The 72089-nt window shown below is 36.3% G+C and overlaps 4 protein-coding genes and 2 pseudogenes across 5 annotated transcripts in view; 3 read left to right on the top strand and 3 right to left on the bottom strand.

Moving 5' to 3' along the window:
• The window catches only part of LOC143630181 (protein TIFY 10A-like), a 1279-nt pseudogene extending 236 nt beyond the window's left edge, over positions 1-1043 (top strand). The window contains exons 2-4 of the transcript XR_013153112.1: positions 269-523; positions 618-675; positions 760-1043. The product of XR_013153112.1 is annotated as a protein TIFY 10A-like (transcript). The remainder of the gene's footprint in view (positions 1-268; positions 524-617; positions 676-759) is intronic.
• A 9268-nt stretch (positions 1044-10311) lies between these two features.
• Positions 10312-10872, bottom strand: LOC143630212 (uncharacterized). The gene has a single exon (XM_077099281.1). It carries the CDS (start codon positions 10870-10872, stop codon positions 10312-10314), a length of 561 nt encoding a protein of 186 aa, XP_076955396.1.
• Positions 10873-28671: 17799 nt separating this feature from the next.
• Positions 28672-33914, top strand: LOC143630232 (protein argonaute 4A-like). The gene is made up of 20 exons (XM_077099297.1): positions 28672-28927; positions 29541-29746; positions 29821-30027; positions 30129-30265; positions 30359-30456; positions 30547-30644; positions 30747-30909; positions 30992-31108; positions 31199-31369; positions 31458-31571; positions 31655-31820; positions 31892-32004; positions 32073-32210; positions 32308-32438; positions 32516-32645; positions 32731-32842; positions 32932-33005; positions 33090-33184; positions 33267-33298; positions 33664-33914. Exons 1-20 carry the CDS (start codon positions 28682-28684, stop codon positions 33849-33851), a joined length of 2736 nt encoding a protein of 911 aa, XP_076955412.1. The 5' UTR covers positions 28672-28681; the 3' UTR covers positions 33852-33914.
• A 7111-nt stretch (positions 33915-41025) lies between these two features.
• Positions 41026-43967, top strand: LOC143630231 (oligouridylate-binding protein 1-like). Its single transcript, XM_077099296.1, has 12 exons — positions 41026-41229; positions 41651-41712; positions 41856-41958; positions 42038-42114; positions 42197-42258; positions 42333-42420; positions 42517-42592; positions 42677-42707; positions 42788-42904; positions 42999-43084; positions 43155-43328; positions 43422-43967. Exons 1-12 carry the CDS (start codon positions 41143-41145, stop codon positions 43659-43661), a joined length of 1203 nt encoding a protein of 400 aa, XP_076955411.1. The 5' UTR covers positions 41026-41142; the 3' UTR covers positions 43662-43967.
• A 215-nt stretch (positions 43968-44182) lies between these two features.
• LOC143630180 (FCS-Like Zinc finger 14-like) lies at positions 44183-45738 on the bottom strand. The gene is made up of 2 exons (XM_077099258.1): positions 44866-45738; positions 44183-44762 (listed from the first exon to the last, which is right to left on the bottom strand). Exons 1-2 carry the CDS (start codon positions 45297-45299, stop codon positions 44720-44722), a joined length of 477 nt encoding a protein of 158 aa, XP_076955373.1. The 5' UTR covers positions 45300-45738; the 3' UTR covers positions 44183-44719.
• Positions 45739-68030: 22292 nt separating this feature from the next.
• Positions 68031-68516, bottom strand: LOC143630211 (ethylene-responsive transcription factor ERF016 pseudogene; annotated as a pseudogene).
• Between the last annotated feature and the right edge of the window lie 3573 nt (positions 68517-72089).

Here is a 72089-nt window from a genome sequence, read left to right as displayed (position 1 = left end):
TTTATTTCTTTTTTTTTGGTTATAAACATGATCAAAACTATAAAGTTTAGACCGACATATTTGTAGCGGCGGACCCAGGAAATTTTTGACCCCTTGGTTGACTATCGTTACATATTAACAGGGTTCGGTCAGGATTTTTACACTATAATAGTTCTAAAATTTCTTTTTTCACAAGAGACAACTGACTCCATGGCTTCATTATATTCAATAATGATTATAATATATAGAGATAAACCGGATTAAAATTGTGTGATTTTAATTTGTTTAGGTAGGAGGGCCCCATAGTTAAGTGCCACCATGAGTCTTTTTCCGATGGCGGAAACCTCACGCGTCGTTGTGCCGCCACAAAAGCAGCCAGATCAATCGAAAACGATGACGATGTTCTATAATGGTCAGATCATGGTGTTTAATGATTTAGCACCCGAGAAGGTTAAGGAGATTATGAAATTAGCTGAGCAAGGGTGTGCCCAAAAGGCCCCAAAATTAGAGGAACCTTTGAAGAACACTGTTGTTACTGCTTCTGGTAATTATTAATAAATCTTGTTTTAAATTTGGTAATTTATAGGAAATTATTTGATTTGGAAATTTGATTTTATTTTTATTTTTTATTTTTGTAGATCTGCCAATTGCAAGAAAGGCTTCACTTGCTAGATTCTTGGAGAAGAGGAAAGACAGGTGCTTACTAAGCTAACAAAAACATAGTTTGTTGTCCGAGGTTTGGTTTTTTAAGGTTGTAATGAATTTGTACACTTTTGACAGAATAACTGCTCGATCGCCTATCAAGCTCATGATGTTTCAAAGCTAGAAGATAGCAAGGAGTGGTTGGGACTAGGTGGACGGTCACATTGATTGATTAAGGATATTATTAATTGGCGTTTCTAGTTATGTTTATTGTATTTTATTATTATTTTTACGGTTGGCCGGTTTAACTATAGGATATCTGACATGTTTTTACGTCTTTCTAGATTTGAAAGACGTGTTTTTATAGTCGTACTACATGGTATGAATGATATACTATTAATATTATATTCTTTAGAAGTTGATTGCTTTGTTAAATTGTTTCACGAGGCGGCTAAGATTTAGACTCGTTAAATTTGATTTGAAATATTAAAAATTGATTCCGCTTAGATAGTCAAAATTATGTTTAAAAAACACTTTATTATCTTAGAGTATTTACAACGATTGACCTCATCAGACTGCCACACCGCCAAAACTTCCACCGTTCCACTCTCTCTCCTTTACCCTCCGATTCTCTCTCATATCTTCTACAATTCCTTCATTTACTCGTCTATAAATCCGGACCTTCTACACTCTCTATTCTCTCCATTTACATATCTCATCTACCTAGAGTTCAATTATGATCCGGATGAGGAGAAGAACCATCATTGTCAATGGTCTTAGTATTCGGACGAGGAGCATACTTAATAAGTTTTCACATATTTTTTTATCGGTATCATTTAAATGTTTGCATCTATATTAGATCGCTTATAGTTTATTACAAATTTTTTTAAAGAATTTATTACAAGAAGTTAATTAGTAAAGATGATCCCGATAGTTTGTATCTTCGCATAAAGCGGAGAAAATAAATTTCATCTTATAAGTATACTCGTATGAATTTTAACTTCACCAGATATAAACTATTTAATTTAATATTAATAAGAATCTCAATAAAAGGGCTGCTTTTATGATAAACGAATATATAGAAAGAATTAAAGTTAAAGTCTCCTTTGGTGCACGATTTTTGGTCCAAAATATATGCGAACATGTAACATGTGGGTGGCTATGTACTTAAGTACTTTAAGTTGGGTGTTTGTTTGACCATGTCTGCAGATTCAGTTAATCTTTTGAAAGAAAAATAAATAAATGATATAGTTAATTAATTATTTTATTTATTAATTAAGAAAATGAAAAGGAATATATCTGTTGCGTGTTTTGCTAATCTTCACTTGCCTTTTAAATTGTATAAGTAATCCTTCTGGTCGATAATATGATTTTAAAGGGAAAAAAGGTAGATATTTGGCATGGTAGATAAGAAAATGATATATGCGTATTCCATGTCCGGAATCAAGTTTAAGATAATGACATATATTTGTTTTAATGTTTAAATGGCGATACTTTAACCATTAATCATCACTACCATATAGCATCATCATTTCAAACACGGCTCTAGAACATCCACAAGGCAAGGTTTGTGATGCTTGTCCGTCCCTTTTGACAACATACTAACGAAAGGGGGCAAACGAGTAGCGTTGTGAAGCAAGTTTGTGAGCTCAAGTTTGTGTCTTCAAATGAGAGGCGGGCCAGAGGTGGTGGTGTGGTGTCACATCACTCACACACATATATATTTGTTATACATATACAAATTTATAATTTTAATGGTGTTTGTGAATGTTTGGTATATAGGAAAAAAGTGAATGTTTTTTTAAAAAAAACTAGAATATGATATGACTTTTATGTGACGGTTTGTATAAGTTTGACATTGTGAATGCACTTAGGATTATATTTATCGTTTTTAACTTTTTTATGATATCAGTAAGAAACCATAATAAGCCCTAATACGGACGGTTATTAAAACTAACTAAACCATTATGTGCACATGACTCTAAGCATAATACAAGGGTTAATATATGAAATTTTTTAGTTTAATGTAATGAATATGTTACGTGTAATATGCTTAATATTTTCATCAAGTTAAAATAAAATAGTGTGAAGTTTTAAAGCTAAAAACTTTTATAAATAATTTTACTTTATTCTAGTGGAAAGGATAATAAATGTTAAAGTTTAAAGATGTTCATAGATGGTTAAGTATAATAATATTATTTGATCACATTTCTGTTTTGTATACATGCTAATAAAATGGTCTTAACTAGAATTACATGTTATTGCCGGCCGTAATCCGTGACTCCGTGAGTCAATGAAAGAGAAACTAAGACACAATATTGGCCATTGGATCTAGTCAGCAATGACTTCGGACCGTATAAATTTAGAAATCATCCAACAGATTCTTCGGGTAGTTTGTTATTTTGTTACCTTTAATAAGATCCTGTGATACATAAGCTTGCGAATGTTGAATAAGTCATCATTTAAGTTATTTAAGTTAAGGGTGTTGTTAAATATATATCCTTTTATTTTATTTTTACTAAACGTACTCACTCTTTAAAGTTTTATATTAATACAATTTAAACTCTTATGTTTATTTTTTGTTATTTTGTCATATGTTATTATCATTATTAATTAAAGAAAGTTTTTTATTATTATTTAGACAGAATTACAAATTTTGTCCTTTAAAAAAAGTCAAATTACGGTTCGTGTTTTTTTTAGTTTCCTTACAGGTGGTGTACTTTAAACTTTTTTTTTCTACACGTTATGTCCTTTACGCTAACTGGGTTAGGAAAACTCAGTTAAATACCTTCACGAGAGGCGCATGTGAGGGCATATTGGTCTTTTCGTCTACCCTGCAACTTGACATACTGTAGGTACAGACGGAAAGACCAATATGCCCTCACATGCGCCTCACGTGAGGGTATTTAAGTGAGTTTTTCTAACCCAGTTAGCGTAAAGGACATAACGTGTAGAAAAAAAAAGTTTAAAGTACACCGCCTGCAAGGAAACTAAAAAAAGGACACGAACCGTAATTTGGCTTTTTTTTAAAATACAAAATTTGTAATTCTGTCTATTATTTAAATAGATTTTCTTTTCCTTTTTTTTGCATTTTATAATATTTTTTTTGTTTTTTTAAATAACAAAGATTGTTTATGTAAAAAACGTTTTTTAAATTAAAAAGAAAAAAACATTTTTTTTCCTATAAGTGTTTTAATACTTTTAGGGTGTGTTTTTTTTAAAACAATTTTTAAAAATAGCTTACTTTAAAAAAGAAACACATTTTTTCATCAATAAAATAGATTAAACAACATGAGACTTGATCAACAAGTTGGTTATTTTCTCATGTGACATTAATTTCATGCATTCAAACTATCAAAATGTTTAAATGATCTTTTTGTCGGGTGTGAGGCATATAATAAGATAAATATAAACAAAATGTTTTGTCGTTTTTATAAAGGCGTTATATCATTATTTTTTAAATACATTTTATAATGATAATCAATATTATTATTTTGATAAAGAACAATAAACACAAAAAGATAGAAAATGAAAGAAAATAAAAAAATAAACTTTATAGTATTTGATTTGATATTTTATAGAAGTTTTGAAATGACTAAAAATTTTAAAGGGTGGTAATATGTCAAATAAAATTGTTAAAGGAACTGAAAGTATAGGGGAGGGGGTATGACAAGTACACAAATGGGGTACGTTTAGCCTAACCCTTAACTTAAAAACTGAATTTATATGTTGGAGTGTTAGCATAGTCTAATCAGAGTGGGACTACAGAGCTCTCAAAATTGAAGAGTGTGATGACCTGACACATAAAAAATCACAGTTTTAAAAAGAAAAAAAATACCCGGGCAAACCGAACCGGACCGTGAAAGTAAAACTTTCAAACTAGACGGGAGGTTGATATGCTTATTGGGTTTCACATGTTGATTTGGAGGAGCCGATAATATTTCCGTCCCTAATGTTTACACCATTTTTCAGTGGTTTATCATTTTCACAAAATGTCAGAAATCGTACTATATGTTCAAAAAACTTTCACAGTTTGTCATTTTCACTAAGGGCGTCAAATTTATCAATTATATATGGTCATGTGCCTTGCACATGAGCGCATTATAGGGATGAACAAATTCGATGCGGGACCGATTTGGTACCGTCAGTACCGAATCAGTATCAAAGTTTTAAGTTCCGCTATAGGTACCCGTACCGGTATTTCCCTATTTTTACCTTCAATACCGGTACAAAAAATTTATGATTTTCGGGACTTGGATTTTCAGGACCGGAACCGATCGGTACCGGTATGGTACCGATCTTATCCCTAGGACATTATGTCATTTTACTCCTTGAAGGATGGTTCATCCATGGATGTTTTAATCAACGATTCGATTAGGTTTTAAAAGATATTGGCATATGATATTAGGTGTAGAAAACTAGGAGACATAGGGGGTTGAATATGTTATTTTTTAAGATTTTAAGTTGATTAAATTAGTTAACGACTTTATTAAACTTCTTGTCACAACTTAATAATATAAATGTGATATGTAAAGTAATAAGAGTTAAAGTGTTAGAGATCACAAAATCAATATATAGTGATTCAAGTGGATGTTAACTAATCCACCCTATGTCTTCTTCTCGATCCTCCGATCGATATTTTCTTCACTGTCTCCCTAAACGTTAGGGATCACAGGTACAAGTTGATCACTCTTCAAAAGGAGTGATCATCTTATTCGATACACTTTATCAAAATAGTGGTCATTACAATTCTTCAAATGAGTTCACTATTTTAAGATAGTGAACTACAGTATGTCAAGTTGTGTGATCTCTCCAACTATAATAACTCTATGTCAAGAAAGAGTTTCCCAATCCAACACAATAACAATATATTAAGATAGTGATTTCCTTCTCAAATAATCAACAAATGTTTAATAACTCATTTGTTAAATCAAACAACCTCTAGCAATGAATTGGATTAAATGCATGACTTGAATAAATAAAAAAACATGATTAAAGTTTGTAATATGGAACTTATGATATATTAAGAGAAATAAATGTATAAAATGCATAAAAATATAAAGATAGAAAGCTATGAAATAAAAATTGTAATAAATTGGATTGTAATAATGAATTTTAATATCATAAATAAAATAAATAAATCCAACATTTTGTTAATAAAAAGGATGGATCCGGATTTTATTGAAATTTTAAAATGGGGGCGGGTTTCGGGTTTGAAAAATGACAAATGTCACACTATAGTTCCAAAAAGGCATTTTTAGCTATTTTAAACGATTTTAAAGGTTTTCAAGCATTGTTTGACGAGTTTGAAAGTTATGAGAATATAAAATAAGTTAAACCAAGTTAAACACTAATAAATACAAAATGAAAACAATTTGAAGGATGCGAACTACATTCCGATTCGGGTTAAACATAAACGAATTTACATACGAAAAATCCGAGATGTAACAGTGGTGGCGGTGGTTGGTGACCGGCCATTGGTAAAATTATGTGGTATATGAAACGGTGGTATATCATATGAAATTAGTTTTTATTTTTCAAAAGAGATGTTATTACATAAGCATGCCACGTGAGTAAAAAATATGTTCCCTTCCCCAAAAAACTAACGAGATCAGGATCTATTAAATTCGGGAATACCAGCAGAAAATAAAGTAAAAGCTGGGAGTGATGAATAACATTTCTTTAGTTTGGAATGTTCCTAGCAAAAAAGTGAAATTTGAGAATATTTAAATCAAATATCCCAAATTATAATGATTTAAAAACAATATTTATGAATGCTTTTTGAAATAAAAAAAAAGGCTTTCTTAGGAATGTCTCGCTAGATGAGGGTATGACTAGATTTCAAAATATGAAAGCCGTATAGAACGTTTTTAAATGTATTAGATATTGAATTTCCATAATTTATTTGTATTGATGTCTAACATACTTTTATTTATTATGTAAATTTTGCTTTGATTATCATTCTTTTTACATGAGTTGACCATAACCAACCTTGACTAGACTGAAAAAAATATCATATAATGATAGATAAACGACCCCAATAAAAAAATTATGGGCCCGTTAGTCCGTCACTACCGATAAGATGCATTTTTTGAGTTTAATGGCTTTTCTTTTCTTTTTCCTTCTATTATTACTTTTATTATTTTAATAACACGACTCAACAACCTTTTTACATATAGAAAGATGTTTGGCTTCTTTTCACATGATCGACTCGTTACCCTTTTCTTTTACAACTTTTCTCTCTTACGTGTTAAATTTCCTTTTCATTTACTCTCTTTTGTCTGACGTGTTAAAGTGTTAGAGATAGAATATAACATGATTGTTGGTATTAGAGGCAGAATTTAAACAGTAAACACAAAATGAAAGAGCACAACTTGTTTTTTAATAAGAATAATTTCGAGGTGTACATGAAACTGAGAATTACAAAGCTTTAAATAAGGAAAAAGTAACCATAAAAGACTCAACCACCTACTAACTTAGTGGACTATCCTGTAACCCACTAGCCTATTATTATGGACCCACTACTTTGGAAATATTCAAAGACACACACATGCAACAAGCACGTGAAACATGACTCAACAAAATTAATAAACTACTTCCGCTTCATGCACACATATTGAGCTCCATGCAACTAAGTTTGAATCACACTTCATTACGCCCCCTTGATTCAAACTGTATCACCCCTAGCTTCCACCGAAAGAACACAAACTTTTCTTTAGTCACTGACTTGGTAAGAACATCTGCCACTTGTTCATGGGTACTACAAAATTCTAAAATCACCTGCTCTTGCTCAACCATTTCACGAATAAAATGATACTTCAACTCTATATTAGCTCTGCTATGATGACTTGGATTTTTTGACAAGCTGATAGTTGATTTGTTGTCACATAAAATCACGGTGGGACCCACTTGTTCCAAACTAAGATCTGCCAAAATTCTTCGAAGACACACAGCTTGACATGTTGCTCCAGTTGCAGCTATGTGTTCCGCTTCTGTACTTGATAAAGCCACTGTAGTTTGCTTCTTGGAGCTCCATGAGACAGCCCCGCTCCCAAATGAAAACATGTAGGCTGACACGCTTTTGCGATCATCGACATTGCTAGCCCAATCACTGTCACTATAACCCTTCAGAACAAGACCTTTTCCCTTTGTATACCATATACCAAAGTCACTAGTGCCAGCAACATACTTGAGAATTCTTCGAGCAGCTCCAAGATGAATTCGTGAAGGTCTTTGCATAAACCTCGAAATCACACTCACTGCATGGGCCAAGTCTGGCCGTGAGTGAGTTAAATAAATAAGCCCACCTTGGGGGTAGATTCAAGATTACCTGAAATACTAAACCTGTGAAGCAAGTTTTTGGCATACTTTTGTTGGTTGAGAAAAATTCCCTCTTGAGTCTGTTTGACCTCCAGACCTAAGAACAACTGTAATAAACCCATGTCTGTCATTTCGAATACATGTTGCATTCCCTGCTTAAATTCATTTACCAGTTCATCACTTGAGGAGGTATAGATAATATCATCTACATATAAGCAAACGTAGATAATATCTCCTATGAGAGTCTTTTTGACATACAAGGTGGGTTTATTTTGACTTCGTTTATACCCTTGTTCAGCAAAATACCTGTCGATCTTGGAATACCAGGCTCTCGGAGCCTGTTTTAATCCATACAGTGCCTTCTTAAGCTTGTACACCTTCTCTGGATTGGTTTTTGACACATAACCCTCCGGTTGCTCGACATAGATTTCCTCAGTAAGATCACCATTTAAAAAAGGCTGATTTGACATCGAGTTGGTGCACATACCAACCCATATGCGCTGCTACTGCAAGTATGACTCTGATGGTTTCAAAACGTGCCACGGGTGCAAATGTCTCCTGGTAATCAATGCCATGAAGTTAAGAGTACCCCTTGGACACTAACCGTGCTTTATGCTTTACTACTTTTAGCATGTTCAATACTTTTCCAAGACCATTTTTTGTTTTCAAATACTTCAACCTCCTCATATCTTTTGGTACTAAACTGTTTGGTGTCTGGGTTATAAAGTCTATACCCATGACTTTGACTAGAATATCCAATAAGGATATATCTAATTGCTCTACTGTCTAGTTTCCTAGTTAACTGGTAAGGAATTAGACCATAAGCAATGCTACCAAACAACTTCATATGAGAAGCAGATGGCTTAATACCAGACCAGGCATGCAGGGGTGTTTGATACACAAGAGCTTTAGTTGGTGATTGATTGATTGTGTAAATTGCAGTTGACACGGCTTCAGCCCACATAAAGTTTGGCAATTCTTTTCCCTTTAGCATACTTCGAGTCAGGTTCATAATAGTTCTATTTTTTCTCTCAACGACACCATTGTGCTGAGGGGTGTATGGCACGGTGACTTCCCTTCGAATCCCAGCTTCCTCACAAAAGGTGTTGAATTTCGTTGAGCAAAACTTACCACCGCGATCTGAGCGAAGTACTTTGATCATGCAGTTGCTTTCATTTTCCACCATGCTTTTGAACAACTTAAACTTTGTAAATGCCTCATTTTTATGCTTCAAGAAATATACCCAACACATACGGGTTAGATCATCAACAAAGAGTAAGTAGTAAAGACTGTTACCAAGGCTTGGAGTTTGCATGGGCCCACATAAATCAGTGTGGACCAGACCTAGTTTTGTGGTAGCACGCCAAGAGGTAGATTGAAATGGCTTCCTTGTTTGCTTGGCAACAATGCATGTCTCACACTTGACTGTTGAATGTATTTTTGGTAGGTCAAGTACCATCTCTTTATCATGCAATTGTTTGAGAGCATCAAAGTTAAGGTGACAGAACCTTTGATGCCATTTAAGTGATTCCTCCTCTTTCTTGTTATGGGCCGACTTGTCTTCAATGGTAATAAGACTTGTTGCATCAAATAAGAACGTGTTGTTTGTTGCAACTATGATCTCCATGATGGTCTTGCCTGTGGCTTTGTTCTTGATTGAGCACTTATCATCATTGAAGTAAAGTGAATATCCCTTCTTCATCAACTAGCCAACAGTCAATAGGTTGTATTCAAGTTCTGGTGCATAGTACACATTTTAAAGTAGCTTGAATGTGTTATGTCCCGTATGGATCTTCACAGTACCTTTCCCTTCGACAGCTAGCTTCTTCTTGTTTCCTAGTTTTACCCCCAACTTGAAGGTTTCATCAAGAATGGTAAAACTTGTTTTTGAACCTGTCGTGTGATTCGAACAGCCTGAATCAACGAACCACATATGAGACTTAGCACCAAAATCTTCAGTGTTTGACATCAACGTAAAACCATCATTGGTCATCTCATCAGGTAGTGCATGACAAGCAATCAGCAGGTGTTGAGATTCGGTTTCCTCGGGATCATTCTGATCTTCATTTTCAGCAACATTAACCTGAGCCTCATCGTTGTACCAACAATCCCTTTTAAGATGGCCAAATTTTTTGCAAACGTGACATTGAGGCACTTTGCTTCGATCCAAAGTACCTCTCCCATGACCAGCCCCTCTACCACGGAAGGCTCCCCGACCACGGCCTCGTCCATGAGCAGCTTTGGACAAGGAGAAATCTTGGAAAGCTTGAAGGGCTTGTTCATCTTTTACCTCCGACGTTTTGGTTTCTTTCTTAGTCGGTGATTGGCTATTAATTCGTTCCTCCTGTGACTGAAGTAGACGCATTAGCTTCACGGTGTAACTTCAGACATATCGAACACAACTTCAATTGATGGTATAACATAGTCATACTTTGGTGATAGGCTTCTGAAAATTTTTTCAACAATTTTTTGATCAATAACCTCTTCTCCATAGGACCTTTGACGCCCTACGTTGTCCATAACCCGGGAAAAGTAATCGCCGATAGCCTCGTCGTCTTTCATGCCCAAGTTTTCAAAATCTCGCCTGAGACTTTGAAGTTTCACCGATTGCACTTGCGAGTCACCTTGAAATTCCACCTGCAAGATCTCCCACGTGTCTTTAGCATATTCAGCAGCAGCAATACGAGAGAAGAGGTGATCATGCACCCCTTGTTGAATCAGAGACATGGCTAGTGCGTCCTTTTTTCGTGATTCCCTACGATCTTGGGAGGCATCATTGACAGCGGTGACTCCAAGATACACAACATCCCACAGTTCATGGGATCGGAGGATGGTTTTCATGCGAAGGCTCCAATGTTCATAGCCTTCACCCTTAAACACAGGAATGATTGGGTTGGGGTAGGAGGTAGGAAGGACAGAGTTTTCAGCCATGGAAGTGAGGAGTGAGAGTTTGAGGAATTGGATCGTAAAGAGCTGGGCTCTGATACCACAAATGTTGGTATTAGAGGCAGAATTTAAACAGTAAACAAAAAATGAAAGAGCTCAACTTTTTTTTAATAAGGATAACTTCGAGGTGTACATGAAACTGAGAATTACAAAGCTTTAAATAGGAAAAAAGTAACCATAAAAGACTCAACCACCTACTAACTTAGTGGACTATCCTGTAACCCACTAGCCTATTATTATGGACCCACTACTTTGGAAATATTCAAAGACACACACATGCAACAAGCACGTGCAACATGACTCAACAGAATTACACACACATGCAACAAGCACGTGCAACATGACTCAACAGAATTAATAAACTACTTCAGCTTCATGCACACATATTGAGCTCCATGCAACTAAGTTTGAATCATACTTCATTAATGATTGCCTCAATTAGTCTTTAATATTAAGAAATAAAATGAGTTTTAGTTCAAGGGTTTAGAAGATTCAATCAATCTATGTCTTGTAAATCTTAGCCTGACCTATAGCTATGTGGCAGGGGGTTCACAATTTCGGTCAAAAACGAGTAAATTTATATTATGTATAAAAATTTTTGGACGAAAAAACATAAACATACACTACTGAGCAAAAAAAAGGAAAGAACGACCCTAGGCTACCAATATAGTTTGTCCTGATCACATGAAATAGTTTTGAATCCAATTCAACTTAAAAGTTAAAATAGTTCTAATTCAATTTGCATATATCACATATAAATTTAAGGTAATACACAAAGAGCTCCCGATTGTAAGTGTATGTGCTAAGTGAATTAATCAATTCAAATTCAACATTAACAGAATACGTTGTAAATACTACTTGTATTGAAAGAAAACGAGTTTAACCTCGCTAACGTACACACACCCTACGCAATACAAATGTGTGTATTTGTAACGTTCATCGTATACAATTAAAGCTTAACATAAAAAATAGCGACGCCAAGAGTAAAATAAGTTGAATGGGTCAAATGGATTAGAAGTTAATATATTATATATATAATTAATAAAAGAAATAATTGGTAACACATGTCACTTGGAGATTCATTCTTAGTCAAAATTTATCGCTCAACCTATTTTATATTTTTAATGAAAGCATATTTATATTAGTGTAATAAAAACATATCAATCCATCATTTATCAAAACATATAAATCCATCATTTAATCAAATATTTAATTATCACAATTATAGGGATTAAAAATATGCGGTTATTTTTGTTAGTGTAATCAATATATTTATATCTTTAATGAAATCATGTATATCTTTTTTTATTAAATTAATTTATAAACACTTTGAAAAGTGTAGGAGATGAATGTGGTAAAATTCAATCAACAATATTTATGGGTCTAAGATGATGAATACAAAAAGAAAATTACGAATGAATAACAATTTTATTCTGCATATTCATTCAACTTCTACGGATCTATGCAGTTCTCATCAATCTATTTCGAAAATGTAATTCAAAAGTGTGTTTTAGTCATGCTAATTTTATATATGATGTTATTTCTTATGTATTTCATAATAAAACATCTTATCATCTTTTGTTAGAACTCACTATTTCATTAAAAAAAATACAATCACAACTTATAAATAATTAGGTGCATCTTTTTCTTGATTATGAACAAAATGCATGAGAATGCACCTCGTATTCGTATGAATATTCCATTAGAAAATATAATTTGAACTTATTAAACTATTTAATTTGATAAAATATATTGTTTTTAAATTCTATAACTTAATTGTATTTCTTTTGAGTTTCTCATGCATCACATGAGTTCTAAAGCTATTTGTTAATATATAAACATCTTTGATAATCTTGCTAAAACCATTATAGTTATAGGGTAAAGTTAAAATACAAAGAGAGACAAAAATGAAAAATGTGAGAAGGATTTGTGACCACAAAAGAACCCTTAAAAATAAATTAAAAAAAAACTAAAAAAAGTCATAACTCAAAATATAAATAAAACAAAAAAAATTAAAAAAAACTAAAATGTTTCCGCCATCATTCCCATTAAAAAAATAAAAAAATAAAAAAATGAGGAAAATACACAATGCCGAGATCAAAGACACAATGACGAAAATGAACAAAAGACACAATTATAACTAAAAGAAGACACAATATATCGCAAAATATAACACAACGCAGAACAAAATATAATACAATGTTGAGTATTATAACACAATGTAAAGAAAAAAAGACACAATGTCAAGAAAACAAGACACAATCAATGACGAAAATAAACACAAAATACAATGATAAATAAAAAGACACGACTTTTTTCACTTACCATTGTGTTTTTTTTTTAATTTTTTGAGAACAAGAAAGACGGTGGAAACATTTTTGTGCTTTTACTTTTTTTGTTTTATTATCAAATTTTGAGTTATGATTTTTATTTTTATTTTTAAAAATATTTTGAGGAGTTTTTCTATGTGGCTAAAATTTCTTCTATATTGTCATTTTTGTTCAACTTCGTATTTCTATAGCTATAACCTTTCTAAATTCTAAGGACTCCGGGCTTGTGGGCTGACCAGGACTCTACCAGATTTGTGATCACTTGATTCTGATTTCCGATAAAAGTTCTGTATTTAGCAAGCCCATATTTCTTTAGATTTTTGATCCAATGGATGAGGCTTCATTTTCCATTTCCATTTCCATTTCAATTTTCAAATTTATGGTAATTTGTTTCACCTTTAATTCTGTTTAGTGTTTAAAATTTGTTTTAATTCATAACTAGAACTGACAGTTTTGAAGTCACGTTACTAATTTTACTTCCATTAAAGACTTGTAATTTATAATTTTACTCTATAAACATGCTCGAAACCATCTTTATTTATTAAAGTAGAGAATATCTTATAAAATAGTAAATCAATCTTAAAGCTCAAAGAAAACCCTCTTAACTCTCTCTCTCTGTTATGGCCAGGGGGGGGGGTTGAAATATGAGATGAGAAAATGACAAATCGTGATACGTAATCACCAAGATGACAAAAAGGGTTTTTAAATTTCATATCAAGTTGAATGTATTACGGTGGATTGGTGGGATGATTTGTAAAAAGTGGTTGTAGAAGTAGGGGGAAGATAATTAATTGCTTTTATAACTATTTAATAGTTAAAAAAAATAAAAAAAAATCTTGAAATAAGTCCTCACGCTTGATAACACCTTCAGTCCTTCACACCAAGAAGTGCCACATCTTCTTAATAGGCTAGCATCACACTCATACATTAATTTAAACTTACTTTACCTATTATAATATATCTATATATAATGTTTTTTAAACTTGGATGTCTTAATTAAGCGTGAGCCTAAAACCGTAACTTGTTTTTGCTAGCCCACGGGCCGACCCTGGACAGATTATGCAAAAAACACTTTGGAACCGATTGAAACCGTAGGTTCGGAACCAGTTTATAATTTTTTTCTCCATCGGTTCCAACCCAGCTAACCGAATTTGAAACCGGCCAAAACCCGAACCAAAATCGATCAAACTTGAACCGAAACAAACCGTAACCTGGTCTAGAAATCGGTTTCAACCCGAACCGAAACCGATCATAAACCGAGTATGACTTTTGTTAACCAAACCAAACCCGTTTTAACCCAAACCGGTTTGAATTTTAAACCGGTTTGTGCACCTCTAATCGTGACTACATGACGTCTAATGAATTTTCAACAATCACAAGGTATTGGTTTACTTTCACTATATCAAGAGTTGCTAAAGCTGAAGTTTAATCATAGTCAACAATTTAAATTAATTCCAATTTCATGTTATATTAATTTTGAGAGTACGTAAGCTTGTTTATTTAAGTCATTTGTATTGTGTAGTTTTTGTGTTATGTAATTACATTTTTTGGGCGCCTGCATCTAAACAATAAAATCGTCAAAAATGAAACTGTGCAAAAGTTTTATAAAGACACATTTAGACCAGGTGTAGTGGCCAACGTTTTGGTTAAAACGCGGGGGTACACAGCCCCCCTGCGTTATGTTGGTTTTTTTTTTGTGTGTTGTATCTAAAACGCGGAGAATGACACGCATATCCAAAAAAAAGCCGTTGGTCCGTTGGGGTTTAAAAAAAAAATTTAATTATATTTATACTATATAAACAAACCAGATGTGACATCTGCCCGATCCGACCCGACCCAGGTACCCGTTTCCCTTATCCGATCTCTTTCTTTTATGATTTAATATTTATTTATACATACTTTATTTTTAATAATAATAATATATTTTCCTTCCCGCCTCTTTCTCTCTCTTTCTTTCCGCCGTCCCGTCCCTCTCCTTCTCTCTTTCCGCCTTCTTTTCCCTCTTGTCGCCGTCCCGCCCTTACGCCTTGTTTCCCTCTTTTTCTTCTAACTCTTTGCTTGTCCTTTGTTCCTTCCCGCCTAAGGTTGTCTGCGCAGCTCCACGCACCAGACTCCTTACAAGGAAGCCTGCGTGAAGACCACCTGTTACTGCGATACGCGAGACGAACTGTCCCCGCAGCGCGCTAAGGATTTTAGTTCTTCCCGCGGCGCGCTATGGATACCGTTCTTCCCGCGACGCGCTAAGGAATATAGTTCTTCTCGCGACGCGCTTAGAATTGAAGTTCTTCCCGCGGCGCGCCTAGAAATGTAGTTCTTCCCGCGGCGCGCCTAGAAATGTAGTTCTTTCCGCGACGCGTTAAGGTTGGTTCTGTCTGCCTTCGCGCTCGCGCGACCTTCTGTGTCTGCCTGTGCGCTCGAGCTTTCTCGCGCTAAACCCTTTGAGTTTTCTTCTGTTTAATCTAGCCGTTTGCTTTTGTGTTGTCTTATCTTTTGAGCTGTTGACCTAATCTGCTTTATGTCTGAAAAGTTACTTTCGGCGCAGCATGCGCACCAACCCCATTGGTTGACAGATAAAGTGACTGACATAATCTTTTGAGATCTGCTTTTGCCATGCTTGACCTGTACCTTTATCTGACCCGCCCATGCTTTTTACTGTTCCCTGTCAGCTTTATCTTGCCTCTGCAGCTGCCATATCTTTTGATATCTTTTGCTTTTGGAATCTTTTACTTTTTGAGATCTTTTCCCCTTTTTCTAGGGATTGTGTTCCCTAGGGTTTCTCTATAAATAATAGTATTATTTTCCTAACACTACACACACAAAACACTTAATCTCTCCTGTCCTCCTCCTTGCTCTCTCTGCCGCCTCCCTCTCTGCCTCCGTCTTCCTCCCTGTTCTGCCCTGTTTTCCGGTAATATATTATATATAATAACTTACTTATTAATTATGCTAACTTATAATCAAGACTTAAAACCAATCATTAAAACAATAATCTTATTTATAGGTTAACTTGTGCTTGTTTAAAGTTGGTTCTTGCTTTATCTTACACCGCATCGTTTATCAAGTGAGTAATCTCGTACCTAATCCCTTTTTGCTTTTAAATGTCTTGGGATGTTCATGTGTTCATACGAACTTAGAGTCTTAAACTTGTTTATAAACTTTAGTCGCGCAGTATCCCATGTGTTGAGGACGTTTACTTGGCTGTTTATTTGTATGTGTGTATCATTAACCGCTTTGTTCGGCCTATTCCGAAGTTTTCATGGATCCATTAGATGAACACGGGAGACCTATCGTTTACGGTTTTCTTTGTTTACACTTGCACAGATGTTTTCTCGTTTTTGTGCTCAATTGGGAGCACGGATTGAACTATGAACTATGAGCTATGATCTATCTAGGCTTGATCACAATCTGATTGCACCCTTGTTAAACACCAGACATACACGTGTTGCGCGCAGATTTATTGTTATCTATGTACTGTATTAAACTTGATTTCTCACCAACACGCAAGTGTTTGACGTTTATTTTAACACATGTTCAGGTTTGCAGTAGCTGTTTTGGAGCTTGTGGACACATAGGAAGTTTCTTTATTTTGGACCTAGATTAAAATGTATCAAGACAAGTTTTTGCTGTTCGAATATTATAATTTATAATATATTGGTTTATGATGTTTTATGTTATCTTGTGTTTACCCTGCGCGTGCGCGAATGAATGTATTTATTAAATATTGACACCCAATAGTGTCACGAGTAATGAAACAATATGTGGCGCCCCGATGTATAATCCGCCTTTGGTCGGGGTGTTACAGATTGGTATCAGAGCTCGTTGACTTTAGGATAGGTGGTTAGACGTAACGGCCTAGAATACCTAAGAGTCCCTTCTCGCGCATGAGAGAAATCTCATGTTTGCGCGCTTATTGTTAATTACTCGTTATTTATGAATATGCTCGCACTTGCGCAGTATATGATTTTATGTTTTATTTCGCGATATTTCGATTTTTGTCGAATTTCGATTTTTATTGATTTTACTTACATGTTCGTTTGTTGGATTTGAAAATCCGAAAAGTCATGGTGATACATGAATAGTTGATTTTCAATTTCCCTTTACGATTGTGTTCTGAGGTTGGAGAGTTGAAAAGTCATGGTGATACATGAATTGTCAACCTCCAATACTCATTTTCTTGTATGTTTTATATTGAAGATTGAAAAGTCATGGTGATACATGAATCGTCAATCTCCAATACTCGTTTGCTCGTATATTTTAAAATTGGGAATTCGGAAAGTCATGGTGATACATGAATTGTCGATTCTTGATTCGAATTTGTTACCTTTATTAAGTCTGCATTTAGGATCATTTATTTTACTTTAACTTTTGACAGTAACTGACTCCGTGAAACCAAGCTTTATAAAGTTATACTTTGCGATAAAACCAAGATATTAACTAAAATTAAAACTTTTATAGAATGCCTCCGCTATCTCGCCGATTTCAGAGAAGAGAAGCCTCGCGCATGCGTAGACAGCAACGTTCCCAGGAAATGGCCGCCGTGATAGCCCAAGCCTTGAGCCAAAACAATACCTCCAGTTACAACATTAAGTCCTTTAACGCGGGTAACCCTCCAAAGTTCACAGGTCTTGAAGGAGCCACCGTGATGCTCCAGTGGCTTGAGAAAATAGAAAACACTTTCCTCCACACCCAATGCCCCTCAGACAGACGAACCCTATATGCTTCCAGTGTCCTGGAATCCAGAGCGCTTACATGGTGGAATGGAGTAGCTCATGCGCGTGGCGCAGAGGCTGCTTCTAGCATGACATGGGAGGAATTCAAGGAAATTCTTACGCGAGAATTCTGCCCTCCCAACGAAGTTAAGCGCCTGGAGGAAGAATTCTGGAACTTGAAGCAATACAGCGGAGAAGCGCGCGAGTACGCGACGCGCTTCCACGAGCTAAGCTTACTGGTCCCTCACCTTGTTACCCCTTCCCGCCGAGCCATAGAGAAATTCCTTGGGGGTCTCCCCATGGAAATTCAAGATTCTGTATGGGCCAGAAACCCAGTTACCCTCTCTGACGCCATTGAGTTGGCCGCTGTGCTCAGCGACAACCATGTCAGAGCAGGAACCCTGTTCCTGCGGGGAGCTGAGAAAACCAAACCCACCAAGACTGTCCCTGAACCAACAGAAACCAAACCAGAACCCTCAAACCGTAACAACCTCAAGCGCAGGCGCAAGGCCTATGCGCTTACCAACCCGCCCATTGTCCAGCAACCCATCTACCAACCCCCAGTTTATGCGCCTAACCCTCTGTCAGCCTACCCAACACCTCCTGTAGTCCATAACTATGCCTTAACCAATCCAGCACTCCCTGCCCTGCCTCCTAAGAAACCTTACACAGGAAATCAACCCTTTTGCCCAACCTGTAGACTTCACCACCCAACCCAAACCCCGTGTCGACAATGTAACCGATGTGGCCGCGTTGGTCACTCTGCTGAATACTGTAGAGTCCCTCTCGCCAACCCAATTGCGCCAACACCACCAGTCTACCCGCAGAATCCACAACCAACCTACCAAAACCCACGACCCAGATCGTGCTTTAACTGCGGTGATCCCAGTCATTTCCGGAACGCGTGCCCAAGGCTACAAGTTCAGATTACGCAAGCGAATCCGGTGAACCAGATTTCAAACCAAGTGACGCGTGGACGGGCTTTTAACATAACCGCGCACCAAGCGCAAGCGAATAATGACGTAGTTAATGGTACATTTTTGCTTAACGGATTTTATGCTTCTGTACTTTTTGATACTGGCGCCGATCGAAGTTTTATCTCTCGCGCCTTCGAGCAGAAGCTTGCGCGACCACGCAACGATTTAAAAGAAGATTTTTCAGTTGAATTGGCTAATGGTGAAACTGTTTTAATAAACTCAGTGATTAAAGATTGCACGCTTAACCTTAACGAAAACGATTTTCTGATTGACCTCATCCCCATGCCTCTTGGAAGCTTTGATGTTATCATTGGTATGGACTGGCTCTCGAAGAATCGCGCCGAAGTTATTTGCGCCAAGAAGTTGATTCGCATTCCTCGAGAAAATGGTGATCTTCATATCTACGGCGAGAAACCCTCCCGCGGTCTTAAACTTATGTCTTGCGCCGAAGCCCGAAGGCTCATGCGGAAGAAGTGTATTGCATTTCTAGCCCATGTGGTTAAACCTGCTGAAGAAAAGAAGCTTCGCGATATCCCTGTTGTGCGTGATTTCCCTGAAGTTTTTCCTGATGATCTTCCTGGTATCCCTCCCGCTCGTGAAGTCGAGTTTCGTGTTGATCTTGTCCCTGGTGCTTCCCCCGTAGCTAAATCTCCTTACCGTCTTGCACCCGCTGAGATGCAAGAATTGGCCAGCCAACTTCAAGAGTTGACTGCTAAAGGATTCATTCGCCCTAGCTCTTCGCCCTGGGGTGCTCCGGTGTTGTTCGTTAAAAAGAAAGATGGATCGTTTCGCATGTGTATTGATTACCGCGAGTTGAACAAACTCACCATTAAAAACCGGTATCCTTTACCGCGTATTGACGATCTCTTTGATCAACTCCAAGGTGCCTCTTGTTTCTCCAAGATTGATCTCCGCTCTGGCTATCACCAGTTGCGCATCCGCGATGAAGATGTTCCGAAGACTGCTTTTCGAACTCGTTATGGCCATTTTGAATTCTTGGTCATGTCCTTCGGTTTAACCAACGCACCCGCCGTTTTCATGGATCTAATGAATCGGGTGTGTAGGCCCTTCCTGGATAAATTCGTGATCGTGTTTATCGATGATGTTCTGGTGTATTCTAAGACCAAGGCCGAGCATGAGCAACATCTCCGATTGGTGTTGCAAAAGCTTAGAGCCGAGCAGCTCTTTGCCAAGCTTTCCAAGTGTGAATTCTGGTCTGATGAAGTACAGTTTCTTGGTCATGTTGTAAACAAGATGGGTATTCATGTCGACCCATCCAAAATTGAAGCAATCAAGAACTGGATTACGCCATCCTCTCCTTCCGAGATCCGTTCCTTTCTGGGCTTAGCTGGTTACTACCGGCGATTTATTTCGAACTTCTCGAAGATCGCTTTGCCTTTAACAGCTCTAACGCACAAAGGTAAACCGTATATTTGGGGCTCGAAGCAAGAAGAAGCCTTTCTAACGCTCAAGCGTTTGTTGTGTGAAGCTCCTGTTCTTGCGCTACCTGAGGGTAATGATGATTTTGTCGTGTATTGCGATGCATCCAACCAAGGTCTCGGTTGTGTTCTTATGCAACGAGGCAAGGTTATCGCTTACGCATCAAGGCAACTTAAGGTTCATGAAAAGAATTATACAACTCACGATCTCGAACTTGGTGCAGTTGTATTTGCCTTGAAGATCTGGAGACACTACCTTTATGGTACTAAGTGTATCCTCTACACTGACCATAAAAGCCTTCAGCATATCTTTGATCAAAAGGAACTTAACATGAGGCAACGCCGATGGAACGAACTCATCAGCGATTACGATTGTGAGATCCGGTATCATCCTGGTAAGGCTAATGTGGTAGCCGATGCGCTCAGCCGAAAACCCTGCCAGCTTAACTGTATCTTGCCGCGCACCCAGCTTCACTTCGCGCCGATTCAAAGCAACCTTGAATCGCGTATTCGTGACGCGCAGCGCGCATCCATCAGTAATGGTAACCTTCGCGCCGAGTTAGCGTGTGGCGCGGAAGCGCATTTTGTCCCTAATCTGAGTGGAATTCTCTGCTATCTCAATCGCATCTGGATTCCCTTTGATGAGAATCTTCGCGCTGATATCCTGAGTGAAGCGCACAAATCTCGGTATTCTATTCATCCTGGCGCTGATAAGATGTACAAGGATTTGCGCATAACTTATTGGTGGCCCGGTATGAAGAAGGATATTGCTGTGTTCGTAGCTAAATGTCTGACTTGTTCTAAAGTGAAAGCTGAACACCAACGCCCATCTGGTTTGCTCGAACAACCAGAAATTCCTACGTGGAAATGGGAATGTGTAGCGATGGACTTTATTACCAAGTTACCTTTGACAGCAAGCAAACATGATAGCATTTGGGTAATAGTGGATCGATTGACTAAGTCTGCTCACTTCCTGCCCATTCGTGAAAACTACCGTGTTGAGCAACTCGCGCAGCTTTATGTCAAGGAAATTGTCTGCCGCCATGGTACTCCTTTGAGCATCATATCCGATCGCGATGGCCGTTTTATATCTCGCTTTTGGAAATCTCTCCAATCTGCACTAGGAACTCGCTTGGACATGAGTACGGCATATCATCCTCAGACTGACGGTCAGTCTGAGCGAACTATTCAAACTCTTGAGGATATGCTCCGATCTTGTGTTCTTGATTTTGGAGGTAATTGGGATTCGCACCTGCCTTTGATCGAGTTCTCTTATAATAACAGCTATCATTCCAGTATCGGTATGGCCCCATTTGAAGCACTTTATGGTCGTAAGTGCCGCTCCCCGATTTGTTGGAGCGAAGTGGGTGAAACTCAAATCACAGGACCCGAACTTGTTCAAGAGACAACCGATAAAATCGCCAAGATCCGTGATCATCTGCTGACTGCCAGAAGCCGACAGAAGAGTTACGCAGATCGTAGGCGGAAGCCTCTCGAATTTCAAGTTGGTGATCTTGTTCTCCTCAAAGTGTCGCCTTGGAAAGGTGTTGTCCGCTTTGGGAAGAAAGGTAAGCTTGCTCCTCGATATGTTGGACCATTCAAGATTCTCGCGCGTGTGGAAAAAGTTGCCTACAGACTTGACCTGCCGCCCGCGCTCAGTAATGTGCATCCAACGTTCCATGTATCCAATCTCAAGAAGTGTTTAGCCGACGAGAACCTTCACATTCCACTTGATGAAGTTCAAGTTGATGAAACTATGCATTTCGTTGAGAAGCCTGTTGAGATTATGGATCGCAAACCAAGCGCAGTCGCATCCCTATCGTGAAAGTTCGCTGGTAGTCCAAGCGCGGAGCCGAGTTTACATGGGAAAGGGAAGATCAAATGAAGATCAAGTACCCGCACCTGTTCTCTGCGCAACCTACTTCGAGATAAATTTCGGGACGAAATTTCTTAAAGTAGGGGAGACTGTGGCATCTGCCCGATCCGACCCGACCCAGGTACCCGTTTCCCTTATCCGATCTCTTTCTTTTATGATTTAATATTTATTTATACATACTTTATTTTTAATAATAATAATATATTTTCCTTCCCGCCTCTTTCTCTCTCTTTCTTTCCGCCGTCCCGTCCCTCTCCTTCTCTCTTTCCGCCTTCTTTTCCCTCTTGTCGCCGTCCCGCCCTTACGCCTTGTTTCCCTCTTTTTCTTCTAACTCTTTGCTTGTCCTTTGTTCCTTCCCGCCTAAGGTTGTCTGCGCAGCTCCACGCACCAGACTCCTTACAAGGAAGCCTGCGTGAAGACCACCTGTTACTGCGATACGCGAGACGAACTGTCCCCGCAGCGCGCTAAGGATTTTAGTTCTTCCCGCGGCGCGCTATGGATACCGTTCTTCCCGCGACGCGCTAAGGAATATAGTTCTTCTCGCGACGCGCTTAGAATTGAAGTTCTTCCCGCGGCGCGCCTAGAAATGTAGTTCTTCCCGCGGCGCGCCTAGAAATGTAGTTCTTTCCGCGACGCGTTAAGGTTGGTTCTGTCTGCCTTCGCGCTCGCGCGACCTTCTGTGTCTGCCTGTGCGCTCGAGCTTTCTCGCGCTAAACCCTTTGAGTTTTCTTCTGTTTAATCTAGCCGTTTGCTTTTGTGTTGTCTTATCTTTTGAGCTGTTGACCTAATCTGCTTTATGTCTGAAAAGTTACTTTCGGCGCAGCATGCGCACCAACCCCATTGGTTGACAGATAAAGTGACTGACATAATCTTTTGAGATCTGCTTTTGCCATGCTTGACCTGTACCTTTATCTGACCCGCCCATGCTTTTTACTGTTCCCTGTCAGCTTTATCTTGCCTCTGCAGCTGCCATATCTTTTGATATCTTTTGCTTTTGGAATCTTTTACTTTTTGAGATCTTTTCCCCTTTTTCTAGGGATTGTGTTCCCTAGGGTTTCTCTATAAATAATAGTATTATTTTCCTAACACTACACACACAAAACACTTAATCTCTCCTGTCCTCCTCCTTGCTCTCTCTGCCGCCTCCCTCTCTGCCTCCGTCTTCCTCCCTGTTCTGCCCTGTTTTCCGGTAATATATTATATATAATAACTTACTTATTAATTATGCTAACTTATAATCAAGACTTAAAACCAATCATTAAAACAATAATCTTATTTATAGGTTAACTTGTGCTTGTTTAAAGTTGGTTCTTGCTTTATCTTACACCGCATCGTTTATCAAGTGAGTAATCTCGTACCTAATCCCTTTTTGCTTTTAAATGTCTTGGGATGTTCATGTGTTCATACGAACTTAGAGTCTTAAACTTGTTTATAAACTTTAGTCGCGCAGTATCCCATGTGTTGAGGACGTTTACTTGGCTGTTTATTTGTATGTGTGTATCATTAACCGCTTTGTTCGGCCTATTCCGAAGTTTTCATGGATCCATTAGATGAACACGGGAGACCTATCGTTTACGGTTTTCTTTGTTTACACTTGCACAGATGTTTTCTCGTTTTTGTGCTCAATTGGGAGCACGGATTGAACTATGAACTATGAGCTATGATCTATCTAGGCTTGATCACAATCTGATTGCACCCTTGTTAAACACCAGACATACACGTGTTGCGCGCAGATTTATTGTTATCTATGTACTGTATTAAACTTGATTTCTCACCAACACGCAAGTGTTTGACGTTTATTTTAACACATGTTCAGGTTTGCAGTAGCTGTTTTGGAGCTTGTGGACACATAGGAAGTTTCTTTATTTTGGACCTAGATTAAAATGTATCAAGACAAGTTTTTGCTGTTCGAATATTATAATTTATAATATATTGGTTTATGATGTTTTATGTTATCTTGTGTTTACCCTGCGCGTGCGCGAATGAATGTATTTATTAAATATTGACACCCAATAGTGTCACGAGTAATGAAACAATATGTGGCGCCCCGATGTATAATCCGCCTTTGGTCGGGGTGTTACACCAGACTCATATTTTTTAACACATTCCTTCCAATCTATACCAATTTACACAAATATTTATATCTTTTACACTAATATTTCTACCATCATGTTTCCAAACAACAACCAAAATATTCTCGGTTTCGGTCAATATGTCCGTCAAGCCAACCAAAATCCACAACCGAACCAATCTACCGCCCCGACGCCAACCGTACCCGTCCCGCAAATGTATGACCCGCAAATGGCCGCGTACTTTGCACTTCTACAAAACTCTATGTCAAATGCGGTGCCCGGTTTTCAAAACCCAATGACAAACATTTTTGCGGGTTCGGGTTCCCAACCCGCCCCGGAGACCCAACCCGAGGTCGAGTTCGTGCCGGAGACACAACCCGTCCTGGAGACCGTAGGAGGTTCGAGCCAACGCGGACGTTCGAAGAAACACGCAAAGAAGCCCGCCGGCGAACCTCGGGTTAGAAAGACGGTGATCCAGTGGAGTCCCGACGAGTGCGTACTATGTGCTCGTGCTTGGTGCAAGATATCGGAAAATGCCAAATGCGGTAGGTTTTTAAAATGCATATATATATTTTTAAATTTCTTATAACAAACATTAAACTTGTAATGTTTTTATTTTTTTAGCGAACTATCAAAAAACGGGGGTATTTTGGCACAAAATTATAGAGAGGTTTCACAACCTTGGCGGGGACTCGCGTCGAGAAAAAGATTCGTTACTGTCGAAATGGGGCGACATAAACACCAAATGCATGGCTTTCCATACGGTTTTCTCTCGGATGAGTCGAACTAGGAGTAGCGGTGTATCGGACGCGGAAGTCATGGATAACGCGTTGGTTGAGTTTCAACATAAGGTCGGCGGGATCTTCAACTACTTTGGCATTTGGAAAGACCTATTGAGGTTTCACCAAAAATGGGGCTTGGTGTTGGATGTCGAAGCCGAAGCCGATGGTGGCCCGAGCAAAAAAAAGTCTAAAACATCGTCTTCGGTTGATCCAGACACGCCCCGTTCCGACGCTCGAAACTTCAACTTAAGCGATAATGACCCCGTGAATACTACCGACATGCCTCGGCTGGGGGTAGAAGAACCAAAGGCAAAGGAAAGGGGAAAGGGGTCGGTTCGTCATCGGCAACGGGTTCGAATCCCGAATTGGAAAGCCAATTCCAATTAATGAACTCTCGACTCCAAGATTTACACCAACTTGGAACCCAACGACTTCAAGTAAATTTGGACGTCGTCGACATACTTCGAAGGAATGAGATGGACAAAGACATCGAGATTTTATCAAACGAGCTATCCGAAGACGACCCCGATAGTCCAATCTCTAAAAGCCAATCGACGAGCGAAAATTTTAGAAAAATATAAGTGAGTTTTAGTTTTATTAGTATTATTTATGTTTTTTTATTTTAATTTGATGTATTTTTTTTAATTTAGTTTAATGTATTTTTTATTTGGAAGTTTAATGTAATTTTTAATTTTATGTTAATTTATTTTAATGATTTAGTATTTAAAAAAACAAATAAAATTAATAATGACTGGCTTCACGTGGCGCATAATCCCTGGTAGTGGAGAGTTATGACTACAGCCGGTTTTTGTACAAAACCATAACTCTGATTGAGCACCATGTGACGCATAACCCTTGGTAGTGAAGCTTTATGACTACACATGGTCAAATTGGATGAAGTGCCAGGAATTCTTACATGTTTAGATCATATTCAATGGGGTGATACGACAAATGTTTGTGAGGGGTTTTTCAAGATAAGAAGATGGGATGGAGGTGACGTGGAGGTGAGAGAAGATAGAGAGAGAAAGAAACAAGCGAAGTGCATACATTTAAAGAGAGTTATTAATGATGTTTGTGAGTAGTAGGGCATTAAATGAAAAGGATTGAGCCTGAACCCGGTCCTTTGAGGGATCCCTAAATCCTTAAGTTAAGTCCCAGGATACGGGCCCCTCTCCCCTTGAGGATTGGATTGACTTGGTTATTGCGGAACCAGCGTTCTCACTTAGAAATGAAATATAATGAATTGTTTCATGATGTGACAGGAACAAATGCAAGGATTTTAATTTGGCGTTGGTGTTGGTCTTATGACTTTATAATTTGAATCCGACATAAGCCTGAATATAACATATATATTCACGTGCTGATACAAACACAATATTACCTTTTACCCATGAAGATTCTTGGATTGCAAATTTATAAAATAAATAAATGTATATAAAACAATTACGTTTAAAGTATTAAATTGATGTATATTTCTCTTACAATTTTGTATAAAATACTTAATAAATTGCATTGTAAGTTTGTAACAAAGGGGCTAACCATAACCAGGCTAGCTGCCTTATATCAAAATGTATATTAGTATATACGAGTTCGACTTAAAGTTAATTCAAGCTCGTTTAGATTAAATATAAACTCATGAAGTCTTATTTTAAAGATTTGTTTTAGAAAATGTTTTATATTTTTACAACTTGTGTTTCTATTGTTATCACTTTATACTAGGGTATTTAAATGCAAATACATCCATTATAAATCAAATACAAATATTTATTTTTCACAAGTTTACATGTGAAATAATTCATAAAAATAGGTATCTCAAAGCCAAAGATGTAAGAAAAGCTGTCTTTCTATTAACAGAAACTAATTATTTTATTTCACTAGAGTCTCTATAGACATAAGTATTCATCATTATTATCTGGTCAAATATGAACTGACGTTTTAGTTTACTTGGAAAGATTACACGCTTCAATTTATTTGTACACTTCCTTACAATATTATAAGGACGAAAACACCCTCAAAACCAAAATGCAAGATTGAATCAACAGTATGGCTTCAAATGAGCCGAGTCACTCACAAGCTACTAAAGATTAACATATGAAAAAGCTCAATTGAGCCAAGTTTAAACGAGCATAAGCTCGAGCCTTAAATAAGCTCGTTTAAAATGAGACTGAGCTCGAGCTTCACTTATCAAACTCGAGCTGGCTCACGAGCCTAAGTGAGTCTATAATTTATATAAGACATTATTATCTGATATATATATATATATATATATATATATATGATGTTAAAAAAGTAACATAATAATTTATAATAAATATTATATAAAATTAATGCATAAAAAATAACTATTAAATAGTAGCTTGAAAAGCTACTTACAAGTCGAGCTTAAACTTTAGAAATAAAGATTGAAACAAGTCGAGTTCAAACTCAAGCTTTGTGTAAGTTAATCACACTAAACTCGAGCCATGGCTCGGGGCTCATTTACAGTTTTACACCCCTAACAGCTATCCATAACATAACAACAAGGGTTAAATAGTCAAAACACAATGAATAGAGAATCCTGGGGGCCAATACTAGCATCTGCAACCAAAAGTACCGCAGTACCAAATAATTCACTTCTTCTTATTCTTAACATCACATCTCTCTACTCCATTGTTTTTCTCACTAGAACATTGTTAAAGATCTAGGGTTTCATAAGTTCTTCATTTTTCACTCTTTTCATCTTCTCATTTTCTCAGATCGGTTAACTTCTTAGTCTCAGCTGGTACGTACGTAATTTCATGTATTTGTAGTAGTGAATATGTATGTTCTTCAATGTGTTCATAACTGTGTGTTTTTACACACACAAACACATATATATGACTGATACACACATGATACTTAAAACACTACAAACAAGAATTATAGAGTTTATGCTTTTAACAAAAAAAAAAACAGTAAAAAAAAGTTATAGGAAGATCTGTACGTACGAGCTAGACGGTCATTATTCATCTATTTATGTATATATATATGCATATGTATTTAGATCCTTGTAAACATGATTATAGCTTTAAGGTTTTCAAGAAGACCAGATCTTATAACTTTTGTAGTAAGCAGTTATTACAACTTTTGGTTTTCTAAAACTCAAAACACACACTACTTACAAGCATAATTATAGTAAGCATTTTATTACAACTTTTGGTTTTCTAAAACTCAAAACACACACTACTTACAAGCATAAATATAGTAAGCATTTTATTACAACTTTTGGTTTTCTAAAACTCAGATCTTACTAGATTTTATAACTTTTGTACAAGTTATTTGTTTGTGTTTATAGTAAGTTTACATCGTATTTTTTTTTTTTAATTTTTTTATGGTAAGTTTTCACATATACATCCTATTTTTATAGAATAAGTTTTTTTTTTTATATAGTTAATCATCTAGATGTGTTCTTATGTGGCCTTTTCTGGATCCATTGCTTAATTAATATAAGTTCTTTGTTTGTGTTTTGTAATTTTTTTGCATATTAATTTTGTTATGACTTTATTTTTTGGTTTTTGTTCACAACATAGTGTGTGTATATGCATATGCATATATATTTTAAGATTTGAGATTATCTTACAATTTTTGTATATGATTATTATGACTGTGGACAGAAAAACAAAAATGGAGCATTTAAACGAGAAAGCATCCAAGGAAGTACTTCCACCACCACCACCGTTGCCACTAGTGGTTCCACCGAAATATGTTTCTACGGGCTCAAACCGCAACCCGATGGCTAGACGAACGACTGGCACCAAAGGCCGTAGGATCGAGCTGGTCTCCAACCATTTTAATGTGAAACTGAACAACACCGCTGACCACTTCTATCAATACAGTGTATATATCTCTCTACTCCTATACTAACAACTATATACTGTTATTATGTTATGATTGGTTAAACTTATGTTACTTGAAAGCTTTAATAAATGTTAGAAAATACTAAAATTTATATGATGTTGGTTCAATTGTTGTTTGGCGGTTTGGCCAAGAATGGGGCCCAACCGTTAAAGGATATGTTAATAAGTTTCTTAATGACAAAGTTCGGGTTATTATGATTTCATGTTAGCTAAATTTGAGTTAATGTTATAAATAAACATGAGTTATATATGTGTTAAAGAGGTTCTTAAGTTATATTTTCTTTAAGAAAATATAACTGCGAGTTATTACGTGTAACAAACGTTTTTGACTTATATTTTCTATAAGTAATATAATTGGGAGTTATAAAAAATTTCGTGTTTTGTGTGCAATTTCGTTGTGCGTTTACCAATTCATTCTTGATATGAAACTTGTTGGTATAGAAAGCTCAAAGCTGGCCTGTATTGTTGAATATTGTGGAAATCCTAATAGCATGTTTCTCTTATATATTATCATTGGTATAAATAGAGTACATGAGCATATAAATATCACACCGAGAATATAATCTAACATGTTGGTATATATGATGATCTAGGTGGCATTATTCTATGAAGATGGAAATCCTGTGGAGGCCAAAGGTATTGGCAGGCGAGTACTTGACGCGGTTTACAGTTTCTACAACGCAGAAATGGGAAGTAAAGGATTCGCATATGATGGCGAAAGGACTCTGTTCACCGTGGGCCCGTTGCCCGGGACTCAGCTTGAGTTTCCTGTTGTGTTGGAGAATCTATCTTCAAACAGGTACACAATTTAATGTAATTTTTTTATTACTTTAAGAATCTTGTTGCTAATGTTTTGAGTGTTGTTTTGTATAGAACTGCACGCGGTGGCAGCCCAAGTGAAAAGGACACCAAGAGATCAAGGCGTCCGCCTCAATCCAAGTCGTATACTGTGAGGATCAGTTATGCTACCAAGATCCCGATCCAAGCCATTTTCAATGCGCTTCGTGGAAAAGAATCTGATCAGTTCCATGAAGCTGTCCGGGTTCTAGATGTGATGCTTAGACAGCATGCTGCAAAACAGTAAGCATATATACTTAAAAACTATTTTACAGTGTTCTATATTATTAATTATTAATTTGAATTATAATCATGCTCATATGCATGTTTTATTGTGTATGCAGAGGTTGTCTTCTTGTCAGGCAGTCTTTCTTTCACAATGATCCAAGAAACGCGATAAGCATTGGAGGCGGTGTTGTGGGATGCAGAGGCTTTCATTCCAGCTTTCGGGCCACTCAAGCCGGTTTGACTTTGAACATGGGTAGTTAACACTTGACACTCCGTATAATTTATCTTATTTTTTTTTCAAAATGTTGTATATTAATGTTGATAACAATTAATAATGTATTTGCAGATGTCTCAACAACCATGATACTCAAGCCTGGGAAGGTTGTCGATTTTCTTTTAGAAAATCAAAACGTTAAATACATAAGGGAGATAGACTGGGTCAAGGTACTAGTCTGTTCTGTTCTGTTTGATATCTTTTTTTTTTATAATATTTATTAGATTGAACATTTGCTCATATGTTTATAAAAATAACAGGCGAGAAGGATGTTAAGGAATCTTCGTGTCAAGACGTTTCCCTCTAACATCGAGTATAAAATCATCGGGTTGAGTGAGAAGCGTTGCAGACAACAGACGTAAGTCCTAGCATTAATATTACTATTGTTGTTGTTATTGTTGTTTGTTATTATTCTACATGAACAAAATTAATATTATGTACAAAATAATTGTTTTTGTAGGTTTTTCATGAAGCAAAGGAATGCTGATAGTCCTAGTGAACCCATAGAGATCACGGTCTCTGACTACTACGCCGAGTACCGTAATCATCAGCTCACAGTATCTCATGATTATCCATGTCTAGATGTCGGGAAACCAAAACGTCCCGTTTACATACCACTTGAGGTAACAAATATTCACATTTCAAGTTAATATTAACTTTATTGTTAACATTAATTATTGATGTTTCTGCATTGGTTATATGCAGCTCTGCGAACTGATCTCTCTGCAACGCTACACAAAGGCGTTATCAAATCTGCAAAGAGCTAAACTTGTCGAGCAATCCAGACAGAAGCCGCAAGATAGGATGAACTCTTTAAAACATGTAAGCTAACTAAACTTGTTTAATTAATAATAATAATATATGATTATATTCAAATAATTCACATAATGTGTGCATATTTTGTTGTTTTAGGAGATGAAGAGAACCAATTATGGTGCTGATCCTTTGATCAACTCAACCGGCATCACAATCGACAACTCCTTCATCCAACTCGAGGGCCGAGTATTGGAACCTCCAAAACTCAAGTTTGGAAATGGTGTGGACATGTTTCCACGTGATGGCCGATGGAACTTCAACAACAAAGTAAGTAATATCTTAAACTTAGTTTATAGTTTTTAAATGATTAAAAAGTTCAAATTTTGTTAATAAGAGGTTCATATATTGAATGCAGACACTTGTTGAGCCGAAACAGGTCAAGCATTGGGCGATCGTGAACTTTTCTACACGCTGCGACACCGATAGCCTACGCAGAGACCTCGTCCGGTGCTGTAAAGTCAAAGGGATGGTGAGTTGACTTTTCTTATTTACTTTGTGAGTAAAAATAAAATAAAAATGATACATATGAAAGTATTCTTTGCATACTTGCAGTATCTTGATGCACCACATTCTGTAATCCAAGAGAATCTACAGTCTAGCCGCAATCCCGCTCATGTTCGTGTTGAATTGATGTTTGAAGCTATCAAAGGAGCTTTTTCGAGCATACCTCGGTTTCTGTTGTGCATCTTGCCCGAGAAAAAGAACTCCGACATATATGGTTTAATTCCGCTCTATTTTTGTTAAATTGTTATTATTATGAAGCTGTTTAATTTATAATAACATTGTTAGGTCCATGGAAGCGAAAGTGTTTGGTTGAAAACGGGATTGTCACGCAGTGCATGGCTCCCGGTAGAATCAATGACCAGTATCTCACTAACTTGCTTCTGAAGATAAATGCAAAGGTCTTCATTTCAAATTAGTATAATTTTCAGAAATCAAATGTTTATAAATTTTTTTATATAAATTTCAGATGGGAGGTTTAAACTCGCTGCTGTCAGTTGAGTGCTTGCAATCTATACCGATAGTTTCCAAGATTCCCACCATTATATTTGGAATGGATGTGTTACATGGACAGCCGGGTCGTTCTGATCTTCCTTCTGTTGCTGCGGTACATTTTCATTCCTAGATTATTAAATCCATTAAATTATTAAAATCCAAATGTATAAAACAATAACTCTTGTTTTTGGGAATGTACTAATGTGCAGGTTGTCAGCTCAAGAAAATGGCCATTGATATCTCAGTATCGGGCTTCTGTCCGTGCTCAGGCTCTACGAAATGAGATGATTGATGCCTTGTTTAAACCGGTATCACCAAAGGAAGACGAAGGAATGATAAGGTTTTGATTTAATTATTCATATATATGGAAAAAAAATTGAATAAGCATTTTGAAAACTAAAACTGTTGTGATTTCAGGGAGCTGTTACTGGACTTCTATCAAAGCACTCCACAGCTAAAGCCGGAGCATATTATTATTTTCAGGGATGGAGTTAGCGAGTCACAGTTTGATCAAGTGTTGAACATAGAATTCGAGCAGATCGTGCAGGTTTGAAAAAATAAATTTCAAGATTTTATATGTTAACTTGGTAACTAAAGTTTAATTAAAATCTTTTAATTATTGTGTGATGTAGGCGTGCAAGTTCTTGGACGATAAATGGAGTCCAAAGTTTCTGGTGATTGTGGCACAAAAAACTCACCACACCAGGTTTTTTCAACCGAGGTCTGATGCCAATGTTCCACCAGGTTAGTTATCCGAAGCTTGAACATGTTAATGTTATGATCTAGATAAATGAACACTAATTATTTTTCACTTTTTTTGTTAATTATTACAGGAACAATCATTGATACTAAAGTCTGCCATCCCAAGAACAATGATTTCTACCTTTGTGCTCAAAACGGACCGATTGTGAGTATTAAACTATTAATTGTCTATCTAACTTTTATACACGTATTAATGTTTGAGAATGAAAAACAATACATTGGTGTTTAGGGGACTACACGGCCGACGCATTATCATGTTCTTCTTGATCAAATTGGGTTCAGTGCTGATAATTTGCAAGAGCTTGTGCATTCGCTATCTTATGTGTAAGTTAAATGAAAAACATTCACCAAGTAAACTTGTTAATAATTAGTGACTGATTTGTGAGGGTTATGGATTATGATGCAGGTACCAAAGGAGCACAACTGCGATATCTGTAGGTGAGTAAATAAATAAACAAACTGAACTCTTTTTGCTAGGTCTGTAAATGAACCGAACGTTCACTGAGCAGTTCATGAACCGTTTAGCTGGATGTTCGTTCATTTATGTTCACTTATGTTTGTTTACGTTTGTTCATATATGTCCGTTTATATTTTAAACGAACAGACATAAACGAACACGAACATGTTCATTTCGTAAACGAACAAACATGAACACAAATATTTGTCCGTGTAAAGTTAAATGAACGAACTGGAACATGTCCTTGTTCTTTTACAGGCCTATATATATGCATATGGTTTGGTACTTTGGTTAGTTAAACCTTAAAAAAATAAACTGATAAATAAACCTCTTTGTATATGTGCAGTTGCTCCAATCTGCTATGCACACCTGGCAGCGGTGCAGATGGGGCAGTTTGTGAAGTTCGATGACGTGTCAGACACGACGTCTAGCCACAGTGGTGGTGGCGGTGGCGCCAGCAGTAGCGGTGGCGGTGGTATTACTCAAATTCCAAAGCTGCATGACAATGTATGCACTTCTATGTTTTTTTGTTGAACTTACACCAGGGTAAGTTTATTAACAGACAGTGGCTGATTTAAGGAGTAAGTGGATTGTCTTAATACTTGTTGGTTTGCAAATAATCTCAAGTAAATAACACTAAATAGATGGTTGATCAAGATCGAGTCTCGGGGCCGATTACAAACACCCTTTTGCTAACGTTGGATGTTAAAAAACAATATGCAACTAGATAGGTAGCGTCTAGCATAACATTATACGGAGTAATACTTTTTAGTTTGCACAAGTATACTGAATATACATGTTCACGTATCTAACTTTAAAAGTAATACGGAAATAGGCTTTACCGAATCTTAAAAATATCAGGTCGTTACTTGTGTCACTCACTTATAATTAATGGTATAATATCCTTATTTTGACAAAATTCGTTTCAATAGATTATAACTATTTAATCCTTTGTAAGATTTAATATATTATAGCTAGTGATATTCTTGTCATTGTTTTATAAAATAAAACTAATACGAAGTTTATTATATTTAATGTTGTGGATATTACACAATTATAAGTAGGAAGATATATGTAAAAGCTCTATACAGTTCGAATAAATTTGAAAATTTGTGCGAATTGATATTTTTTAGTAGAATGCTCAACGTATATCAGTAGATTCAGACTTTTACTTAGCTTCATCATGAATTCCTAATGCAAGTTGAAGTTCATAGATTAACATGTTAAAGTGTCATTATGAGTCTATTCAATCACAATGTTGTATGTCATTAAAAAATGTTAGTAAATCATAATGTTGTGTGTTTTCAATTTGAAGTTTTTAAACACTAACATTAGGTGATTTAATGGAGTCACATATTATGTGACCCATAATAGGAATGTTAATGATGATCATTAAGTGTATTTTGTGTTCTTGTGGTTACGAAAGTTGAACTTAGAAATTTGGAATCAGGTTCAGTTAATTAACTAAAGTTAAAAAAAAATAGCCATAATAGTTGAAATAAAGTAGAAAATGCCTCAAAAGTTGTTTAAGTGGTGTAACTACGCCCACTACCATACCGTATGCTTGATGTTATATGTCAGTCATACGTCAACTTTGTTGAAAACAGACACCGTACCGTAAGCTTGGATGGTGTGTGGTATTTTGATATCAATTTGTTTTAACTTGTTTTGGGGCTTGAGTTTAATTGCTTATGCTTAAATTGTAAAGTCACTTATAATGGCTACTCTTTTTCCTTTTTATTTACATATACTCTCAAGTAAAACATCTTAAGTAGATGATTGATGAAGATTGAGCCTTGTGGGGAATAACAAACACTCTTTTTGTAATGTTAGTTGATAAAATTTAAAAACAAAATGTAAGTAAATAGATTTGGTTTAGTATGACATAATACTACTTTGAATGTGTATAAATATTTTGTAAAAGGGTATATGTTCAACATTCTAAATTCTAAAGCTGAAAATCATATTCGGATATAGGATCTATTTTCTCAACAATAGACTTTATTAAGTCTTTAATATACGGTTCTTATATTATTAGGGTCAAGTTCTTATATAAAAGTATATCACATCCTTATTCTGACCAAGTTTATTTTAACAAATTATAAGTACTATCTAATCCTTTGTAAGCTTTAATAAAGTATCACAAATAATATTCGTCTCATGATTTTGTTAAAAATAAGAAACTAATTCAATATATTATATTATTAGTTGCTTTTAAGTTTCACAAGTTAATATTATAATTATATTAATAAACACATCTAAATTCAGCATTCAATAAAAGTTTCCCCTAACTTAAGCCAATGCCAAAAATATAAAAAAATAAAAAATAAAATAAATTCAAAGTTTATTATATTAATAGTTTGTTTTAAGTATAAAAGCAAATTGAAAATGAAATAATCTCAACTTTTGTGTATTAGCCGATAATAATCTCAACTTTAAAAATTACTAGTAGTGGTCCCAACTTTCAACTATTTTTGTCTCAACGGACATCCGTTAAAAACATTTAACGCCGTTAAGTTTTTTCCGAGTTTCAAACGATGTTTTAGGGCTTTTGATCAGAAGAACGATACGATTCGACTGACGTAAAATTTATCTCGAAACGGTGATTCAAATGACTTGATTTTTGTTAATTGGAAATTCAAACACCCGAATTGAAACATTATTTCGTCGCTTGGATCACCCTTTCGGGAGAAGTTTTACATCAGTCGACTGGTATCGTTCTTTCGATCAAAAGCCCTAAAACATCGGTTTGAAACTCGAAAAAAAAACTTAACGACGTTAAATGTTTATAACAAAGCTCCATAGAGACAAAAATAGTTAAAAGTTGGGACCGTTAATAGTGGTTTTTAAAGTTAGAAATATTATTGGCACAATAGTGAACCATTAACCGTATATGCGTGTTTAACACCAAAATAACTTGTTGTAGTCTATTGTGACTATGTACAACGGACCACTAACACATTTCTAGACTTATCAAGACCCCACAACGAACTATAGATTGTATATGTGTATTCAACACCAAGATGAATTGTTATGGACTTTGTATAACAAAACCGATGGAATAAGACGTGAGAAAGCTCATTGGTGGTCAATTTGTAGCACACGCTCAACAATTTTGGTGGTGACAATCCAGTTAATTAAAAACATTTTATCAAAGGACTTGTAGGAGACTGATACCAACGTATATATTACAGACATTCAACCTCAAGACTCACATGGTCAAAAGCTTTAGTGTCATAGTAAATATTGATATAAATTTAAGAGTAGCTTTAGAAGGTGTGTAAAGTCAATTCTTTTAAGACAATTTACAACTTATTAAAGCCATCAAAATAAAATAAAAGAACAATCTTTAAATATGAAATAAGTATCAATATATTTTGTTAATGTTGAACCCATTGAAACACTTGCTAGAAAATATATGATTACAAAATGCTTCCAAATTTAACTTCAAATTCTAAAGTGTTAAAATAATAATTTATAATGGATTAAAGTATCCTAAATCTAGATTAATGTAGACTGTAGAGATGTTTATTTTTTTACCTTTGAGTAGATCAAGTGGCTTTTCTTTGAGGTGGTACAATTCTGGATGTGATTATAGCTTAGAATTTAAGCACGCTCATTTATAACCTTTTATGTTAAATCTGTCAATACCAACCTAGCTACATATAAAGTTAGATTAGTAGTTAGGAAACTTTCATAATTATTTTAATAGATCATCTAATTCTATTCTCGTTTTATAGAATGTACTTTGTATAATCTATATCTATATAATATATATAAACGAAGACATAAAAATCCTACGTGTCGCGATGTGGTCGCTCCCCTCGTTTTTGGAGCCACCAGATTTGCTTGATTTTTAAATGAAGACTTCTCATGCATTTGACCCGAATTCATTGGTATGGGTCTTACCAAACCCAGATTTTCCTTAAACGGGTTATAACATCTCATTAAATTAAAAATTATTCTCACCAAATTATTGATGTAAAAATCATATAAAATAGGATATAATAAAAGTTAATATCTTATTTATTTTAAAAAAGATATATATATATATATATATATATTATTTTAATTAAAAAAAACAAATTTGATAGTAAAAAAAATAAACGGGTCTTGAATCTCATCAAACCATAAGTATATTATTAACTTTCATAAATATTATTTATAATTAAAAAACCAATTTTATAGTAAAAAGAATAAACAAGTCTTGGATCTCATAAAAACCATATATCTTTTAAACCGGGTTATAACATCTCATTTATTTGTGAAAGAATTTGACCATAAATATATTATTAACTTTCACATAATAAAAAAATATAAATTCAAAAAATAAATAAATATTAGAACAAATAATATAAAACAACCCCCATAAATATATATAAACGAAAACATAAAAATCTTACGTGTCGCGATGTGGTCGCTCCCCCTTTTTTTGGAGTCAACAGATTTGCTTGATTCTTAAATGGAGGCTTCTCATGCATTTGACCCGAATTCATGGGTATGAGTCTTACTAAACCCAGATATTCCTTAAATGAGTTATAACATTTTATTATATTTTAAAAATTATTCCCACCAAATTATTGATGTAAAAATCCTATAAAATAGGATATACTAAAAATTAATATCTTATTTATTTTAAAAAAGACATGTATATTATTTAAATTAAAAAACCAATTTTATAGTAAAAAAAATAAACGGGTCTTGGGTCCCATCAAACCATAGGTATATTATTAACTTTCATAAATATTATATATAATTAAAAAAACCAATTTTATAGTAAAAAAAATAAACGAGCCTTGGATCTCATCAAAACTTTTAAACCGGGTTATAACATCTCATTTATTTGTAAAACAATTTGTTATCAAACCATAAGTATATTATTAACTTTCATACAATAAAAAAATATAAATTCAAAAAATAAATAAATTAGAACAAACAATATAAAACAACCCCCGTAATACGGGAAATAAAAACTAATGTTATTATATGTGTCATTTCATCTCTTTTAGTAGTTGTTTCTATTCTAGTTTCATAGGATGTCGATAATCAATGTTTTTAAAATTTCAAATTAATCCCACTCAATGTAACTTAATTTTTTTTAGTTAATCATCTATCTTGACAATAAATCTTATTCTCCAAAAATAAAAATGAAATTAAAAGACACAATTCACATCTAGTGTTTGGTATGAAGAAATGGAAGGTGGAATGAAATAGATCATTTCAAGGGAATTAAATTAAGCATGTTTAGTTGTCATGAAGTAATGGAATTGATCATTCCTAAGGAATGAAATTCTTTCCTTTTTTAATCATTTTCATTCCTTGATAAAAGATGTTTTTTTTTTCATTCCTTCAAAGAATGGAAATGTCAACAACAACAACAACATTATTATTATTATTATTATTATTATTATTATTATTATTACCGCTGTATCTTTAATATTATTAATTTGTATAATACAATGTAATATTATTATATTATCAACATTATTATTGTTAATTTAAATTTGGTGAATTAAAAACATATCATAACGTGCATACGTGAATCACGTTTTTACGATTATTTTTGTTTGGTTCGGTAATATCACCACAATGCATAAGTCCAAAAACTAGTTATTATTAATATTTGCATTATTATTATTATTATTATTTATTATTATCAATATTAATAATAGTATTAGTAAAGTGATGAATCATTTCATTCTCATATGGAAACCAAACAAGACAATTGAATGGTAATGATCCATTTCATTCCATTGTCCATTCCATTACCTCATCCATTCCATTCCTCCACTTATTCCATTACTTTATACCAAACAGACCCTTATTGGCTATGTATTCTTGTATCATTATCGCTTCATGTTTTTGTGAGTGCAAGGAATAGAAAAACAAAATAAATAATAAAAAGAAAAAAAATATTATTTACTTTAATAACAATTGAAATGGAGGATGTGAATTAACACCACTCTGGTATGACCTTCGTGCCCCTGCAGCCACAATGGGAGGGCTCACCCCTGAGTTGCGAAAGCCATAATACACACCCTAACGTTGAAAGATCAATTTAAGATGTTAATATTATGTAATGAATTTGTTTCAGAAGATAGTTTGATAATGTAAGTGAAGTATCGGTCTTAAATAAAAAAAGAAACAAAGAGGGTGCTTTGGTAATTGACTAGAAGATGAAGGGTTTGATTGTAAATAACTCTGATTATATTTTATACGTAGGTATGTATGAGGTATCGGTTTTTCATAATTTTGTTGTTAGATGCTATTTTCTTTAGTAATTTTAATGACTTCTTTAGCGTTTTTCGCAAAAACTAGAAAAAAGAAAAAGTCAATAATAACAAATAAATATAACCTTTTTTGTTTCACTATATATTGACAGAACAAATAATTGAGATAGTGTTTGGTATGTATGGATCATGGACGGAATGAATCATTATGAGAGAATGAAAAAAAACGTGTTTTGTTGATCAATTGAATGAAATCATCCACTCCACAAGAAATTTTAATCCCTAAGCATCCCGATATCATTCCTTCACCCATTCTGTTTTTTCCATTCCATTCCCTCCACCTCCACCATTAGACATTGGATGGCCAACACTGCCACCAACACCACAACCAGTATCCACTAGCATCCCCATCATCGACCGCCACCACTACCACTTTCGGGAAAACCACCACCACCACCAGTTTCACCTGCCACTGCCTGCCGCCACCACCACCACCACCACCCTAAGCACCTACCACCCCCACCCATACCCACCATCACCTTCCTCGCCACAACTGCCGCCACCACCATCATCACCTCCATCCTCCTCCACCACCACCTACTCCCTCAGTGACCATCAACCACCACCACTCACAATCACCACATTTGTATTTCATTTCTTTGTTTTTTTTTTCTGGCCACCAAACAACTCAAAATAAGGATCATTTCATTCCTACATGGTAGCAAACTTACCATTGGAATAGTAATCTTACGTTTCATTCATTGCTCATTCTTTTCCTATACCCATTCAATTTCCTCATCTATTTCATTACCCATACCAAATATACGTTTAGATATTAAAAAAAAGGGTACTATAACTCTAGAATCTGCAATAATAAAAAAAGGGTACTATAACTCTAGAAGGTAGGGCTGATAATTGGATATCTGTTTAAGACACGATAAGACCTGTTTGCAAAAAAAAAAAAGCGACGTGTGATTTTTTTATTTTCTTAAATAAATGAATTAGTAGGCTAGACTCCATGTCTCCATCATTTTTCTTTATTGGTACATGAAACTTAAAATTGTCTTATAGTCATGCCATATAAAGTAGTTAAAAGAGCCGTATTCGTGTTTGATACTTTTGTTAAGCGCGTCGCAACAAACCTGTTAAGACACAAATTGCCAGCCCTTCTATAAGGAACTCGTTGTTAAGTAGATGTCCATATATGTAACTTTTATAGTTTTATTTGATCTTTAACACCATTTATGTTGTGAACTTTTTTTTTTCTTTTACCTATGTGTAGTGTTTATTTGTTGAATATCCAAATAACAAAAATATAAAGAATAGAAAAGAAATAGAAAGAAAGATCCAACGGCAGGCATAAAATGAGCGCATGAAATACATATGCAGATTGGAACATCTGACACACATAATAATAATAATAATAATAATAATAATAATAATAATAATAATAATAATAATAATAATAATAACTCTTTTATTTCCACAATCTTCTCCCCCCTTATTTTCTTTCTTCACTTTCCCCTGTTTCTAATCTCAGCTAACCTAAACCCTAATATACATACACTCTCTGTGTCTATCTATTGCATCAAAACATGATGCAGCAGCATCAGAGGATAAGACAACAACAAGCCCTGATGCAGCAATCCCTCTATCACCCAGGTCTCATTACCCATCCACAGGTAACTTTTTTTTAATTATTACTTCATTTTTTTGTCTTTAATTTCAGTTTTTTATGTTAAAGGTGGTAATTTTATATCTGGGTATCAACTCTACTTGCATAATCTTAATTTAGTAGGTTCAAATTGAATCAGTAGAGTTTGATTTTAAGTGGGTGGCTGGGCATTTTGTGTATTACTGTTCTATTAGTTTCTTGGAAAAATTTTGTAAAAATATATAAAAATGTGAAGGATAAAAATATATGTACCAAAATGTACTAGTGCTAACCATTAAAAGGTTTTAGTCATTCAGTACTAAAAAGCATCTATCTGTTATCTGTTCATGTGGTTATGAATGAACTTTGAAGTACTAACCTCTAGATAAAAATTAAAAAAGATAACATACACAGGGTGTTAATGACTTATTTTTTGTTTATATTTGCAGATAGAGCCTATCTTGAGTGGCAATCTACCTCCAGGTTTTGATTCAACTACATGTCGCAGTGTGTGAGTGTCTTCGGTTATTATCATTATCATCTTAATGTTCACATCATTTTATTTGTATAATTCAATAGCAAGATAACTTTTTTTGATTTAGAAAGCCTCATACTAATTTAGGCTTTTGACATTTAATATCCGACTTTATATAGGTATGTTGGAAACATCCATCCACAAGTCACTGAACCCCTACTTCAAGAAATCTTTTCAAGCACGGGTGCTCTTGAAGGATGCAAGCTCATTAGAAAAGACAAAGTATGATTAAATCATTAGCTTCCTAATTTTCTATTAAAAATGATAATGCTTTTGATTCTTTTTTTTATTTTGTGATCAGTCATCATACGGATTCGTGGATTATTTTGATCGGCGTTTTGCTGCTCTTGCTATTGTGACTCTTAATGGAAGGCATTTGTAAGTAAAAAGCTCAATTAGTGTCTATTTTTATCTTATGTTATTACTGACTACTAATTGCTTTAAAAACACATATTTACAGGTTTGGGCAGCCTATCAAGGTTAATTGGGCGTATGCCAGTAGCCAGCGAGAAGACACATCAGGTTTTAATATTTTATTATTAACTCATAAATTAATAATTTCATTTGTATGTGATATTATTATCTTCATTTTGCAGGCCACTTCAACATATTTGTTGGTGATCTTAGCCCTGAAGTTACTGATGCCACATTGTTTGCTTGCTTTTCTGTTTACCCTAGTTGCTCGTAAGCCCTATTTAAATCAAAATGTGACATGATGAATAATGCACTTAACACACATTTGTATATTTTTTACTGATTTTATTTTTGGCTGTTTGTAAGTGATGCACGAGTTATGTGGGATCAGAAGACAGGGCGCTCTAGGGGGTTTGGATTTGTTTCATTTAGGAACCAACAAGTAAGTGAAATATTGTGGGACTGAAAAGACCTTTATGCCCCTGTTTAAGATACTAATTACAATTCATTTCACTTTTGTTAACAGGATGCCCAAAGTGCAATTAATGACTTGAATGGTAAGACATGTTATATTTTTAGTAGAATGAATTTGTTTTGGATTATTATGTTTTGTAACTCGGTTGAGCTTATATTGTAGGAAAGTGGCTCGGAAGTAGACAAATTCGATGCAACTGGGCCGCAAAGGGGGCGGGATCCGATGACAAACAGCGGTTGGAGACTAAAAATGTTGTTGAATTGACAAATGGAACATCAGGTTAGCAGTTGTTACAAATTAATATGCTTTTTTTAAATTTTATATGATATCTTGTGGATGTTATATTGTTTTTTACATTGGCTTACATGTGCAGATGACGGTCAAGAAAAAGTCAATGAAGATGCTCCGGAAAACAATCCTCAATATACAACCGTTTATGTCGGCAATCTGGCTCCCGAGGTCAGTTTCTCAAAGAAATGCACAAAATTGACGGTGTTTTAAACCACTTACTGAACAAACTATATTATAGGTTACATCAGGTGATCTCCATTGTCATTTTCACGCTCTCGGTGCCGGTGTTATTGAAGATGTTCGACTTCAACGAGACAAAGGTTTTGGTTTCATTAGATACAGCTCACACGCGGAGGCGGCTAGTGCTATACAGTTAGGAAACACTCGTTATCTCTATGGCAAACCGCTTAAGGTAGTTTTATGAAAATATTAGATTCATAGTTTTATATTCATAATTCATACAAAGATTTGGAATTATGATTTGATTTGGGTGTTTGTGAAATAGTGTTCATGGGGTAGCAAACCGACACCTCCCGGAACCAGCTCAACGCCTCTACCACTGCCAGTTACTGGAAATAATGTTGGTTTTTCGGCTATTGATACTGCGGCTTATGAAAGGCAACTGGCTCTTAGTAAAATGGCTCTGATGCATCAGCAGATGGGCGGTGCCGCTAGCCAGGGTGCGGTTTATGATGGTGGTTACCCGGGGATTGCCGCCACACAGCCGCCCATGTACTACCAGTAACAATGTTTTAGATAGGGCTCTCTTCTTTTTTTTTCCCCTCTTAATGTTATATGTTATTGATTTGGAATGTTTGTTTTCTTGTTATTGTGTAACTTTGAGGATGTATATGTAGCATTACCATTGTATCACTTCCTAGTGTTGAAGGAAGTATTGAGTTATGAATGGATCATGGATGAGTATACAGCATCTTGAACATGTTATTTTAAAGTGATAATTGTTTTATTACTTGTAATGATTATTATATTTGTTACTTGTTAGTAATCATGATGTGGTTTAGTATATTTCATGGTTTGGTTTGTATGAGATTGAGCGAACTCTGGGATATAGATACGGTTTGGTTACATCTCACCCTCTCCAGACCTTGCTAATAACGTTGTTATTGGTGGGAGTTTACAGGGTAATGTGTTAGTATGAGATTATTAAGAACTACATATAGTTTTGTCATCTTTCACATTATAGTGTGAGTTAGCATTTGTTGTATTTTGAACATGGGAAGTGATCATTTTCTCCATTTGAAGTTACGTTTCAGCCTTTAATTAGTTTTTAACTTTGTGCACGAAGTTTTAGCTACAGTCATTCCATAAATCAAGCAATCTATGTCGAATCGACTATAGCAATTAGACCATTTAAACTTTCGTTTTTTAATCAGGGCTTTGACATCGATCATTAGCACGAATGGTCACAAAATTTGAAGTATTTTATTTATTGAAATGCTTGTTATTTGGATGTGTATGGATAATATGTAGCATTACTTTGCCAAAAGAAAGTATTGATTTATGTATGAATCTTGGATGGATACAATTCATCCAGTCCAGAATTCAACAAAGAGATGCTCTTCAAACTTCTCACTTTCACTCTCTATGTACACAAAATACGATTAATCATGCCCAGATCGCGATCATGTATGATTCACGCGATCAAATTTATGTTACTAATCTGTCATATGATCCTTCATGGTACGGCTAAATTGCAAAAATCCCAGTGGCCATCACACTATTGGCGCCACTGGAAGACGCTTGCGAGCCACAATATTTCTCGGGTCTCTCATCCATGGCTATCTACCTGCTCCTACATTCCGGGCTGCAAAATGCTTTCTCTCCCCTGTTACAAATCATCATGATCATCAAGTTATATAAAATCAAGAAACTGTCACATAAATATTTAAAAAAAAGAAAAGAAAAGCATAAGTAACATATTTTATTACCTGTACATGTATATATCTTTACCATGTAACCTTTTGTTACACAAGTGACAAGAATTCAGAAAACCAACAGCTTGAGGCACCATCACACCATCATCACCAAATCTTGGAGGTGATATGTTAAATATGCAACCTTTATCTCTAACTTTCGTACGCGTATTATTTGGTTTATTACTAGTGACAACAGTATGATCAGGCCTTGATCTAGTCACCCGAATCGGGTCAGACAACATTCGATCCGGGCCACTGAATCCAACCTTCTTAGCTGGATTCTTATCGAGTGCAGCCACTATACCGAGCCCAATCCCACTCATATTACGGTTTATTACGCCCGTAGGTGACACAACTTTAAATTCCAAAGATGTTGTTGGACTCGTGCTAAAGAATCCGAACCCCGGAGTGATCAGTTTTCTGATAACCGGATGCTTGTTAGTCATGGCTAAGTTACAAGAAACGAATATTTAGAAATGATTTATAGGGGAAATAAGTTAGGAACATTGAATATGAAGATTGATGGAGTTGGTGGACTAAGCCCACTGCCCATGGTATTTGGTTTGGACGTTAAATTATTGAGGTTTGATTATGCCTTTTTACTTTTTTTTTGTTTGATTATATTTTTGTGAAATGAATAATTAACTTTTTAATAAAAAAATGTCAATATCAATGGTTGCTTTTTGTGGCTAGATGGGATGTATTGATCATGACCGGATTGCCGGCGATGGAGAACAACAGATTCCGACTAACACTTGTTAAGGTTTCGGAGGTGGGCCCACGTGGGACCCAATACGATGATATCTAATTTTGTTTGGAAGTGAGTACACTGAAAAAGCTCGCGAATGGTTTGCAAGGGAATAGAGTGACCATTTGTCCTTTCTGATTACTATATTTATTAATTATTATATTTTGTGAATAATAATTTTTTAATAACTTATGACAATTTTTATAATATATTTTGTTCAATCAAAATTAACACTTGTAAAATTGTAAAGTAATATAGATTTTTGGATTTGATAAATGATGTGAAGCCATGAAGACATGCATATATTGCAACCTAGCTATATTATCATTAGGGTATTATTGAACTCACATGTTTGTTTTTGTTCAAGAGGTTATTAGAGCATTTTTAACCGGTTCTCTATCTTCTATCTCTATAATTACACTAAAAAATATTGTATTTCTCTCTTCTATTTAATTAAATAATATTTTTATACCTTTATCATTACAGTTTTCTCTCTTCTTTACTCACAACCAATCAAACAAATATTAAAGAATAAATAGAGACAAACAATGTTTCTTCAAATTTACAGAAAATCATTACATTTATCTCTCCATCCTATAATTTACACTCACAATCATTTACAACCTCACCATATAATTTGCAAACTTCCCTCACATAATTACAGGGAATGAGATGCGAATGCTCTTATAGTATATATATCAATGGAAACTTAATACTAATAGTAAATGTGGTAAATGGGTTGGGTACTTGGGTTGAATAGGTCATGGGTCGAAACGAGTCATGAGTTAAAACAAGTTTGAGTTAGAATGAGTTAGGGTCAGAACGAGTTAATTAAAAAAATAAGTTGTTTTGGTTTGGGTAGGAACATGTTGAGTCGGAACGGGTTTCGGTTTTATTTTTTTTTTATATTTTTTTTCTTGTTTATTTTGAACTAGGATAACGGCGGAAACATTTTAGTTTTTTTGTTTTTTATTTATACTTTGAGTTATTATTTTTTTGAAAACTTTTTTTAGGGATTTTTATAAAAATCAAAAACCCTCAAAAATATATTCAAAAATAATAATAAAAAAATCACAATTCAAAATATAAATCATAAACAAAAAAGTAAAAGCACTAAAATGTTTCCTCCGCTATCCTTGTTCTATAAAAAAAACCACTGAGAAATCGAACCGAACCTGAAAAAATCGACGAAAATGAAACAAAAAGCCAAAACCGAACCAAATCAATCAAAATCGAAAAAATCAACCAAAACGAAACTAAAAGAATTCAAACCGAACAAAAACGAAACTGAAAACCGGACAAAAACGAGTCCGGAATCGACCAAAAAGAAACAAAAGAAACCAAAACTCAACCCGTCCCGTGTGAAAACTCGTGTTGGCTTGAAACCTGAACCGGACCCGTTTCAATCTGAAACCCGTTTCGTGACGAAACCTGTCTTGTATGAAAACCAGTTCCGATCTGAAACCTACCACATTTCCTTAGGACACTAACCCACATCGACCCATTTCTTTGAACTTGTCGACCCATTTTGACCCGAAAATAACAAAATGAAATTTCAAATGACTCATTTTGACTCACTTAGTTAAAATCTCTTACCCAAACAACCCATTTAATTTTTAAAGTAACCCAAATTACCCATTTAAAAGAGTTTGAGTGATTGTCACCCTTAAAGCACTATTAACACCCTAATGATACTATACATTCCAATCATATAGACTATTTTAATGTTTCATTCATAATAATCATGTAACGTACTTGATTTATACGCTTGAAAATAGTAGAATAATTAAATATTAAAGTCGGGATTGATCAAAGGTTTAGAAATGTACATAAGTTGAGAATTTAAAGTACCGGGAGTGCACGCTTGAGTTTCATGGTAAAACCGTAGAAGTGTGGAAAGTGCTTTCTATGTGAAGCATGTTTCGTACATGACTAGATACACACTTTACTCTTATTAGCATGTAATTAGCTTCTCTGATGAGTTTTCCTTTGGTTTCTTAAACATGGGTACCTTATAATACCAAGACACTGTTTTGAAATTAATTGAAAAAAAAAACATATATGAAATGACATTTTAAAGTCTTTTGGACAATTGCTAGAATTATATTCATGGCAATGTTTGCACTATCTCTTTCTATTTGCTGGATTCTTTTGTTTTATTTGGGCTCACCAATGTTTCCCATCTTTATTCCTTATAATTTTGGAAACCTATGTGTACATTTTTGATGTAGATACATCAAGAATAATTTCATGATATTATTTTCGAATGAGTCATTTGAAATTTCATTTAATCTTGAGATTTCCCCAGGACACTCCCATTCTTTACGAATTCCAATATAAACTTGATATTCTCTTGCTTTTGATCTTGAGATTTCAGCTTTAAAATGTATTACCAATACTCTTTAATAAAATAAAATTAGAGTTCGAGAGGCGAGGCAAACGATAGAAATTAGGTTCTTTAGATTATAACCAATGATAGAAAGAGTTAAACTTTTGTTTGCCATACAGGTGGATTCATTGTCGGACCGTGCATGTCCGTAAAATTGATATACTTTTATCCTTTGCAGTAAATCAAAACTCTTTTAACGTTTATTTACCAAGTGAAATCAACCACCAAAAATGTTGTGTTTGATTGAAGGTGAATGGTGACATGCGCGCTCTGATGCTCATGCTGGAACCAAACCTTTATACAGCACTTTATAATGTTTACTAAAACATTTCTGAGTTATTTAGCTCAAAACCAAATTCATGGTTTGAGCTTAGAAACTAGGTGACTAGAGGAGTGTAATCAATGGCAGAGAAGAAAAAATCAGGATTTTAAAAAAAGAAAATGGACCTAGCTAGGGGTATTTTAATATTTGTTTGGTTTTGTGTAGAGATGAAATCGGTCCGTAACTATACCCGAAAATACACGTACCTATTCTTGAAAGTACCCGTACCAAAAATCAATAAGTCGTACCCGTACCCGAACTTTATGGTACGGGTACTTTAGGAATGATACTCGTTTTGATACCACTTTTTTTCTTCTTTTAAAAAAAATCTGCACTAACTTAGTATCGATACTGGTATGATACCGACAATCAATTATCTATAATACTAAAATATAATACCACAACCAAAATATAATACTAAAACTAAAAATGAAACAAATCAACCATAATATATAATCTATTTGTGGTGCTTGTTACAATATTGATTAGAAGAAGAGAAGAGAACTACAATTTGATTGGAATTAATTAGAACTATTAGTACCTAATATTTTGATTATCATTGGTTTTAAAAAGCCTGTTTGAAGCCTTGAGGATATCCTAATAAAAACATGGTTCAAGTTATGCGTTTTGAAAATCCCAATAAAAACCCGTAAATATTCCTAATGGCTACCGAGTACCCGTAATACCTATACTTATACCTGAAAGTACCCGTATCTAAAATCAATAAATCTGGGTACCCGTACCGAATAGACGGGTACATGTACATGTACGGGCCGGCATACGATTCGGGAAAAAATATCATCCCTAGTTTGGGGTATCCGATACATAAATCAAGGAAGAAAGGAAATTTAATCAATTTTATACTTAACTGGCAAAGTTGAGGGATAGCCTAAACTACTAAACTCTTCAAAAATCCGCATGCGAGTGTAATTACTTATAATAGTGGGTTGTTTTTTCCTTCAAAACACTTGCGTATGTAGGACCTACAGCTTAAAAAACAATTTCACCAATTCATCATCAAATTACGGATTCACTCTTTTCCTTCGATTGCTTGCACTTTAGACATACACGCATGCATAAGCACTATTTTTTTCTTCTATCTTGACATATTGGCGCATTAAACCTCTCAAATTCCTATTTGTTTAGCCCGTTGGCGTTTACATTATAGTTGGGTTATTAAAACAGTAATTCTAAGCATTGCAAATTTGTTGATTTTCTCTCCCTCTCTCTCAAAGTTTATAGAATTAAATTACATCTAACTCATGGGTTAACTGCATCAAATATATTGAAAATTGGTGATTGATAGGTAAGCGTTCAATACACTAAAATCGTTCTCTTCATACGTACCAAACTTGTAAATTTTGCGGTTTTAATTATGTACTCTGTGAGCTGAACAAAGAATATAGTGTCATTTGTTTTTACTTTTGTAATTTTAGTTTGAACTGTCTAAATTAAAATTAAAAAAAATTGAATTTAAATAATCCTAACTATTGACTGTTGACAAATAACAGTCTCAACTAACGAAATGTCTGCTGCCGGTCTAATCATTTAACATATTTGCCCCCCCTTATCCGCGAATAACAAAATCCAAAGGTTGCTAGTCACATGTCGCCGACAAAACATTTTTTTTGCCCGGAAAACTTAACCTGAACATCACAACCATCAATCATCTGAACACCATCACCATCGCTGATCACCACCACTTGAACACCACCGTCCACCGTTGACCACCACCACTGCCGCCGACAACCACAACCTGAACTCCACTACTAACACCCACCACAACCACCACCATCATCATAAATCCAAAAAGTTCGCCATTTGAAATTAATAATTAATTTAATGACATATTTCTTTTAATCCTTGTCGTCTCTCTTTTAACCCTTGTCGTCTCTTGGACTTGAAACCAACACCCCCCTAAAAAAACTAAGGTTGATCAACTAAACACAATTACAATATGTATATTGTCTAGTTTATTTGGTGGAGCTCATCTTAAGTGGGAATTTTCTTTTATATAAATATATATTTTTTAAATAGCTTAGATGCATTAAATAAAAAGTTCACTAAGGAGCGGAACACAAAAGAAGTGTATATAGAAAAGAGAAGGTTTTCTAGCCACTCATACCAAAAAAATAACCCTAAAATATATTAAAATGAAATTTTAGGTGTTAGAGCATTCATAATAGTTTAAAATTTTAGTTTAACTAAAATATCCTTTAATATTATTAGCTTTCGGAAACGCTATATATCACATTTTTTATATATATCTTTATTTAATTAAATGATATTTTTTTAATTCTTCTTATAGCATGTTTTTTTTTCTTTTCTTTACACTCTCCACTCTCCACCACTCACAAATATTTAAAGAGAGACACATGAAGTTTGTATTGAGTTTATGTTTAAAGATTTATTATAGCATCTCTAAAATCCATTTAGCTAAATGGGAAGTTTGATTAGATACCCGATAGGTACATTTACCTTATGTGGGTGGTTCATTTGTATTTTCTAAACATGATTTGTGGGGAACTTTTGCTTTATATATATATTCACACGTCAATCAAATATAAAACTAATGTGTTCGGGTGAACCCAACGCGTTCACATGTTGACCTGTTTAACCCAATTACGGATCTTTAACCCATTCAAGCCATCAAAAATCAGAACCAAGGAGGTTCAGACAACATCTTCGCCTATAAATCTCAGAAAACCATCACAACTTTAAATAATCTTAGAAACAATCAAAAGCATACATTTATAGGCATAATGTGAGTCCAAAATACAAACTTTAAAGCAACAAACCATTAAAATTGAAAGCATAATCGGCAAAAAACACAACCTTTATTCAGCATCAGCAAACGCTTCCCGGTATGAACCAAATAACCATACTCATTCCCGAAATTGATGAATTTAACTACCACATCATCATCGTCACCTAGGGTTGGAACCTGACAATTGTAGCAATCAAAATCCATAGAAAAAAAAGCACCCCCTCACTCCCCAACAGCGCACCACCATTGCCCAGGGTTCCTAAATGGAACCCGATAATAGTCAAACACTTTAGGTATGAATCAAAGAACCAAACTATAAATGGAACTCGACAAGAGTCAAATATAAAGCCACAAACTCTTATTATCTTTGCCTTAAACAATGCTCATCGCCTAGGGTACCTATGGAAACCAGAAAATAATCGAAAACGAATCCATGTACTCTTTCGATCTCTACAATGTAACATCCTGCTTTTAATAATAATAAATAAAATAATTTCGTTTACTTAATGGTGTGTGATTATTTAGTTAAGTTAAATAAAAATAATATAGTGTTAGCTTGGACAATAAAAGATGGAATATATAATGGATGTTGATGTGCCTTAAGAACCATGGGTTTATCCTATATAAGCACCATAAACCTCCTTAAAACCCCAAAACCCTAATTTCCATCATCTTTTCCTCCATACACACACAAACACTCTCATTCTATTCGGACCTAGATCCGAGCTAAAAGAAAGGTTAGAGTTCGCGTTCTAGCTTTCACTTCAAGCAAGAAACACATCGAGATTCACAAGTTGAATCCAAGCCGAAGCAAAACCGAACCAAAAAGGTACGTTTTAGGTTAAAGGTCAAGTTTTTTATGTCGGTTTGCCATAGGAATTGATACTAAGGCAAATTGGGACTTATTATGTAAGAAAAATGTAAGCTTGAACGAAAACAAGATGTTTGGATGAAACGGGGCAAACGAGTGACGTTTGGACCGTGTTAGAGTGAGAAAATGAAGTTGTTATGGCCCGAAACTCGTTTTATCAGTAAAACGAACATAACAGGATGCAATGATGTGGTTAGGAAGGAAAGACACGGAAAACCATGTTGGAATCGAGTTTTGGAGAAACTCAATTTGTTTGGAAAAAAAATGGAATCGAATTGAAACAAATCGAACCGAATTGAAAACGAATCGAATCAAACTAAAACTCGATTTGAATGGTTCAGAAACTCGATTCGAATGGAATGAAAACTCGATTCGATTGGAATAGACTTGACTCAGAATTTTGGAAAGTCAGTTTTCTGATGATTTTTTAGTAAAGGTTATTAATGAAAATAAAAGTTTTCCAAGCTTGAGCCCCTTGAACCCTGCTGTAACATCTGCCCTGATCCGACCCGACCCAGGTACCCGTTTCTCTTATCCGATCTCTTTCTTTTATGATTTAATATTTATTTATACTTATATTTTACTTTTAATAATAATAATATATATTTTCCTTCCCGCCTCTTTCTCTCTTTTTCCTTCCGCCGTCCCGTCCCTCTCCTTCTCTCCTTCCGCCTTCTTTTCCCTCTTGTCGCCGTCCCGCCCTTACGCCTTGTTTCCCTCTTTTTCTTCTAACTCTTTGCTTGTCCTTTGTTCCTTCCCGCCTAAGGTTGTCTGCGCAGCTCCACGCGCCAGACCCCTTACAAGGAATCCTGCGTGAAGACCACCTGTTTCAGCGATACGCGAGACGAACTCTTCTCGCAGCGCGCTAAGAATTGTAATTCTTCTCGCAGCGCGCTAAGAACGGTAGTTCTTCCCGCGACGCGCTAAGGATTTGTAGTTCTTCTCGCAGCGCGCTAAGAATCGTAGTTCATCCCTCGACGCGCGAAGAATTATAGTTCTTCCCGCGGCGCGCTAGGAATTTTAGTTCCTCCCGCGGCGCGCTAAGAAATGTGATTCTTCCCGCGGCGCGCTTAGAAATGTAGTTCTTTCCGCGACGCATTAAGGTTAGTTCTGTCTGCCTTCGCGCTCGCGCTCTCTTGACCTTTTGTGTCAGCCTTCTCGCGCTAAACCCTTTGAGTTTTCTTCTGTTTAATCTAGCCGTTTGCTTTTGTGTTGTCTTATCTTTTGTGCTGTTGACCTAATCTGCTTTATGTCTGAAAAGCCACTTTTGGCGCAGCATGCGCACCAACCCCATTGGTTGGCAGAAAAAGTGACTGACATTATCTTTGGAGATCTGCTTTTTCCATGCTTGACCAGTACCTTTATCTGAACCGCCCATGCCTTTTTTACTGTTCCCTGACAGCTTTATCTTGCCTCTGCAGCTGCCATATCTTTCCATATCTTTTGCTTTTGGATTCTTATGCTTTTTGATATCTTTTGCTTGATCCTGTTAAAGATCTTTTCCCCATTTCTAGGGATTATGTCTCCTAGGGTTTTCCTATAAATAATAATAATGTTCTAACACTACACACACAAAACACTTAATCTCTCCTGTTCTCTTGCTCCTTGCTCTCTCTGCCGTCTTCCTCTCTGCCTCCGTCTTCCTCCCTGTTCCGCCCTGCTTTTCCGGTAATATATATATATTATATATAATAATTTACTTATTAATTATGCTAACTTATATCAAGACTTAAAACAAATCATTAAAACAATAATCTTATTTATAGGTTAACTTGTGCTTGTTTAAAGTTGGTTCTTGCTTTATCTTACACCGCATCGTTTATCAAGTGAGTAATCTCGTACCTAATCCCTTTTTGCTTTTAATGTTTTGGGATGTTCATGTGTTCATACAAACTTAGAGTCTTAAACTGTTTATGAACTTTAGTCGCGCAGTATCCCATGTGTTGAGGACGTAGACTTGGCTGTTTATTTGTATGTGTGGATCATTAACCGTCTTGTCGGTCTATTCCGCAGTTCTCATGGTACCATTAGATGAACACGGGAGAACTATCGTTTATGATTTTCTCTTTTGTTTGCACATGCACAGTTTATCTTGTTTGTGAGCTCAATTGTGAGCACTGGCAGTCTTATGAATCTTAGAGTTGGTCCCGATCAGATCACACCCTTGTTGAAAACCAGACATACACATGTTGCGCGCAGATTTATGGTTATCTATGTATTGTATTAAACTTGATTTCTCACCAACAAGCAAGTGTTTGACGTTTATTTTAACACGCTGTTTTGGAGCTTGTGGACACATAGGAAGTTTTCTTTATTTTGGACCTAGATTAAAATGTATCAAGACAAGTTATTGCTGTTCGAATATTATGATTTATAATATATTGATTTATGATGATTTATGTTATCTTGTGTTTACCTTGCGCGTGCGCGAATGAATGTATTTATTAAATATTGACACCCAATAGTGTCACGAGTAATGAAACAATATGTGGCGCCCCGATGTATAATCCGCCTTTGGTCGGGGTGTTACAGATTGGTATCAGAGCTCGTTGACTTTAGGATAGGTGGTTAGACGTAACGGCCTAGAATACCTAAGAGTCCCTTCTCGCGCATGAGAGAAATCTCATGTTTGCGCGCTTATTGTTAATTACTCGTTATTTATGAATATGCTCGCGCTTGCGCAGTATATGATTTTATGTTTTATTTCGCGATATTTCGATGTTTTTGTTGAATTTCGATTTTTATTGATTTTACTTACATATTCGTTTGTTGGGTTTGAAAATCCGAAAAGTCATGGTGATACATGAATAGTTGATTTTCAATTTCCATTTACGATTATGTTCTGAGGTTGGAGACTTGAAAAGTCATGGTGATACATGAATTGTCAACCTCCAATACTCATTTTCTTGTATGTTTTATATTGAAGATTGAAAAGTCATGGTGATACATGAATCGTCAATCTCCAATACTCGTTTGCTCGTATATTTTAAATTGGGAATTCGGAAAGTCATGGTGATACATGAATTGTCGATTCTTGATTCGAATTTGTTACCTTTATTAAGTCTGCATTTAGGGTCATTTATTTTACTTTAACTTTTGATAGTATCTAACTCTGCGAAACCAAGCTTTATAAAGTTATACTTTGCGATAAAACCAAGATATTAACTAAAATTAAAACTTTTATAGAATGCCTCCGCTATCTCGCCGATTTCAGAGAAGTGAAGCCTCGCGCATGCGTAGACAGCAACGTTCCCAGGAAATGGCCGCCGCAATAGCCCAAGCTTTGAGCCAAAACAATACCTCCAGTTACAACATTAAGTCCTTTAACGCGGGTAACCCTCCAAAGTTCACAGGTCTTGAAGGAGCCACCGTGATGCTCCAGTGGCTTGAGAAGATAGAAAACACTTTCCTCCATACCCAATGCCCCTCAGACAGACGAACCCTGTATGCTTCCAGTGTCCTGGAATCTAGAGCGCTTACATGGTGGAATGGAGTAGCTCATGCGCGTGGCGCAGAAGCTGCTTCCAGCATGCTTTGGGAGGAATTCAAGGAAATTCTTACGCGAGAATTCTGCCCTCCCAACGAAGTTAAGCGCCTGGAGGAGGAATTTTGGAATCTTAAGCAGTACAGTGGTGAAGCGCGCGAGTACGCGACGCGCTTCCACGAGCTAAGCTTACTGGTCCCTCACCTTGTTACCCCTTCACGCCGAGCAATCGAGAAATTCCTTGGGGGTCTCCCCATGGAAATTCAAGATTCGGTATGGGCCAGAAACCCAGCAACCCTCTCTGACGCCATCGAGTTGGCCGCTGTGCTCAGCGACAACCATGTCAGAGCAGGAACCCTGTTCCTGCGGGGAACTGAGAAGACCAAACTCACCAAGACTGCCCCTGAACCAACAGAAACCAAACCTGAACCCTCGAACCGTAACAACCTCAAGCGCAGGCGCAAGGCCTATGCGCTTACCAACCCGCCCATTGTCCAGCAACCCATTTATCAACCTCCAGTTTACGCGCCTAACCCTCTGTCAGCTTACCCAACACCTCCTGTAGCCCACAACTATGCCTTAACCAATCCAGCACTCCCTGCCCCGCCAACTAAGAAACCTTACACAGGAAACCATCCCTTTTGCCCAACCTGTAGACTCCACCACCCACCTCAAGTCCCATGTCGACTTTGTACCCGATGTGGCCGCGCTGGTCACCTTGCAGAAAACTGTAGAGTCCTTCTCGCCAATCCAATTGCGCCAACACCACCAGTCTACCCGCAGAACCCACAACTAACCTACCAAAACCCACGACCCAGATCGTGCTTTAACTGCGGTGATCCCAGTCATTTCCGGAACGCGTGCCCAAGGCTACAAGTTCAGATTACGCAAGCGAATCCGGTGAACCAGATTTCAAACCAAGTAACGCGTGGACGAGCTTTTAACATAACCGCGCACCAAGCGCAAGCGAATAATGACGTAGTTAATGGTACATTTTTGCTTAACGGATTTTATGCTTCTGTACTTTTTGATACTGGCGCCGATCGAAGTTTTATCTCTCGCGCCTTCGAGCAGAAGCTTGCGCGACCGCGCAGCGATTTAAAAGAAGATTTTTCAGTTGAATTGGCTAATGGCGAAACTGTTTTAATTAACTCTGTGATCAAGGATTGCACGCTTAACCTTAACGAAAACGATTTTCTGATCGACCTCATCCCCATGCCTCTTGGAAGCTTTGATGTTATTATTGGTATGGACTGGCTTTCGCATAATCGCGCCGAAGTTATTTGCGCCAAGAAGATGATTCGCATACCTCGAGAAAATGGTGATCTTCATATCTACGGCGAGAAACCCTCCCGCGGTCTTAAACTTATGTCTTGCGCCGAAGCCCGAAGGCTCATGCGGAAGAAGTGTATTGCATTTCTAGCCCATGTGGTTAAACCTGCTGAAGAGAAGAAGCTTCGCGATATCCCTGTTGTGCGTGATTTCCCTGAAGTTTTTCCTGATGATCTTCCTGGTATCCCTCCCGCTCGTGAAGTCGAGTTCCGTATTGATCTTGTCCCTGGTGCTTCCCCCGTAGCTAAATCTCCTTACCGTCTTGCACCCGCTGAGATGCAAGAATTGGCCAGCCAACTTCAAGAGTTGACTGCTAAAGGATTCATCCGCCCTAGCTCTTCGCCCTGGGGTGCTCCGGTGTTGTTCGTTAAAAAGAAAGATGGATCGTTTCGCATGTGTATTGATTACCGCGAGTTGAACAAACTCACCATTAAAAACCGGTATCCCTTACCGCGTATTGACGACCTCTTTGATCAACTCCAAGGTGCCTCTTGTTTTTCCAAGATTGATCTCCGCTCTGGCTATCACCAGTTGCGCATCCGCGAAGAAGATGTTCCGACACTGCTTTTCGAACTCGTTATGGCCATTTTGAATTCTTGGTCATGTCCTTCGGTTTAACCAACGCACCCGCCGTTTTCATGGATCTAATGAATCGGGTGTGTAGGCCCTTCCTGGATAAATTCGTGATTGTGTTTATCGATGATGTTCTGGTGTATTCTAAGACCAAGGCCGAGCATGAGCAACATCTTCGGTTGGTGTTGCAAGAGCTTCGAACCGAGCAGCTCTATGCTAAGCTTTCCAAGTGTGAATTTTGGTCGGATGAAGTACAGTTTCTTGGTCATGTTGTAAACAAGATGGGTATTCATGTCGACCCATCCAAGATTGAAGCAATCATGAACTGGATTACGCCATCCTCTCCTTCTGAGATCCGTTCCTTTCTGGGCTTAGCTGGTTATTACCGGCGCTTCATTTCGAACTTCTCGAAGATCGCTTTGCCTTTAACAGCTCTAACGCACAAAGGTAAACCGTATATTTGGGGCTCGAAGCAAGAAGAAGCCTTTCTAACGCTCAAGCGTCTGTTGTGTGAAGCTCCTGTTCTTGCGTTACCTGAGGGTAATGATGATTTTGTCGTGTACTGCGATGCCTCCAACCAAGGTCTCGGTTGTGTTCTTATGCAACGAGGCAAGGTTATCGCTTACGCATCAAGGCAACTTAAGGTTCACGAAAAGAATTATACAACTCACGACCTCGAACTTGGTGCAGTTGTTTTTGCCTTGAAGATCTGGAGACACTACCTTTATGGTACTAAGTGTATCCTCTACACTGACCATAAAAGCCTTCAGCATATCTTTGATCAAAAGGAACTCAACATGAGGCAACGCCGATGGAACGAACTCATCAGCGATTACGATTGTGAGATCTGGTATCATCCTGGTAAGGCTAATGTGGTAGCCGATGCGCTCAGCCAAAAACCCTGCCAACTTAACTGTATCCTGCCGCGCACCCAGCTTCACTTCGCGCCGATTCAAAGCAACCTTGAATCGCGTATTCGTGACGCGCAGCGCGCATCCATCAGTAATGGTAACCTTCGCGCCGAGTTAGCGTGTGGCGCGGAAGCGCACTTTGTCCCTAATCTGGGTGGAATTCTCTGCTATCTTAATCGCATCTGGATTCCCTGTGATGAGAATCTTCGCGCTGATATCCTGAGTGAAGCGCACAAATCTCGGTATTCTATTCATCCTGGCGCTGATAAGATGTACAAGGATTTGCGCATAACTTATTGGTGGCCCGGTATGAAGAAGGATATTGCTGTGTTCGTAGCTAAATGTCTGACTTGTTCTAAAGTAAAAGCTGAACACCAACGCCCATCTGGTTTGCTCGAACAACCAGAAATTCCTACGTGGAAATGGGAATGTGTAGCAATGGACTTTATTACCAAGTTACCTTTGACAGCAAGCAAACATGATAGCATTTGGGTAATAGTGGATCGTTTGACTAAGTCTGCTCAATTCCTGCCCATTCGTGAAAACTACCGTGTTGAGCAACTCGCGCAGCTTTATGTCAAGGAAATTGTCTGCCGCCATGGTACTCCTTTGAGCATCATATCCGATCGCGATGGCCGTTTTATATCTCGCTTTTGGAAATCTCTCCAATCTGCGCTAGGAACTCGCTTGGACATGAGTACGGCATATCATCCTCAGACTGACGGACAGTCTGAGCGAACTATTCAAACTCTTGAGGATATGCTCCGATCTTGTGTTCTTGATTTTGGAGGTAATTGGGATTCGCACCTGCCTTTGATCGAGTTCTCTTATAATAACAGCTATCATTCCAGTATCGGTATGGCCCCATTTGAAGCACTTTACGGTCGTAAGTGCCGCTCCCCGATTTGTTGGAGCGAAGTGGGTGAAACTCAAATCACAGGACCCGAACTTGTTCAAGAGACAACCGATAAAATCGCCAAGATCCGTGATCATCTGCTGACTGCTAGAAGCCGACAGAAGAGTTACGCAGATCGCAGACGAAAGCCTCTCGAATTTCAAGTTGGTGATCTTGTTCTCCTCAAAGTGTCGCCCTGGAAGGGTGTTGTCCGCTTTGGGAAGAAAGGTAAGCTTGCTCCTCGTTATGTTGGACCATTCAAGATTCTCGCGCGTGTGGGAAAAGTTGCCTACATACTTGACCTGCCGCCCGCGCTCAGTAATGTGCATCCAACGTTCCATGTATCCAATCTCAAGAAGTGTTTAGCTGACGAGAACCTTCACATTCCACTTGATGAAGTTCAAGTTGATGAAACTATGCATTTCGTTGAGAAGCCTGTTGAGATTATGGATCGCGAGGTAAAGCAAACCAAGCGCAGTCGTATCCCTATTGTTAAAGTTCGCTGGGAGTCCAAGCGCGGAGCCGAGTTTACATGGGAAAGGGAAGATCAAATGAAGATCAAGTACCCGCACCTGTTCTCTGCGCAACCTACTTCGAGATAAATTTCGGGACGAAATTTCTTAAAGTAGGGGAGACTGTAACATCTGCCCTGATCCGACCCGACCCAGGTACCCGTTTCTCTTATCCGATCTCTTTCTTTTATGATTTAATATTTATTTATACTTATATTTTACTTTTAATAATAATATATATTTTCCTTCCCGCCTCTTTCTCTCTTTTTCCTTCCGCCGTCCCGTCCCTCTCCTTCTCTCCTTCCGCCTTCTTTTCCCTCTTGTCGCCGTCCCGCCCTTACGCCTTGTTTCCCTCTTTTTCTTCTAACTCTTTGCTTGTCCTTTGTTCCTTCCCGCCTAAGGTTGTCTGCGCAGCTCCACGCGCCAGACCCCTTACAAGGAATCCTGCGTGAAGACCACCTGTTTCAGCGATACGCGAGACGAACTCTTCTCGCAGCGCGCTAAGAATTGTAATTCTTCTCGCAGCGCGCTAAGAACGGTAGTTCTTCCCGCGACGCGCTAAGGATTTGTAGTTCTTCTCGCAGCGCGCTAAGAATCGTAGTTCATCCCTCGACGCGCGAAGAATTATAGTTCTTCCCGCGGCGCGCTAGGAATTTTAGTTCCTCCCGCGGCGCGCTAAGAAATGTGATTCTTCCCGCGGCGCGCTTAGAAATGTAGTTCTTTCCGCGACGCGTTAAGGTTAGTTCTGTCTGCCTTCGCGCTCGCGCTCTCTTGACCTTTTGTGTCAGCCTTCTCGCGCTAAACCCTTTGAGTTTTCTTCTGTTTAATCTAGCCGTTTGCTTTTGTGTTGTCTTATCTTTTGTGCTGTTGACCTAATCTGCTTTATGTCTGAAAAGCCACTTTTGGCGCAGCATGCGCACCAACCCCATTGGTTGGCAGAAAAAGTGACTGACATTATCTTTGGAGATCTGCTTTTTCCATGCTTGACCAGTACCTTTATCTGAACCGCCCATGCCTTTTTTACTGTTCCCTGACAGCTTTATCTTGCCTCTGCAGCTGCCATATCTTTCCATATCTTTTGCTTTTGGATTCTTATGCTTTTTGATATCTTTTGCTTGATCCTGTTAAAGATCTTTTCCCCATTTCTAGGGATTATGTCTCCTAGGGTTTTCCTATAAATAATAATAATGTTCTAACACTACACACACAAAACACTTAATCTCTCCTGTTCTCTTGCTCCTTGCTCTCTCTGCCGTCTTCCTCTCTGCCTCCGTCTTCCTCCCTGTTCCGCCCTGCTTTTCCGGTAATATATATATATTATATATAATAATTTACTTATTAATTATGCTAACTTATATCAAGACTTAAAACAAATCATTAAAACAATAATCTTATTTATAGGTTAACTTGTGCTTGTTTAAAGTTGGTTCTTGCTTTATCTTACACCGCATCGTTTATCAAGTGAGTAATCTCGTACCTAATCCCTTTTTGCTTTTAATGTTTTGGGATGTTCATGTGTTCATACAAACTTAGAGTCTTAAACTGTTTATGAACTTTAGTCGCGCAGTATCCCATGTGTTGAGGACGTAGACTTGGCTGTTTATTTGTATGTGTGGATCATTAACCGTCTTGTCGGTCTATTCCGCAGTTCTCATGGTACCATTAGATGAACACGGGAGAACTATCGTTTATGATTTTCTCTTTTGTTTGCACATGCACAGTTTATCTTGTTTGTGAGCTCAATTGTGAGCACTAGCAGTCTTATGAATCTTAGAGTTGGTCCCGATCAGATCACACCCTTGTTGAAAACCAGACATACACATGTTGCGCGCAGATTTATGGTTATCTATGTATTGTATTAAACTTGATTTCTCACCAACACGCAAGTGTTTGACGTTTATTTTAACACATGTTCAGGGTTGCAGTAGCTGTTTTGGAGCTTGTGGACATATAGGAAGTTTTCTTTATTTTGGACCTAGATTAAAATGTATCAAGACAAGTTATTGCTGTTCGAATATTATGATTTATAATATATTGATTTATGATGATTTATGTTATCTTGTGTTTACCTTGCGCGTGCGCGAATGAATGTATTTATTAAATATTGACACCCAATAGTGTCACGAGTAATGAAACAATATGTGGCGCCCCGATGTATAATCCGCCTTTGGTCGGGGTGTTACACCTGCTAGGGGTGGCCACCCCTGATACCCGTTACTAGGGACGCTGCCCCTAGACCTCAGTTCGTTAGGGGTTTTACTAACCTAGAAGTATGATATAGTTAGAGGTAGTTAATTGATACTTATAATTATTACACAGTTAGTCGTGCACAACTAAGGATGAGTATTACAGTGTACATAACATAGGTGAGTTTCTAGCCCAATTTTCTTGTTATGTTTTCGGGGTTGTGTGCATACTCGATGTGATTAGTTAATATACTTATCTTAAGTGGTAAGTGTATGCTATATGGATGTTTTATGGATGGTGTTTGAATGATATAGAAAAGGTTAAAGGTATGTATGTAATGATATGAAAGATAATATGAAGAAAGGTAATATGAACGTATGGTTGTACATTCGTATGGAATGAATGACCCTTATAAAATATGTGAGGATAGGGACCAGACCCTCAAAATATATGTGATGATAGGGACCAGACCATTACAATATATGTGAGGATAGAGACTAGACCCTCATAATATCTGTGATATTAGTGACCAGACCCTTATAATATATGTGATGTTAGGGACCGGACCCTAATAATATCTATGAGGTTATATGGCGAAAGACTCTTTAAAACGTATAAGTATGTATGTGAAAGTATGAAAGTAAGTATGAATATGTGTACTTGTGTATGTACTAAAGAAAGTAAAACAGGTTAAGTATGTAGTATGTGAACGTAATGTATGCTGTCCGATTAACTAGATATCTGTAAGGCCCCGTTACCGGTGTCCTACATTTGGTGTTGGATTTACTCATAAACACAATATGAAAATCAGAGTTAATTAAAACATTCGCGGAACATTAAAACATTCATAAAACATTACATATAAATCCATGACTTGTCTTAAAATAAACATTCTTGTCTTTCAAAATATCATAACATTAAACATAAACGTCTTAAGTCTTCAGATGCCAGACTCTTATTCTTCTGCCATGTTCCCTCGCTCAAACCAGCTGTCTCATTCTACTCACCTGCGTGCATACTAAAAGTCAGCTACGCTGAGTGAGTTCTAGTTAATCAGGTAATATATACAATACTTTTACCTACTTATACATACGCATCCGAAGATACATATTATATTCTTAACCTGTACATCTTTCTTTCGTACATATATAAATATATACATTATTTCTTTCATTCTTTCTTTCATTCTTTCTTTACATACTTTGCATCTATCAATACTTTACATACTTATACATTTTAAAGAGCATTACGCCCTACTGCCTCGAGTATTATTAGGGCTCGGGTCCTTATTCTTCCTTGAGTATTATTAGGGCTCAGTCCCTTTCTGCCTTGAGTATTATTAGGGCTCAGTATCCTTTCTGCCTTGAGTATTATTAGGGCTCAGTATCCTTTCTGCCTTGAGTATTATTAGGGCTCAGTCCCTTTCTTCTGTACCTGGCTATCTCTTACATTCATTCATAACATACGTACATATCATTCATACATTATAAACAACATTATATCCATAATCATAACTTGCCAATACGTACAATATTCGAAGATCGTTCACGCACCGACAGGCAATCATTCACATCTTTCACATAATACATGTATGGCATACACTTATCTCTTAAGATAAGGGTATTAACTAATCACATCGATTATGCATACAACCCCGAAAACATAACAAGGAATGGGGATAGAACTCACCTGAATGCGGTTACGTTCACCGTTAGTAGTTATTCCTTTCTTGAGCTGTGCACGGCTAACTGTATAATGATTACATGTATTAATTAACTATTACTACTCATATCGTATTTCTATATTTATATAACCCACAACGAACGGGGGTCCGGGGGGCAGCGCCCCTGGCAGTGGGGTTCTAGGGGCAGTAGCCCATAGCGGGGTCCAAGGGGCAGAGCCCCTAGCTGGGGTTAAGCTGCCAGGTCAGCTTAGAAAAATTTTATTTTCATTAACTGTCTTAACACATTTTCCATTAGGATTTTAATTTATTTTCTAATTCGCTAACTTATAAAGTTCGAGGGTTTATTTGTAATTAAACCATTCTTCTCAAGTCCAAGGACTGTCCTGTCATTCCATCAAACTTCTAGTTTGTTACTTGGTTCTTAACGAATTGGGTTATCATAACGAACTGGTCCTTATAACGATTTGGACCCTCTAACGAACTAGTCCTTTGATGAATCAGTCCATATAACGAACCAGTCCATGTAGCGAATTGGACCTTCTAATTCGTTATCTCTTTTAAAGAATGGTCAAAGCGAACTGGGAGTTAGTTCGTTATCTTATCCTTAACGAATTTGAACACGAACCAGGTCTAGTTCGTTAGGCTTCCTTTAACGAATCATCAGACGAATTACCCCTAGTTCGTTAACTCTCCGTTAACGAATTAGGGTTAGGTCAGAGAATGCCAGAACATTATCTGACATTTCTCTTAACCTCGTACCATTTCCGGCGCCGCCGCTGGAAAAACGCGGTTTCGCAGGAAAAACGAGTTTTGACTCGTTTTTCACCATTTTTCGTCCCGTTCGATCTAGATCTGAGCTAGGGTGATCCCTAAGCTCATCTTAGGTTTGGTTTATACCCGATTTCATTCGAATCTCGTGACTTAAACGGTTTAACGGTGTCGGCTCGTCGTTTCGTGACCATATCTACGGGTTTAAGTTCATACAACATCATACTATTATTACCCCGGGTCGGTGTTCGGTTTCCTTCTTGATTCGGCTAAGATAAGGAGAGGATTATAAGGAAAGCTTATGTGTGTGTTTTGGATGGTGTATGGAATATGTGTAAATGAGGAATTAAGTGATGATTATGGTTTATATATTTTGGGGTCATGGGCTTTAGCCCGTGGTCTTTTTTCCTTTCCTTTTAACCAAGTCCATAACTCTTATCCATTTAACCCAACACAAGCCCGAATCCAAATAACTCATAATTTATTTATTTAATAAAACGAGAAAACGGGATGTTACAAGATCACTCAGCGTAGCTGACTTTTAGTATGCACACAGGTAAATAGGTTAAATGAGTTGGCTTGAGGATGACACATGGTATGGACTGAGCGGCTGATATCTAAAGAAGGAAGACATGATGCTTTATTTTTATGTTTTATGTTGAGACAATTTGTGATGTTTTAAGACAAGTATTGTATGGTTTGTAAGAAATGGTTGACTTTTATTATTCCGTGAAAAGTTTTAATTCACTATGATATTTAGATCTGTGTTTATGAGTAAATCCAACGTTAAAGTATGACACCGAACCGAGGCCTTACATACAAAACAAAGACCAAGGATATGACGGTGGTGGCGGAGCAAGATAACGGTGTTGGCGATATCGAGAATTTTAATTGCACTTCTGGACTATAAAGAAATGTATAAGACTATGTGTTTTGTGTGTGTGTGTGGGGGGGGGGGTTAATCAAAAAGTTATATCAAATCACTATTATGTGGGTTGTGGGGTATTAACCAACCAACCCTAAAAAACATGTGTTACTAAGAGGAGTTAGTTAACAAAGATATAAAAAAAAGATGATTTGATGAAATGGAGGTGGACCCCATCTTTTTTACTGGCTTGGGAAGAGGGGGCAAAGACTTAGCGACTGGGAATGTGTCATGGTTTTTAAGGGTTGAAGTTCGATGAGGGGGAATGAAGTGACGCCCCCCCACAACACTTAGAACATCCACAATAACAAACTCATACAAACCGGCACATCATCGCCATATCAGATTTCAAACTTTTCTTAAAAATATCAACTTTTTTCCACAGTAACAAACCTTTACAAATCTTATTGAAAAATATTAAATATGTATGTGTATGTATATGCATATATAGTATGTGTGTATAAGAGGGGAGAGACCCATTATGCATGTTTGCAGTTCATGGACTTGGCACCACAATGATAGAATAATTTCCACATGAAGTTTGTTTAATTGCCATGTCACACAAACATTAGGGGGGTGTGGCTTATTATAGACGCTCTTAGTCTAATCTATGGGAAATAAAGTAAGTGGACATGATGGCTCAATCAGAGCAAACAATAGTGGTGTACAAATAGATTAGTCAAAACATTCAAAGTTCAAACCAAATAAGTATAAAAATAAAGCAGTATATGGTAAAATAAAATATATCCTTTTGGTTCACAAAGTTATCCCAAAATGAGAAAACACTGTATAATAGTAATAAAGTTTCAACTTTGTTTCAATTAAATTACTTATATTTTGTTTTGTCTGAATTAGGTCACTCAACTTTCAATTTGTCTCAATTAGGTCACTTAACTTTTAATTTGTGTTTTATAACGAGATGGATAGCTACTATTTATCGTAAGTGATATATTTGCTGATAAAAAATAATTAGTAAGGCGCTAGCATTCTGTTAATCGCGGATCGTTGGGAACAAATATGATAAAAAGTGGAATTGTTATTAGCCAATTCGTTAGTTGGGACAGACAGTTATCAAAAGATGATAGTTGAGATTAATAAAACCAATACACCGATTATAGAATAAAAAGATGGGCAAAACCAATGTTTTAAAAATCTGTTTTAAACTCGTACCGGGTTAGGCTAAAAAGTGGTATAACTGGTTGAATGGGATGTACCGAGAGGTTTAACCAGGTTGAATAGTTTACCTTGTAATTTCATATAAATGCAACTTTATCTAAAAAAATAATCCATAAGTATATGATTTTATAATAAAATATAATCTAAAAAGTTAATCCCAAATAAAAAAATAATACAAAAGCACTCGATTTTGAAAAAATAATCCAAAAGTTTATTCGTTTAAATGCTAATTGTTAGGTTAAAAGTAATTATTAAAAATATGTGACGCAAAATATCAAAATCTCTTGGGTAAAACCGGTTAGCCAGCTTAAACTGATATTTTAGAAAAAATCGTCAGTATGATGTTCTAGCAAACCGTCCAAAAATATCATACTTAAAATGCCTGCCTAATATACGAAACCCGGTATTACCAGTTCAATCTACCGGTACAAACCGGTTTTAAATCACTAGGCAAAACTATTAATCTAATTTAAGATCAAGCTCATGTGAATCTAAATATAGTGATATTCACTACCAATATAGCTCATGGTGTGGCTCAAGGGATGGCAATATGCAGAATTCAGGTCAGGTATTACTAATTTTAGTTTCATATATGCTTGCAAAATCGTGTTTCATAAATAACCGGTATTCATCGGCTATTTGTTAAGCAGTAGTTACCAGTCACATATCGGCTATTATGTTAAGGAATACTCGTTCCGATTTTTAAGTGCATTTTTTTGCTGTTATAATTATCTTAAAATTAATTATATACTACTAATTAATAAATTGAATGATCTAATTGAGACAAAAAAGTGACCTGATCAAGACAAAATAATTTGTATCTTTAGATTGTACTGTTAGAAATCTTTTTATAATAAAATCCTTAATTATTGAGGTTGCCGAAACCTAGAACCATTGTTAGAATCGGTTAGTAGTGCTCAAGTGATGGCGAGTCAGTTGGCGGTGGTGATGTTCAAATTGAGTTTCTCGGCAAAAAAAATGTGACTTTTCATACAACATGTAACTAGCAACGTTAGACAACCTGTAACTAGCAACGTTAATATTTTGCAGCCGCGAACCATTGAGAACAATTATGATAAAAATAAATGAGAACGTTATCAGTCAATTCGTTAATTAAACCCAACATCGATAAAAAATATTAGTTGGAATTAATTAAAACCGATACACCTTTATAGTTTGTTTAATAAGACATTCCAACTTTATATAATGCATCACAAAAGAAATTCAAACCAAGATGTGGTTTACTGGTTTAGTTTTTCTTCTAAAAGAATATCCTCCTAATTCTTTATGGTCACACTGTTTCACGGGGCAGGTCCATCCTCCGTTGTGGGTAAAACGGGAAAGCCATAATAATCTAATTCCAACAACTTTTCGATAAATTTATGTTTTATTTACTCTTTAATAATATAACATACTAAGGATAAGGATATTCATGCTACACGTATACAAGAACGAAAATAATAAATAAACAAATAAATCGATACTTATTTTTTACCCTCTTACGGTCATACTTTTACCACATTACGTATGCTATATATAACCGAAACCACCTCGAAAACTATTAACCTAATCTTTTCACATCTATCCTTCATCCTACTATCCATTCTACTCTTCTCTTCTCTTCTTCAATAGCTCAATATGCCCATAAACGTTCCCTATCAACCACCACACCGCCACCACCACCACCACCGTCCTCTTCCGCTTGAAAATACGACGTCGTATTCCCAAATTTTCTTAGTAAATTACACTCTTGCCCCTCCCAATACTCCGTTTTCGGGTTACCATCCTGAGCCACCAAAGAACAGTCCGCGGACAAGCCGCGAGCATGTCGTGACGCCGCCACTTGTATCTGGGACGGGGAGAGGTCAGCTGTTGTGGGAATGTTCGGTGGATGGGTAGGGAAGTTAATTATTGCGGTTGGGCCGCGTAGACAAAAGAGCGCGGCGTCGTAAGCTCGCGCGGCCTCCTCGGCCGTGTCGTATGATCCCAACCATATTCGGTCGCGGCTGTTCGGTTGCCGAACCTCCGCGACCCACTTGCCCCATTTCCTCATTCTAACACCCTTGTAACGTCCTTCCTTTTTCTCCGTTCTACCACCACCTCCACTAGGCTTCACCATATTATATAACAATAATAACAATAACTATTATTATTAATGATGGACCTAGCTAGGTATATATCCATGTATATAGAGATATATATATATACGTATATGTGATGGCAAGAGGAATGTTGTGATGTGGAATCAGAGAGCATATGACACGTAGAAGTTGAGTTGTTGTTCACTAAATGACAAATGAAGGAAGTCAATTGAACCTTAGGGTTACACGGATGCATCAAGACACGTGTACGAAGAAGCGGGTGGGTGTACGTGTGGCTACCTGGAGAGGTGAGAACACGTGGACCGTAATGGCAACCACACGTGTTGAAAGGATTTCGAGAGCCGAATTTAGTGTACACGCACGGTATGCGTGATCTTTTCAATCATTAAACGCGAAAATAACACCGACAGTTTGTTGTCGCTTAGGTTGAATGATTATATATTATAACAATAACAATTATCATTTGTTTTATAATAAAAACATAAACGCGAAAATAACACTGGAAGTTTGTTATTGCTTAGGTTGTATGATTATATATTATAGAAAAATATCTTGTGTTTTTATTATAATAAAAATATAAACATAGTTAGCATATATATTAAAGACTAAATATATATTGACGTTTATATTTGCATATTTTGCAGACTTAATTGTGTAGGGTTCAAGACTTCAAGAGTTAAAATGTTTAATGACTTAATCTAAACATAACTCATATTTTCTTTCCTGTCAAAAAAATCAACTTAGTCTAATCTCAAAATCTAGATTTTACAAACAGAAACCAATAACCTAAATATGATATACTAAAAAGTACAAGGCAATATACACTATAGAAACCTACAACCTAAACATAATAAAATATTAACATTACCAACTCCAAAGTACAAGACTATACTTTAAAATCGTCATAATCACATTAAATAGGTGGATAAAACAACAAACTCAAAATATTCATATAGATCATAAGTGATTAAAATATGGATTTATCATTTACCAAGACCAAGCAAGTTTTCATAGATTATTCATCAAAACAAGTCAAAACTCATCTAATACCTAAGTAATATAAAAATTTAGTCTAAGATGATGTTGAATCAAAAATAACACGTAGATATAACATGTTCAATTATTTTAACACAAAATCAGGAAAAAAAAACTCAAAAAATGATCTTAATCCTCTTATCTTTGATCTTCCAACGCGTTAATCACATCCACATGCGATTCTTAACCAAGTTATGTGATTTTCCTCCAAAACCCTTCTTTGGCTGTCAATTTTAAAACCCGTCTATATACTTAAACCAAGTTATGTGATTTTCCTCCAAAACCGTTCTATTTGGCTATCAATTTTAAAACCCTTCTATATACGTCATTTAAATATAAGTCATTATATATATATTACAATTACAAAGTTTCTTCTGCATAATGGTTTGTACTAAGTGAAGCTAATCCTTGTACATCATACTACGTGTCTACTCCATCAAATTGTTTCCACGTTTCATTACACGTGTTTATTATTTCCAACTTCATACCACACGACTCATTCTCCTCCTTTTTTTCTACCCTCATTTCATCTTCATCGAAGTCTCAATCGATACGACACGTTCGAGAGCTAAATCATCTGTAAATGATGTCGCATGCCAAAGATCTCTCAGTCAACTTCTTGATCTTAAACGCATGATGATTTAATATGGCGATTAAGGTATTGGTTTGGTAGTTAGGGTTTTACTTGAATTTGAAATTGTTTGCTTCCTTACGTTCCCACTCTTACACATTTCGCTAAAGAACCCTAAATCAATCTGTAGATGTTCTCCGTCACATTTATTGTTCCATCTCATCGGAATGGTAAGCCAATTTCAACAGTAAGTTAGGTTTGCTTCTACTGATAAAATTGATAATATTGATATGGTGTTCTATGTGATGGGATTTGCAACAGAAAGATAGAAACAGCAGAGGGTGGTTTCAACAAGAGTGTGGAGTCAATGACATTTTTTGGTAGGCAAAACAAATCCTAATATTTACAATTGTTAAAAGTTGAGACTCCACAATGTTCACTGTGTTGTGGTCATTGGTGTAAGATGAAGAAATATTTATTTGCAGTCATTTATTGTGTTATTTACTAATGGCTTTATATATGTTACAGTGTCTATTAAAGATTAGTCTTTTACAATATTTGGATGTACAGTGGCTCAAGTCTAAGGAGCAGGTAATTAGTATATTTTCATTTATAGACGACAAATTATTTCATGAATCTAATTACCCTGCAACTGCTTCCAGAATTTATTATATCACCAACACTTTTCCTACAGCTGAAACTAATTCGCCCTGTGATAGTGATTGATGTTTGTAGACTACTTTTGTGGGCATGTAAGTTTTATTCTTATTGTCCCAGTTTTTAACTAATATCTTGGTTTTGTTAATAAATCATGTTGTAAAATGCAGGTTATGTTCCCATGTAATGCAACCTCAACCGGCCTTTCTCCTCGACAGACAACAGGTATGAAGCTTTGCTCCTATACTTTGGGTTGCAATGCTAAATAGTTATTTGACTTGCTGCTAATAGTTGCAACAATATGTACGTGTTATAATTTTACATAACAGAAGATTTACATTGGCTTAAATGGCTGCTTGATTTGTTGTTAACAGTTGCAGCATTATGTACATACAAGGGCTTGATGTAGCTTCATTTGTAAAGGTAATTTCATTTCGTTTCGTTTCTGTAGTGTATAATTGAATTCCCTTACCTTCTACTTTTTGAACTAATCACCACTTCAAGTGAGATCTAAAGCGATTGTAAACTCATTTTTAAATGAATTGGTAAAGCTTTGGAAGGTTAGATACTGTCAAACTAAGCTAAAATTTGTCAATATGGTGGTGCTGTAGTGTGTTGAGGGAGAAGATAGAGACATTGACAGATAGAATATGAGACATGAGAAAGACAAAAAAAGAGCTGTGGTGGCTACGGTAAAGTGGTATCGCGGTCGCGGCGACAGATGATAGGATTTGTGTTTGATGGTATGAAGCATATAAAGTGGTTTCGTTTTTGTATATGAAGTCTCGAATGTTATAAATTAAGGTTAATCAACGACCGATTTCTTGGTAGCGTTTGGACATCATTAGTTTCTTCGGTTAAGGTTTACACCCCGCCGCAACGCGGCGGGTCAAAATGCTAGTTTAAATACAATTGTAGGTTGTAAGAAAATGTCGTATGTTTTTATCAATTTATTGCATATATGATTGTAATAGTTGTAGAAAGGATGGAACACAAGAATTAGGGTTGCAGATCCTTATAATATATGTACAAGAGTTTGGGCGGCAACCCTTATAATATATGTGTAAGAGTTAGCGCGGCATACCCTTCCAATATCTGTGCAAGAGTTAGAGTGACAGACTCTATAACATATGTACAAGAGTTAGGGTGGTAAACCCTTCTAATATCTGTGCAAGACTGTAAGAGTATAATGTAAAAATATGTAACAGGTAAGAATGTAAGTACGGGTAGTAACTTGTAAGTAAGAATAGTGTCTTCGGATACGAACGTGTACGTATATGTAAGAATAACATGTGACTAGCTTGTTTAAGCTAGAACTAACTCAGCG

Source organism: Bidens hawaiensis, unplaced genomic scaffold (assembly GCF_021521415.1).
Source record: "Bidens hawaiensis isolate Kalapana, Puna unplaced genomic scaffold, B.hawaiensis_p1.1 tig00005588_1, whole genome shotgun sequence".
In the NCBI taxonomy this organism is placed as follows: Eukaryota; Viridiplantae; Streptophyta; class Magnoliopsida; order Asterales; family Asteraceae; genus Bidens; species Bidens hawaiensis.
This window is presented reverse-complemented; position numbering and strand designations above follow the sequence as displayed.

Bases quoted from the DNA above. Each gene is read 5' to 3' on its own strand.
- LOC143630212 (XM_077099281.1), bottom strand. From the start codon at position 10,872: ATGGCTGAAAACTCTGTCCTTCCTACCTCCTACCCCAACCCAATCATT.
- LOC143630232 (XM_077099297.1), top strand. From the start codon at position 28,682: ATGATTATTATGACTGTGGACAGAAAAACAAAAATGGAGCATTTAAAC. The intron at 30,910-30,991 runs GTAACAAATATT...GGTTATATGCAG, and splicing joins CCGTTTACATACCACTTGAG to CTCTGCGAACTGATCTCTCT. The intron at 31,821-31,891 runs GTTTAATTCCGC...TAACATTGTTAG, and splicing joins AAAGAACTCCGACATATATG to GTCCATGGAAGCGAAAGTGT.
- LOC143630231 (XM_077099296.1), top strand. From the start codon at position 41,143: ATGATGCAGCAGCATCAGAGGATAAGACAACAACAAGCCCTGATGCAG. The intron at 42,115-42,196 runs GTAAGTAAAAAG...ACATATTTACAG, and splicing joins ACTCTTAATGGAAGGCATTT to GTTTGGGCAGCCTATCAAGG. The intron at 42,259-42,332 runs GTTTTAATATTT...TTCATTTTGCAG, and splicing joins CCAGCGAGAAGACACATCAG to GCCACTTCAACATATTTGTT.
- LOC143630180 (XM_077099258.1), bottom strand. From the start codon at position 45,299: ATGACTAACAAGCATCCGGTTATCAGAAAACTGATCACTCCGGGGTTC. The intron at 44,763-44,865 runs GTAATAAAATAT...GATTTGTAACAG, and splicing joins AAAGATATATACATGTACAG to GGGAGAGAAAGCATTTTGCA.